The 57,189-nt window shown below is 47.7% G+C and overlaps 6 protein-coding genes across 7 annotated transcripts; 2 read left to right on the top strand and 4 right to left on the bottom strand.

Annotated features, from left to right (window-relative positions):
* Nucleotides 1–6,144: 6,144 nt before the first annotated feature.
* LOC124668391 (mavicyanin-like) lies at nucleotides 6,145–6,748 on the bottom strand. Its single transcript, XM_047205541.1, has one exon. It carries the CDS (start codon nucleotides 6,667–6,669, stop codon nucleotides 6,145–6,147), a length of 525 nt encoding a protein of 174 aa, XP_047061497.1. The 5' UTR covers nucleotides 6,670–6,748.
* A 13,896-nt stretch (nucleotides 6,749–20,644) lies between these two features.
* Nucleotides 20,645–21,574, top strand: LOC124659610 (acidic endochitinase-like). Its single transcript, XM_047197444.1, has one exon. The coding sequence runs from the start codon at nucleotides 20,645–20,647 to the stop codon at nucleotides 21,572–21,574; it is 930 nt and encodes a 309-aa protein (XP_047053400.1).
* Nucleotides 21,575–22,214: 640 nt separating this feature from the next.
* LOC124659718 (polypyrimidine tract-binding protein homolog 1-like) lies at nucleotides 22,215–28,345 on the bottom strand. 2 transcript variants are annotated; one of them, XM_047197539.1, is made up of 10 exons: nucleotides 28,016–28,345; nucleotides 26,251–26,460; nucleotides 24,625–24,687; nucleotides 24,395–24,468; nucleotides 24,207–24,302; nucleotides 23,965–24,022; nucleotides 23,803–23,898; nucleotides 23,574–23,655; nucleotides 23,379–23,491; nucleotides 22,215–23,209 (listed from the first exon to the last, which is right to left on the bottom strand). In XM_047197539.1, the coding sequence occupies exons 1-10, from the start codon at nucleotides 28,196–28,198 to the stop codon at nucleotides 22,583–22,585; spliced, it is 1,602 nt and encodes a 533-aa protein (XP_047053495.1). In that variant the 5' UTR covers nucleotides 28,199–28,345; the 3' UTR covers nucleotides 22,215–22,582. The 2 variants fall into 2 exon arrangements, with proteins under 2 accessions (XP_047053495.1, XP_047053496.1); XM_047197540.1 differs by lacking the exon at nucleotides 28,016–28,345 and adding an exon at nucleotides 26,068–26,188 and having other exon boundaries at nucleotides 26,251–26,356.
* A 234-nt stretch (nucleotides 28,346–28,579) lies between these two features.
* LOC124667876 (chitinase domain-containing protein 1-like) lies at nucleotides 28,580–34,334 on the top strand. Its single transcript, XM_047205113.1, has 8 exons — nucleotides 28,580–28,843; nucleotides 28,966–29,039; nucleotides 29,419–29,499; nucleotides 29,581–29,662; nucleotides 30,234–30,331; nucleotides 30,414–30,501; nucleotides 33,148–33,502; nucleotides 33,792–34,334. The coding sequence occupies exons 1-8, from the start codon at nucleotides 28,580–28,582 to the stop codon at nucleotides 34,040–34,042; spliced, it is 1,293 nt and encodes a 430-aa protein (XP_047061069.1). The 3' UTR covers nucleotides 34,043–34,334.
* A 661-nt stretch (nucleotides 34,335–34,995) lies between these two features.
* LOC124667879 (transcription factor TRY-like) lies at nucleotides 34,996–36,168 on the bottom strand. Its single transcript, XM_047205114.1, has 3 exons — nucleotides 35,976–36,168; nucleotides 35,445–35,532; nucleotides 34,996–35,277 (listed from the first exon to the last, which is right to left on the bottom strand). The coding sequence occupies exons 1-3, from the start codon at nucleotides 36,031–36,033 to the stop codon at nucleotides 35,193–35,195; spliced, it is 231 nt and encodes a 76-aa protein (XP_047061070.1). The 5' UTR covers nucleotides 36,034–36,168; the 3' UTR covers nucleotides 34,996–35,192.
* Nucleotides 36,169–40,320: 4,152 nt separating this feature from the next.
* LOC124663494 (protein SEH1-like) lies at nucleotides 40,321–48,356 on the bottom strand. The gene is made up of 8 exons (XM_047201189.1): nucleotides 48,213–48,356; nucleotides 46,001–46,112; nucleotides 44,810–44,910; nucleotides 44,244–44,321; nucleotides 43,904–44,059; nucleotides 43,498–43,610; nucleotides 40,958–41,084; nucleotides 40,321–40,661 (listed from the first exon to the last, which is right to left on the bottom strand). Exons 1-8 carry the CDS (start codon nucleotides 48,354–48,356, stop codon nucleotides 40,521–40,523), a joined length of 972 nt encoding a protein of 323 aa, XP_047057145.1. The 3' UTR covers nucleotides 40,321–40,520.
* Nucleotides 48,357–57,189: the final 8,833 nt, after the last annotated feature.

Genomic DNA, 57,189 nt, shown 5'->3' with positions numbered 1-57,189 from the left:
TGTGAAGCCCAGACACCAAGCAAGCCCCTCAACAACGCGGAGACTTGAACCTCCCTTAGCTAGTCCTCCCCTCCGGCCTTCATGAAATTCTCTTCTTCCGACTTTCATCATGGATCCATAGTCACTTGATGTCAACATAGAAAAAGAGCTTCGCGCCGCTCCCTCCAGAACCAAACGGTCGGAATAAACGCATGGGTGCGCACGACCGAATACCTCCGATCCAGCAAACTCCAGCCAAAGCAACGTTACATTCGCCGGCGGAGCCTTCCGGAACTCAACCCTCCGGCCGGATCACGAGTCCAGGCCTCCGGTAGGTCCTCCTCTTCACGCAAGAGAGGCCCTAGGACTGCCGCCTTTATTCAGGTCGGACCCCCACGTCGGCGACCATCCCGGGCTGGCCAACCCAACCCTCCACCGGCGACACCATCGCCGTCTTCCATGCACCTCCATCTCACCGCCGGATGGCGGTGATAGATCAAAAATCCACCACCACCAACCGCAGGCCGACCCTCTCCGGCGAAGAAGAGGCCACCTCCTCCGTTGAACCCAAGGCTGCTGCCCCGGGCGCCCTCGTGTCGCGGAAGATGCCCGAGATCTCCTCCACGCACCGACGAGAGGCGGGGGTGGATGGCATGGCACAGACCGAGGGCCTGGCCGCCGCCCACCACCAGCCCCTGCCGGAGTGCTGCGGGAAGTTGACGAGAGGAGGGAGACCGCAGCGCCGCCCATCCCAACCGCACCGGCCGGTCCGCCAGGGGACAGCCGCCGGGAGGAGGGCCACCGCCGACGTCGCCCATCCCACGCGCGTCTGCTCCGCCACGCATCGAGGAGGTGGGGTCTGGCTGCCGTTCTCCACGCAGCGACGAGGAAGGGATCCCGCCGCCGCCACGCCGCGAGGGACTTTGCCCCGGCGGCGCTACCGGCAGCGGCGGCGGCGGAGGGTGGGGTGCGGGAGAGGTTAGGGTTGGGGGCGGCCTGTTGGGTGCGTTTTTGTCTGTTGGGGTGTTGGAACTTCACTTATATGTATATATCACATGAAGGAAATTACTCCTAAGTTGGCTTTCATTGGACGCAGTAAATGATCTTCAACTCCTAAGTTCCGGATGGCAATATCAATGTGAACAGATACGTACAGATACATGCAACAGTCGACAGATATGCACTGCATCTGTTTTCGATGCACGACCAGTCAAAATATTCAGAAAAAACATGTGCATCTAAATATATTTACCAAAAATTAAAGTAGGGCAGCCGCCCTACCTTTTCCTAAGGGGAGCTTCGCCCTTGCCCTCGATGGAAGTTGTCTTGCTATCTCAGCCTGTATGTAATGGTCATTTAATTTGCCTAATACTGGTTTTCACGGCTACACTCTCTGTAACCTGGTGAGGTTGTATTTCCTTGTCTGTTCCCCCTGTTTAGGGATTTGGTATACAAGTCTCAAATTGGCCCCATGTTGTGATTCAGGAGAGAGATGGAAATTTGGTCCGTGTACGTCCAATTTCTAGCAGAAAAAAGAAGCATGGAATCCATAACAAAGATGGATGTTGCACTGGTTTGATTTCGCGCCTCACTTGGTTCGTTCCACTTTAGGCTTCCAATATTTTTGTAACGGATGAATCTCGGTGATCACATGGGTACGTGAGCACGTCCTAGATATCTGCCACGTAGCTAACGGCGTCTGATAAGACGTTAAGGTGGGGTAGGCGCACATGCAGTCACGGGTAGCTGAAGTGCAGCAGGCGTCTCGCGAGAGCTGGAGTATGCATAGAGGTTTGCGTCATCCCTGGAAAAAACGATGGGTGAAGCAATTATTGCAATCTGCGTAGGGGACATGCATATCGTCTGTGTGTGGGTCACATGACCTTTTCAGCAGGTATGTGGTGCTTTCCTCGAGCTACTACTAATATTGTTTTGTGGGGAAAATATACGGAGAAGCACCGCACGTTTTGGTACTGTGTGCGGCGGCCCATCACGATTAGAGAAATGTCACCGCGTCCCTATAGAGGGTGTCGCGCAACCCCACTTGCAGGCCATTGCCGTTTCATCTTATCCTTATCTCGTGGCCATACAATCCACCCATCTCTCTCACCGCGGGCGTCACGCCATGGATAGGCGGATCAAGGAGCGCCACGCCGGGGGAGATTGAAGAACGCCGCTGTCGAGCCAGTAGGAGGCCCAGCGCACGGACGGCTCCGCCAGGTTGGCGTCCTCTAGCCGCCGCCGTCGAGCTAACAGGAGGCCCACCAGGTCGTCGTCCTCGAGCCGCCGCCGTCGAGCCAGGAGGAGGCCCTGCGTACGGACGGCTCCACCAGGTTGTCGTCCTCGAGCCGCCGCTGACGGGCAAGGAGGTGATGTGCAAGGGGGCTCCACCAGGCCGCCTACGGCGATGGGGGAAGAGGAGAAGTGGCGGCTCTGGTCGCCGTCCTCGAGGTGCGACGACGAACAAGGAGGAGGCGAGACACAAAGAGGGCTCCACGGCCACCGACGAGCTAGGAGGATGCGCGGCGCAACGAGGGCTTCACCAAGCCGCCGCCGACGAGGAAGCAAAAGGAGAAGGTGCGGCGCAACAAGGCTCCACAAAACCGCCTCCCGACGCAGCGGTGTCTCCGCCTAGGATGCGCCGCTGATGAACACGTGGCAAGGCGGCGGCTGACGAGTACGAAGAGATGGTGCCCGTTGTCGATGAGCACACAGAGGCGCACGGTCCTTTATTATTTCTAGCAACCCATGTGGTACTTGCCTGAGTTTTTCCTCTTCTCCATAGATTTCGATTCGTTTACAGATGCAACTCAAATTATGTGGGTGTTTTCTGATCATATGTGTGTCGGTTTCGATTTTTGTGGAGGACCAGAGATGCATTCCCTCCTTTTCCATAATTAAATTGGCAATCATGCATTACGAATTTGGCCACTATGTGAAATTAACCTGGCAGTATCAGCTCAACCACCCATATATCTCCTCCCCTCCTATTCCCGTCCAAACATAAGACCTCAACTGTATCAGCAACAACGAGTCGACGAGGGAGCTCAACTGTATTAGCAACAGCTAGCCTAGCTGCCATGCGAGCAGAATCAGGGAGGACTTCATCGTTCGGTACAGCCTAGTGGCGAAGACAACAGGGCGTGGCCCGCTGCTATTTTTTTAAGGCGGCAGGGCTTCCCTTCTTTTGCTGCTATGGGGTCCAACATCTGAGTGTTGCTGGTAAGGAGCACACATGACGACAGCAAACGTAGAAAAAGTAGATTCCATGTCCGTATGCTTCACCGTCAGTTGATGAGTTGTGAGCGAGAATCTCAAAGGGAATCGAACGTTAAAGGGACCATGCACACCTACCCATCTGAGTACTAAATCCACTTTCATTTTTGTAATTAGGCTCAAGCTTACCTGCCATGCGTGTCTGAATTGGGCAGAGCTGAAGACGTTGCTAGAATTTTGATGCCGTCTGATGCATCTAAATAAATGTATACATGTATTACGATCATGCTTTTCATTTACAAAGTACATCGTGTAATAGAATCGAAAACCCCCACTTGATCCGAAGCATCGGAAGTACTAAGTAGAAATATTGTTCTAAGCTTTGATTTCACATTCTCGTACTCCCTCCGGTCTCTTTTAATTGACTCAGATTTAGTACAACTTTATACTAAATCTGAGTCAATTAAAAAAGAACGGAGGGAGTACATATTAACCATCGAAACAGTAGCATTTCTTGGGTCAACTTATGTGTTCCATTAATTCTCTGTGCTAAAGAGCATGTTTTTGGTGGCCTAATTTTTTACCAATAATTATCCTCATTATGTTTTTGACTGTGTGTGACATGCAATACTTTTTGCTCTAAATACTATTTTTATGGCCCTTTTTTACAAGAAAAATATCCGCCGCCAATTTCCGCAGCAACGCGCGGGGTATCACCTAGTTTTCAATAACCTTACTTAAAGGAATATTATCAACAGTAGGCTTAAAAAGCATAGATATTAAAATATCAACCTTAGCGCTGAGCAACTCCACCTACTCTACTCAACTGAATTGACCATGATTAACCAACATATTATTCTCGTCGCCACAGGGATAGTTTGGGTCATATGCAAAATTTTAATTCCTAGAATAATTAAAATCAAATAAGTAAACATTTCATTTTCTAATTGAGAAGATGATATTTTTATTAAAATACCCTCTAAAACGAATACATAAACCTTTTCTCTCTCTCTCTATAAAACAATACACAAGCAATACATTCAACTTTTTTTAGATGCAATGTATTTTACTTGGCTATGCTAAACTTAATGGATGTGATCACCAAGTCAGTTATCGATGTTGCGTCTTCTGGGAGTAACAGAGGAGGACGCTCATTCTCTTCCGGGTGGCTGCATCTGAGGCCCAATGAGCCATAGGAAGAAAGAAGAAAGGGACTTCTCTTTTGGCCACCCTCCCGCACCCCACCCTCCCAGTCCTAAGCGCCGCCGCCGCCGCCGGTAGCGCCGCCGGGGCAAAGACCCACGGGGCGTGGCGGCGGCGGGGGCCCTTCCTCGCTGATGCGTGGTGGACGGCGGCCGGATCTCCCCTCCTCGACGCATGGCGGACCGACAGGCGCGGATGGGATGGGCGGCGGCGGCCTGCGCTGCGCCCCCTTCTCCCGTCGGCTCTCCCATGGTGGACCAGCCGGCGCGGATGGGATGGGTGGCGGTGGCTTGCGTTGCGGTCTCCCTCCTCCCGTCGGCTCTCCGCAGCACTCCGGCAGAGGCTGGTGGTGGGCGGCGGCCAGGTCCATCGCCTGCGCCAATTCCCCCCCCCCCCGCCCCGCCTCTCGTCGGTGAGTGGAGGCGATCTCGGGCTTCACCCGCGACACGAGGTCTCCTGGGGCAGCAGCCTTGGGTACGACGGTGGAGGTGGCCCTCTTCTTCGCCGGAGAAGGTTGGCCTGCGGTTGGTGGTGGTGGATCTATCGATCTATCACCTCGTTCCGGTGGCGAGATGGAGAAGGATGGAAGCCGGCGACGGTGTCGCCGGTGGAGGGTTGGAGTGGCCAGCCCGGGATGGTCGCCAACGTGGGGGTCCGACCTGGATAAAGGCGGTGGTCCTACGGTCTCTCTTGCGTAAAGAGGAAGACCTACCGGAGGCCTGGACTCGTGATCTGGCCGGAGTATTGAGTTCCGGAAGGCTCCGCCGGCGAATGAAACAGTGTTTTTTGATTGGAGTTTGCTGGATCGGTGGTATTCGGCACCCATGCTTTTATTCTGGCCGATTGGTTCTGGAGGGAGCGACACGAAGCTCTTTTTCTGTGTTGACATCAAGTGACTATGGATCCATGATGAAAGTCGGAAGAAGAGAAGTTCATGAAGGCCGGAGGCGAGGACTAGCTAAGGGAGGTTCAAGTCTCCACGCTGTTGAGGGACTTGCTTGGTGTTCCGGGCTTCACAACAACGGTATGAAAGTGGGGGCGACAACACAGGTGAAATTCAGAGTCCTACCTTTCAGGGTGAAAAACCAAGGTCTGACCTTAACTGGTTGTGTCTGGCAATGATCTTGTTGGAGGCATTGTTTTGAGAGCGGGGACTATCTTGAGGGTGAAAACCTAAGATCGTTGATCGGGCGACGACGGTGTTAGAACACTGTTTTGTTCTTGGAGGCGTCGTTTTTGGAGACTCTGTATTTCAGGTGTTGTCTTGGCGGTAGATGTATTGCTGTTGTTAGGCATGAGATATTGTAGCGGGACTTTTGTTTCTTAGTCTTCTTTTCCTTTTTTTGGCTGTGTGCATCCGTAGTGCCATTAGGGTGGTGCGTTGTTGCAGAGACTGGGTGTAATTGATATCTTTTTGATATTAATATATTCTCTTTATCGAAAAAAATTAAAATCTTATAGACTCGATTCTTATAGATTCAAGGGTCCAACTTTTCATTCGACTACCTTTCATGTACAACTCAGTCAATCACACTATTCCAACTTCCGATACAACAACTGAACATTTCATATCCGAATTGAAAAGATGTTGCCTTTATATTAATTTATATCCTTTACAATGAATCAATGAATATGCAAACCATACATGTAATGTCTCATACTCTCACTAAAAAAATACATCAGCAAAATATTTGATTATACATAAGCTCGTATGTTCATGCAGCAGCAGATGTCGACTTCAAGGCTTCAAGCCATGAGACCGGCAAGCAGAACGACAAGGCCAAGGCCTTCTGTGACCCTGACGGACGTAGCGGCGGAGGGTGACGGCGGCGGGGGAGAGTTGCTGGCGCTGGGACCGCTGGCTGGTGCGGGCGATGATGGTGTCGACGGGGATGAGGCTGACACGACGTCGATCATGACCTTCATGCCGGCTGAGCAGTGGCCAGCGATACCGCAGATGAAGTAGCGGGTGCCCGTGGCGGGGAGTGCGACGATGTCGTTGCCGGTTTTAAGGGTGGTCATTGGGCTTGCGGCGCTGCAGGAGTCGTAGTCGGCCTTGCTGACCTCAAGCACGTCATGCGCCTGCGGGGAGTACTTGAAGACGATACTGTCACCGGGGATGAACTGCTTGGAGGACGCCCAGCTGCCGTAGTTGATGCCGAAGCCCCACTCGCCGGCCGGCTCGCCGACGTTGTATGTGGCCGCTGAGGTGGTGCTCAAGATGGCCATCGTCGCCATGACAAGTAGGGTGGTCTTCATAGCAGCTGCCATTGCGGTTGGAACTGAAAAAAGTAAAGCAAGAAGAGGAGGTACAATGCCAGATGTAGCTGATCCTTGGCGGGGTTTGGGACTTCGGGTTGCTCTTGTGTTTGTGATGCTGCCGTGCAGGAGGGGCCTTTTATATACAATCAGATAGCACGCGCAAGGTAGGTTCGTGGTAGCATTTGGACTTTGTAGTTGAATAATTCTTTGCGCGCGTTTCTGAAACAATCATGTACGTACTAGCTAGTGGTCATACACACGGCCAGGCTGGGTTGGTGGCATGTTGACACTTTCCATTCTGGTTTCACATCGGCATGGTCTACGGTACGCGCCATGGACTAACACAATATGACATGTGGCAAAGCTAGCTCAGAGGGAAAATTCAATGTTTCCCGAAACCGGATTTTGAAGCATTGATAGGAGCGTGATCAGAGTCTAACTAGGCTCCGGGAGCCAAAAATCGGGTGGTTGGTTGCCTGGATTCGCTCCATGTTGTGGCTAGTGGACACCAAAGCAGCTCTAGGCCAGGCCTAGAGAAAATGTTCTAGTCGGTCGGTTTTACCAGAGCCACCTTCGTGGTTGCCTCCCCAAAGCCAAAAAGCGTTGTCCGCACGAGCTTATGCGACCTTGAAGAGGGCGTGATCCCCCTCGTTGCAACCAAAAAGGAGGTTGGAGTATTTTAGAAACCCTTCCCTTATTCTACCCTCTCCCGTCGCCACCTAATTTCGAACCACCATTTCCCCTTCCGAGCTCTCTTCTCCCGTCGCCACCTAATTTTTTGTATATTGACTTAACTAAAGTGTAGCGGAATTTGATTGCAGTGGTGAAAATATTGCACTGACAGAAAGTTTAATCTTTTTACCAGTTTGGCATGATTCAAGGGATAAGTGTAGATGGCACCATTTGCAGCCGTGAAATTTCCCTCAGCACATCAGGTCTCTAGATTTGACGTTTTAACTCCAATATACATGCGGCTTTTGTATTCTTTGTACTATGTTAATACAGTCTTGAATTTTTTCCAATAAAAAAAAGTACATGCAAGTTCAACTTATATGTATATATGAGATGAAGAAAATTACTCCTATGTTGCGCAGGGTTTGTTAGATGCTTTGGCTTTCATTGGACGCAGTAAATGATCTTCAACTCCTAAGTTCTGGATGGCAATATCAATGCGAACAGATACGTACAGATACATGCAACAGTCACAGATATGCACTGCATCAATTTTGAAGTGTTAATAACAGAATATATATTTACAGTCTTTCAAGGAGATCACTTAGGGCAAGTACTATAAGGATTAAAATAATATATTATTGCTTAGTTGGAGGAGATAGAGGAGAAGAGTAGGCTAAGAGCCAGCACTAGCACGTGCTCGTAGGCACTTTGTGAGAGTGAAAGGTGGGTCATACATTAATAAAGTACTACATTTTTATAGCTCACTATTGTATGTATTGACTCTAAGTTAGTTATAGATGATAGGGCACTTAGCTTATATAGCCAGCAGTTGGCTACACTATTAGAATTGCTCTTTCGTTAGACTAGTCATAGTGGGGTAACATAGATAGTAACATCACACACTCCAAAGCATTTTGGTGATATGATATGCTAATAAATGTAGAAAGAGAGTGAACTAATAAGACTGCTCATAATGGGAGTAACATAGCTAGTAACATCACACATCTCAAGGCATTTTGGTGACATGACATGCTAATAAATGAAGAAAGAGAGTGAGGTGGTAACTAGCTATGTTACCATAACATCACACACCTCAAGGCAAGATGAGTCTACAACATGATAAATAATACAATGCATGACACCACATATAAGTTACTCCCCAATATGACCAGCCTAACTAGCTATGTTAGAGCAAGTACTATAGAGTCCAATTAGCTAACTATAAAATATTAAATAATATATTTTAGATGACTTGGAGGAGAGAGAAGGGAGGTGGGCTCTTATGCAATAGTCAGCTCTTGCATGTGCTCTTAGGCACTTTGTGAGAGTGAAAGGTGGGCCATATGTTAGTAAAGTACTTCATTCTTATAGCCAACCATTGTACTCCCTCCGTCCCAGAATGTAAGGCGTCTAAGAATTAGACAAAAGTCAATGTTTTTTTAACTTTGACCAAATTTATACATAAAAATATAAATATTTACAGCATGAATAGATTCACCATAAAATATATTTTCTTAATATATCCATTTGATATTGTAGATGTAAATATATTTTTTAAAATATTTGATCAAAGTTAGTAAAGTTTGATTTTTTACCAATCTTTAGACGCCTTACATTTTGGAACGGATGGAGTACATGTTAACTATATGATGACTACAAATGATATGGCATCTTGTAGCCAGCAGTTGGCTATATTATCACACTTCTCAAGATAAAATAAGTTTACAATCTAATAAATATACTCCCTCTATATCACAGCTTAGGGCGCATAATTTTTTTCAAAATTTGCTCATAGCTTAAGGCGTGGTGTCCAGCTGTGTAGATGGATTCCAACTTTGCCCCTCCCCCCGTTCCCTAGTTCTGGAGAAAAGTGCAACAGGAGTAAAAGCGCTGCTCATATTTTGCTTCGGCTTCCACACGTGTATTAACAGCTGTGGTTCAATCATTCAGCTAGATCATCTAGACCATGTACTTTTCCTTAATAAGCGCTGAGTGAGAACCGAAGAGTCCAAGATGAGTAATTGCATGCATGCAGGGGTAAAAGGGGAACTGCCCGATGTTTTCTCTCCTGGTGATCGCTGCCTAGTCGCTCCTTAATAAGCGTGCTCAGAGATTTACGCCTTAAGCTGTGTTATGGAGGGAGTATCATACATGATACCACATATATGTAACTATCTACTATGAAGGTAGTAACATAGAGTAGTAACATGCACCATATTACTACTCTATGTTATTCTCCACTATAACTAGTCTTAGTCTGCAAATATGTGTTGATTGTCTTAGGATTTTATTTTTTTATTATTTTTCCATGCCATTGACACATAATGTCGATCCAACATTGCCTGGGTTTTTGGGCTATTTGAAAAGACTTTCCCTAACCATCTTTGTATAGTATGGTAAAAATTTAATAGAAACACTACAATGTGGAATGTGGTGCTTTCTTACTTCCCACAGAAATCCCTTTCATGCATCTGTGGTGATCCAATTTATACTCCCACGATAGCTGCGGAACTGTTCTAATTTCTACTTTAGTACACACGTCTTACTACATTTCTTTCCGGTCTTGCATTGATCAATATCATGTACTTATTTGCTTACATTTTGCCAGGCTGTGGTAAATTAGCAAAGACAGTCAAATAGCTCTTATTTATTTGTCTAATATATTCAACTTATCTTGATGCAATTCCTGTTGCAACGCCTCAGGGTATCATCTAGTTATAATTACTAATGCAAGATTTGGATGATACCAACTCAATGTTTCTTCAGATTTATATTTGAAAGCTTAAGGTGCCTCTAAATAAAATATTTTCATAGTTACCCTAGAAGGGTTGTTTTAGCGAAGAATTGTTGAATGTAGATGGGCTGCAGCCCAGTAAGGCAGCCCATATAGTCTACAATTCCTGAAATCTCAAGGCCCATCACGTTGGCAGCTTGGAACAGCCTTGGGGGACAAAGTTTAGTCCCACATTGCTAGTTGGGAGAGAGTTGGAGTGGTATATAAGGGCTGTTGTTCTAATCATTCCAAGTGAGTGAGAATAGAAGAAGCCCTCGCGCACTCCTCCTCCTCCGCCCGCCCGTCTCGGCACGTCACGTCACGACACGTCACGCACGTCGCGTTTCGTGACTCGAGTTCGAGTTCGAGACACACTCAAGGAAGCCTAAATTTTTGCTTGGTGCACCAACTGTGTTGGGTACGTGTCGACCTGCATGTGCATGCTCGCCGCGTGTCCCTGGCTTCCTACGCGTGTCAACGCGGTCAGGGCGGCTCTCCTTCCAGGGTATACAAGGAGACCGATCAGATCTGGAGAATATGGCTCTTAGATCTCTCTCTCTCGCGAAGTTCCTTTTGCTGTGCTACTCTCTAGTATTCCCCATCCCGGCGACTGCGTGCACAGCCGTCCGGGAGAGCAGGCCTCCGAAACCCCGTCCGTTGAGATCCTGCACCGGGAGACGGGCGATAAGGTTTTTGGGGAGCGTCTCGCGCGACTCGCTCGCTGCTGTTCGTCTTCTTCATCGACGGTTCGGTCGCTTCATCGACGGATCCGACTACACCATGGGCGACATCAACAACTCCCATGGTGGTGGTGCTTGCTGCTGGTGCGACCTTCCCGGTCGCGATGTACGTGCTTTTACTCTCCTACCTTGCACTCGCTACTTGTTTCATGTTCGGATCTGATGCATGTGCTTAGTCTGATGTGTGTGGTTAAGTATGCTTGTGCATCTGTAATCTTGCTTTCGGTAATTAAACTCACACGGAAATTGCCTAATAATCCAACAATCCAAAAACCTTATATGCATAGGCAATTTTCACCGTACTGGTTTTGTTGCTTGCGCTCAAACCGAGCCCGTTTACGGGTTCTCATTTCAAGAGATGGCAGAGTAAGACCCTCTTGTGGCTCACTTCTATGGGTGTGCACCGAGTTGCGGAAGGTATTCCCAGAGGTCCGCTTACTCCTGAAGAGGATAAAGCGTTCGGGGATGCCACCGTAATCTTTGTGGGTGCCGTCCTAAGTGTGCTTGGAGACAAGTTGGTTGATGCTTATCCGCACATCCGAAATGGGAAGGAACTGTGGGATGCACTCTGGACGCTAAGTTTGGTGCTGCCGATGCCGGGAGGTGAACCGTATGCTATGGAGCAGTTCAATGACTACGTGAATGGTTGAGAACCGATCCGTAGTAGAACAGGCTCATGAGATACAGATCATGGCAAAGGAACTCGAGCTCCTCAAGTGTGTGCTACCGGACAAATTTGTCGCGGGATGCATTGTCGCTAAGCTTCCCCTTCATGGAGGAACTTTGCCACTTCCCTGAAACATCAGAGGCATGAGTTTTCTCGTTGAGAATATCATGGGCTCTCTCCGGATGTTGAGGAGAAGGCGAGGGCAAAAGACAAACACACTTGGAGGAACCGAGGACGTTCGCTGCCAATATGGTGCGGAAAAATGCCCACAAGTCCAAGGGAAAGAACAAGGGAGTCTCCCGGACTACCAACTTCAAGAAGAAGGGGAAAACGGAGAAGAAAGATCCTTCGCTGGGTGTGTGGCGAGACTGGCCATCGGGCCAATCGTTGTCCACAACGCAAAGGAAAGAAATATCGGGCTGGACGAACTCAAATTCTGTCGGCATGGTCATTGGCAACACGAGAGGAAGGAACTACAGTGGTATGGTAATATGTTACCTACTCGTTCTTTCGGTGTTTCAGCCCACAGAATGGTGGGTTGATACGAGTGCTAATGTTCATGTGTGTGCCGACATCTCCATGTTTACCTCTTATCGAGGCCCGAGGTTCCTCGGCAATGATGGGGAATGGGTTACATGCTACTGTTCGTGGTGTTGGCACGGTAGATCCGAAGTTTACTGGGAAAGATCGTGCAACTGAAGAACGTGTTGCATGTCCCTTCTATCAAGAAGAATCTCGTTAGTGGCTCCCGTCTTATGAAAGATGGGTTTAAGTTGGTGTTTGAGTCCAATAAAGTTGTACCGTCTAAGTATGGAACTTTTGTTGGAAAGGGATATGAATGTGAGGGAATGTTGCGTTTCTCTCTAGAAGACTTCGTGATAATGTTGTGAACCATGTAAGCACTAGTGTTAATGAAACTAATGTTTGGCATTCACGACTTTGTCATGTTAATTTCGGTTGTATGACGCGGCTTGCTGATATGAGTTTAATTCGAAATTCACCTTTGTCAAAGGCTCTAAGTGCCATGCTTGTGTGCAAGCAAAGCAGCCTCGCAAGCCTCATAAGCCCGCGAAGGAAAGAAACTTGGCACCACTAGAGCTCATACATTCAGATCTATGTGAGATGAATGGTGAGTTGACAAAAGGTGGAAAGAAATTTTTCATGACTTTGATTGATGATTCCACTAGGTACTGTTATGTGTATCTCCTCAAAACTAAAGATGAGGCTCTTGATTTCTTTAAAATCTATAAGGCTGAAGTTGAGAACCAACTTGAAAGAAAGATAAAAAGGGTTCGGTCCGATCGTGGTGGAGAGTAATTTTCTAATGAGTTCAATTTATTATGTGCGGAACATGGTATAATCCATGAGAGGACGCCTCCCAATTCCCCACAATCCAATGGGATTGCGGAAAGGAAAAACCGTACTCTAACAGATTTGGTTAACGCCATGTTAGACGTGTCGGGTTTATCCAAGGAATGGTGGGGGAGGCTATATTGACTTCGTGTCATGTCCTAAATCGTGTTCCAACCAAGAATAAAGAGATTACCCCTTATGAGGAATGGGAAAAGAAAAGACCAACACTCTCCTACCTACGTAACTTGGGGCTGTTTGGCTAAAGTGAATTTGCCAATCACCAAAAGCGAAAGCTTGGACCAAAAACCGTGGACAGTGTCTTTCTTGGCTATGCTGCCCATAGCATTGCTTATAGATTTCTTGTGGTGAAATCTGGAGTGGACGACATGAATGTTGGCACCATCTTTGAATCAAGAGATGCTACATTCTTTGAGGATATATTTCCTATGAGAGATATGCATGGCATGTCTAGTTGGGAATCTGATCCAATACACGAAACTCCTATGGAGTCTGATGACGAATCTGATGATGAGAGTTCAGATTCTGATGAAGATAACAATGAAGCTCCCACAGGGAGTAAGAGACAAAGGACTGCAAAGTCTTTTGTTAATGATTTCATTGTGTATCTTGTGGATGATACTCCCACTACAATTTCAGAAGCTCTCGCATCTCCTGATGCGGACTCATCGGAAGGAAGCGGTTCAAAGCGAGATGGATTCCATCTTAGCTAATGGAACGTGGGAGTTATTAGAGCGTCCTTATGGGTGCAAACCTGTAGGATGTAAATGGGTATTTAAGAAGAAGCTTCGAGCTGATGGTACTATTGAGAAGTATAAAGCTCGGCTTGTAGCCAAAGGCTATACCCAAAAGGAAGGCGAAGATTTCTTCGATACCTACTTACCTGTGGCGAGATTGACCACCATTCGAGTACTACTGTCATTGGCTGCCTCACACGGTCTTCTCGTTCATCAAATGGACGTTAAGACGGCTTTCCTAAATGGAGAGTTGGACGAGGAAATTTACATGGAACAGACTGATGGTTTCAGTACCGCAAGGTCAAGAAAGAAAGGTGTGTAAATTAAAGAAATCTTTGTATGGTCTCAAACAAGCACCCAAACAATGGCATGAGAAGTTCGAAAGAACTTTGACATCCGTGGGCTTTGTTGTTAATGAAGCCGACAAATGTGTGTATTACCGCCATGGTGGGGGTGAGGGAGTTGTCCTATGCTTGTATGTGGATGACATACTAATTTTTGGGACAAGTCTCAAAGTGATTGAGGAGGTAAAAACCTTCTTATCTCAGTGTTTCGAGATGAAAGATCTTGGAGAAGCTGATGTTATATTGAACATCAAGCTATTGAGAGATGAGAATAATGGGATTACACTTGTGCAATCTCATTATGTTGAGAAGGTGTTGAGCAGATTTGGCTATGCCGATTGCAAATCTTCTCTCACACCTTATGATCCTAGTGTCTTGCTTCGAAAGAATGAAAAGGCAACTAAAGATCAATTGAGATACTCTCAAATCATTGGTTCACTCATGTATTTAGCTTGCGCTACGAGGCTCGATATCTCGTTTGCCGTATGCAAACTAAGCCGGTTTCCGGCCAACCCGGGAGATGATCATTGGCATGCTCTTGAGAGAGTGATGCGCTATCTAAAGGGAACCATGAGTTATGGAATTCATTATACCGGGTATCCAAGAGGACTTGAAGGGTATAGTGATTCCAATTGGATTTCGATGCTAAAATGAAAGCCACAAGTGGATATGTTTTCACTCTTGGTGGTGGCGCTGTTTCTCGGAAGTCTTGCAAGCGCACCATCTTAACGAGGTCAACTATGGAAGCAGTAACTCACAACATTAGATACAGCTACCGGTCGAAGCGGAATGGCTTCGTGAGCTCTTGATGGACTTGCCTATGGTGGAAAAACCAATACCGGCTATCCTCATGAACCGTGATAATCAAACCGTGATTGTCAAAGTGAAAAGTTCTAAGGATAATACGAAAAGTTCCAAACATATCAAGAGGAGATTGAAGTCCGTCGAAAACCGAAGAACTCCCGGAGTGATAGCATTGGATTATGTCCAAAGTGCTAAAAATCTGGCAGATCCTTTCACAAAAGGACTATCAAGAAACATGATAGACCTTGCATCGAGGGAGATGGGTTTGAGACCCACTTGAGTTGCCGAGGGGGTAACCCAACCTATGTGATCGGAAATTCCGTGAAGTAGGACCTGGGAAAACAAACCGGAGCAACAGAGTTGAGAGAAAATTTATACTCCCACTCCGCTGCAGATGCAAATTCTCTCATAGCTACTGTAAGGCAGGTTGACGATGTCTTAATGTGTTCTGAGCGGCTCTTAATGAGCGAAGACGCTGTCCTACAGGGCGATCTTTGAAGAACACACCTATATGAGTGACACTACTGGTCATAGTGTGGGAGGTTTGGGTGAATCTCTAGTAAGCTCATGAAGGGCCGAGGAGTATGACTTATAAGCTCCACCCGAGGGGAAGGCTAAGGTAGCCTAGTACCGTGCCTGGCATTGAGCGAAACTTGCCGCACAAAGACCGACAATTCAAGGCATAGTCCATTGTTCAGCTTGTAGTCAAGCGTAGCACCTTGCCTAAGTGGAAGTTCAACTTAACAGCCTCCACCGAAGTGCAGTATATTAAACAGTAAATGGAACTAGTGTGTCATCCGATGTGCATATGAGATCCGGTGGGGGATTGTTGAATGTAGATGGGCTGCAGCCCAAGAAGGCAGCCCATATAGTCTACAATTCCCGAAATCTCAAGGCCCATCACGTTGGCAGCTTGGGACAGCCCTTGGGGACAAAGTTTAGTCCCACATTGCTAGTTGGGAGAGAGTTGGAGTGGTATATAAGGGCTGCTGTTCTAATCATTCCAAGTGAGTGAGAATAGAAGAAGCCCTCGCGCACTCCTCCTCCTCCGCCCGCCCGTCTCGGCTCGGCACGTCACGTCACGCACGTCGCGTTTCGTGACTCGAGTTCGAGTTCGAGACACACTCAAGGAAGCCTAAATTTTTGCTTGGTGCACCAACTGTGTTGGGTACGTGTCGACTCCGCATGTGCATGCTCGCCGCGTGTCCCTGGCTTCCTACGCGTGTCAACGCGGTCAGGGCGGCTCTCCTTCCAGGGTATACAAGGAGACCGATCAGATCTGGAGAATAGGGCTCTTAGATCTCTCTCTCTCGCGAAGTTCCTTTTGCTGTGCTACTCTCTAGTCTTCCCCATCCCGACGACTGCGTGCACAGCCGTCCGGGAGAGCAGGCCTCCGAAACCCCGTCCGTTGAGATCCTGCACCGGGAGACGGGCGATAAGGTTTTTGGGGAGCGTCTCGGCGCGACTGCTTGCCGTCTGCTCGTCTTCTTCATCGACGGTTCGGCTGCTTCATCGACAGTATCCGACTACACCATGGGCGACATCAACAACTCCCATGGTGGTGGTGTCTGTTGGCTGGTGCGACCTTCCCGGTCGCGATGTACGTGCTTTTACTCTCCTACCTTGCACTGCTACTTGTTCCATGTTCAGATCTGATGCATGTGCTTAGTCTGATGTGTGTGGTTAAGTATGCTTGTGCATCTGTAATCTTGTTTTCGGTAATTAAATTCACACGGAAATTACCTAATAATCCAACAAGAATAATATGTCAAATCCTATTTGATACTCGTGTAACACGTCCAGCGGTCCGGGAACTGTTTTTTTTTTTCGAACCATGCACGAGAGCTGCATGTATCATATTAAGAAGAGAATAAGCCGAGGGCAAAAGTACATGATCAAGACAACTAGATTCACACAAGAAGAAAAAACCCAGCCTAACGACCTGAGCCTAACAACTACCGAAACGATCTGAAAGCTTAAACCTGAAAGCCGACTACAACACTACAGACTACCCTGTATTATTGGTTGTAAGAATGAAACGACCTCCACTTGCCATCGCCCAATATTTTGCATCAGTTTTGATTTGGTTGATTAGAAGTTGGATTGGTCTGTACTCATTTCTGAACAGATGCCCATTTCTTTCTCGCCAAATCGCCCAAGCCGTGAGCATAAGAGCATCTCCACTCGTTTGCCCTCCTCACGCCGAAATCCGGGTAAATTTACATCCGGATTGGACGTAAATTTAGCGTGGGGAGGAGTAGTTTCCCAGCCGCGATCTCAGGCGAAGACGGCGATCTAAATTTGAAAAACGGAAACTTGACAAACTACGGCATAAAACGGTCGAATTTAGACTAAATTTAATGATATTTACTATATAGAGGGCGAAGTTCATACATAGAAGACCGAATTCGACTATATTTCGAATTCGGCTAGGGGAATACAACTGTAAATATTAAAACACGCCGCTCTACATGCCGAAATGGCGGTAGAACACCGTGTAGTCCATGTCGCTGTCACCGCCATCGTCGTCGGAGCTGTCGTCGTCGAACTCCAAGGATGGCGCCGACCTGGAGAGTGACCTCACCGTGTCGGAAGACGACGAGCTGGCAGCCATGCGCCGTGGCTGCCAGCTGTTTCCCCGGCGGCGATTGGCCGATGCCCTCGATGGAGGGGGCATCGTGAGCGCCGGGGTGTTGCCGCCCTCGATGTGCTTGAGGACGTTGTGGAGCGTCCTATTCGGCGCGCTCCACCATCGCCGGCGACCAGCGGCGTTGTTGCGCGGGGCGGAGGCGGTGGGCCGTCGTAGGACGCCAGTTCCCGCTCCCACCGCCGGAGGAAGAAAGAATTCCACCTCGTGTAGTTCTCGGGGTGGTGGCGCGGGTCGGCGCGTTCTTCCCCCGTCATCGCCATCCGAGCCTCCTCGATGGCGGCGTCGAGGGCGTGGCCCTGGGGCGGCGGCGGGATGGCACGCCGCCAGCACTTAGCCGCCACCCGCCGCCGGGAGGCTCGGTGTCCGGCGGGCAGGGGTACCCCGCCTGGTGGAGGAGGTGCCCGTCCCACGCGTGCAGCGACCGGCGGGGGAAGCCGTTGTTCGCTGCGCTTCGTCGTTGAACGCCATCGGGAGAGTGGAGGAGAGTGGAGGGAGAGTGGAGGGAGAGTGGAGCAGGGATACGCGTCGCGGCGAAATTTGTTATTTTTGTCTAGGGCGCATACGATGACATTTCGCAGCGAAATTTCACAAGGTGGTGCGTGCCATGGTCAGGTACGTGCATAATTATTTTCGGAATTTTTTGAAAAGTTTTGAAAAACAAAATTTGCTCCCCAAAAATCCGGGAGCAAATGCTCCCGGGAGCCAAGACGAATTTCCGCCAGCACTTAGCCGCCACCCGCCGCCGGGAGGCCTGGTGTCCGGCGGGCAGGGGTACCCCGCCTGGTGGAGGAGGTGCCCGTCCCACGCGTGCAGCGACCGGCGGGGGAAGCCGTTGTTCGCTGCGCTTCGTCGTTGAACGCCATCGGGAGAGTGGAGGAGAGTGGAGGGAGAGTGGAGGGAGAGTGGAGCAGGGATACGCGTCGCGGCGAGCGGAGCGGCGTATATAGGCGCGGCTGGCGCCGGCGATTAATGCCGTGTGGAATGCGACGCGTCCGCAGCGAGCTGACCGGCGGCAGCCTTTACTGCGCGCGGAAGACGATGCGTGCGCGGAAGACGATGCGCGTGTCGCTGACCGGTCGGGGCCACCTCCGCGGCGAAGACCAAACAAAAGCGCGGGAGAGATTTCTCGGCGTTTCGCGCGCTTTCGCTTCGTCCGGAGTCCCCGAGCGCTCCCCGGTAGGCCGGGGTTGGCGTGGGCTCGCCGGATGGATGAAAGCCCAAATCCGACGAAAAACGAGGAACCGGGGGTGCGGCTTGGCCATTTTTCGCTGTCCGGATGAAAAAATGGCTCATCGGAAATCTGTTTGGGGAGACGAGTGGAGATGCTCTAACAATTGTGTTGAAGCTCTTGATCCATGCAGTCTATCTGAAGCCTGCACCCACCATTCTCTGAATTTGCTATCAATCGGAAGGGACAGCCTGGGCGAGGTCTGCCCAGTTCAGAGTATTGCTCCAGATGATGTTCACGACCGCGCATGCAAAAGGACCTGTTCTGACTAGGTTAATTAGCGCGTATTAACACTTTTAAGAGCATCTCCAGCCGCATTTTCAAAGCGTTCTCAAACGGTGTCGAATCAAGCGGTTGGGGGACACGTTTTCTTCGTGCCGTATTTGAAGGACGTCGCTCCCCAGCCACGTCCCCCAAACGCGGCCCCAAACATTAAAATAACTCATTAGTTTTTTTCATTTTTTTTTCAATAGAGAGAAGGAATTTGTAACTACAATCAAGATTTTCAACATAGTGCAACATATTGTAACAAATTACACATAAAAACTTCGAAAAATATGAACTAATCTTTTAAACTACTTCTTTTTTGATGACCCCGTCTCGTCGTCCTCACGGAGGCGCTTCCTGCTCGTCACATCTTCCGAAGAGCCGATGTTGTTCGACGCGTCGGAGGAACTTGTGTCCCCCTCCAACGAGTAGTCCTTGATGTATTCGTCATCGTCGCTGCTCGCCGGCTGCGCCTCCGCCTTCGCCTTCGCCTGGGCCCTTGCCTCCTTCTTTGCCGCCACCGACTCCTCAGCCTCTTCCTCCTCCTCCTCCTTCTCATGGCCGTCGTCGGAGACGGCCTTCCCCTCCTACTCATGGCCGTCGTCGGCCTCCCAATCCTCCTCTTGGCCGTCCGTTAGCGGGGAACTAGAGCTGCTAGGCGTTGCAACTCTGTCCCACCAATGACGCCATCCCAATGGCTTCCCCTTGCTATCAGTGTTCGATGGTAAAGAGAGATTGCTCATGGTCAGAAGGAGAGGAGAGATGAATGGAGCCATCCGGTTGTAGATCGGAATGCGCATACGTATGGGTCTTGTTGAGCGGGGATGAATGGCGACGCAGATATCGAAGAGGGTTGTGGTTGCTCTTCCGCGTAGTTCGCTCTCCATTCCTGGGGTTCGCGCGTCGATCGACGTGGTTTCCACTACGATGGTTCCCCTTCCTGGGAACTGCACCATCGCTAGGTAGGCGATGGTTGAGCGTCGTTCGTGTCGATGATGCGTCGGGCCCGCCACTCCTCACCTCGCTTCTCGCTGTGTCCAGCGTGCCTGGAGCATCCCTTGTGGACCGTGGACAGGCTCGGGGCGCCGGACACCGTGTTGGGCCGCCGGGCGAAAAGGGCCTTTCGGGCGCGCGACTGAGAACGACAAAATGTCCGGCACGTTCCAAAAAAATTTGGGGGACGCGGCTGGAGATGCTCTAATGCTGGCGGGAATATGTGCTCTATTCAAGGTTTTTTGGAACTACCTTAATGATGTTGTTTATAGCAAGATTAGAGTTCTCATTTTTTTGCAAGATATTCACAAGACTATATATCAGATTCGTATGTGATATTTTCTCCACCACGCGGAGACGCCGTAGCAGATCGAGAGGAGTGCAAAGACACGATCAGGTATGAGCAGGTCAGTACAGGGTTTGCATAATTGCATTAGCTAGTACTAACACTACAAGATAGAGTAAATATTAGCAACGTGCCGTAGCAGCAGATCGAGAGGCATGCGAAGACGCGATCAGAGGCAAACGCCGTCTGAGAATGATATTCTGGAGGGCCTTAAACAACGACACTGATCCAGCGTTACATCGAGGGCACGCACTAATTTCTGATGATATCAGATCACCTGAGCAGTAGCATATAAATCATGCAGGTAGCAGCAGCATTTTCATATCCCAAGCTAGAAGCAGCAATCCCTGTGCAGTTACCTATACGAAGAGAAGAGCTCGCAAGCAGCAATGGCCATTCCGGCTAAACCCAGCGCCTCCTTCTCCGTCGCCTGCCTCTTGGCGGCCATCTTCCTCTTCTCGTCGGCCCCGCGGAGCCATGGCGGCAGCATCGCCATCTACTGGGGCCAGAACGGCAACGAGGGCACCCTCGCCGAGACCTGCAGCACGGGGAACTACGGCTTCGTGAACATCGCCTTCCTCTGCAGCTTCGGGTCGGGCCAGTCCCCCCAGCTCAACCTCGCCGGACACTGCGACCCCTACTCGAACGCGTGCACCAACCTCACCGCGGACATCAACCTGTGCCAGTCCAAGGGCGTGAAGGTGATGCTCTCCATCGGCGGGGGCGCCGGAGGGTACACGCTCAACTCGGAGCAGGACGCCGCCGACCTCGCGCTGTACATCTGGAACAGCTTCCTCGGGGGCAGCTCGCCGTCGTCCAAGCGGCCGTTCGGCGACGCCGTGCTGGACGGCGTGGACTTCGACATCGAGGGAGGCAACCCGGACTACTACGGTGCCCTGGCGTCCCACCTCAAGTCCTACAGCGGCAAGGGGAGCAAGAACAAGGAGGTGTACCTGTCGGCGGCGCCGCAGTGCCCGTTCCCGGACCAGTGGGTGGGCAAGGCGCTGGACACGGGGCTCTTCGACTACGTGTGGGTGCAGTTCTACAACAACCCGCCATGCCAGTTCGTGCAGGGGAACCCGGCCAACCTGATGGACTCGTGGAAGCAGTGGACCACGGGGGTCCACGCCAAGTACATCTTCCTCGGGCTGCCGGCGGCGCCTGCGGCGGCGGGGAGCGGGTTCATACCGGCGGCGAGCCTGGAGTCGCAGGTGCTCCCGGCGCTGAAGGGGTCCAGCAAGTACGGCGGGGTGATGCTGTGGTCCAAGTTCTACGACGACCAGGACGGCTACAGCTCCGCCATCAAGAACTCCGTCTGATGATGACTGATGATCTCGTCTCATGCCTGCACGGCCTGTACAGGTTACAGGAATAGGAGTTGTGTACAGTTGTTTGTGGTGCATACGGTTTGGCTATTTGCGTAGGTTTTGTTGTGTACATAACGGGACGTTAGGATTTATATCGAATAAAGGGATTTGTGACACCTACAGTGTTCTCCTGGACTCGCAGTATAAAACGAACACAAACCTGCTGGAAAGTGGCTTCAGCTGTGTGCACAGGAGGTCGTCACGAAAATTTACTTAGCAAGAAACAACATCCATTTTTTGCTCTAGGCCTAGTGCACACACATGTGCAGTATGACGTAATGGGTTTTTGCTCTTTTTATTTTTTATACTAGCTCAACTCTGTTTCTGAAATGAAACGCAGTGCTACTACTAAAGTCTTCGGACATGAGTTTCGCCCAGAAAAAAAAAACACTGGTCGCCCACAGGCAACGTAAACTAAACAGAAAAGCGATGAGGTCTACTGATGTTAGTCATAATCTTGCACTCCATCCATTCCAAATTATAAGATGTTTTAATATTTCAACGTGGACTACAAATGAGTGAGCAGACATATACTGAAATCCACATAGATACATACGATTCAAAAAAAAAAACCTAGAACATCAGTCGGTTGTAACCTGTAAGTGTACAGCACAATCTCCTGAACTACTGATCGCCATGCTGGTGGTACGTTCTTGTCATGAATTGAATGTTTCATTTCATAGTACAATTTTCTCGGCACTGCAACTTTCCTGGCAACGGCCAAAGTAGCCATGTTAGATTAGAAGGTTGCAGAAATGAATGGTTTTCAGCCAACATCCGTTTCTTCAATGAGAATGAAATGGTCCACCCATAGCCAGTTACTACAAAATAATTCTGGGACGTCCACTTGCTTTTTCCACATGTGCATCAAAATTTGCACAGCACAACTACGGAAGTCAGAACCCTGTCACTTGCTACCTGAAGGTACATTCGGACATGTATATTGTACATACACAGCACCTAACGGTTATAGGGATGAAGCCGCCTACCAAATGGAGGATACTGGCCTCCCTGCCCAGGAAAGCCCATCATCTGCGGCCCTGCACCAGGAGGAAACTGCTGGTTGCCGTATAGATGAAACTGCGGCATTGGTTGCATAGGACCTTGTGGAATCTGCAGGCCTCCGAAACCTGGACCCTGCATCATTTGAGGACCTGGAGGTAGCTGCTGCCTTCCATGGCCAGGGAACAACATTGCTTGAGGTAGCTGGTGGTTGGGCATCTGTTGATTTCCTTGACCTGAATGCTGTGACATTTGAGCTTGATTTGAGCCTTGGGGAAAACCTGGGACTCCAAAGCCGGGGATCTGTGGAGGAGCACCAGGAGGGCCTTGTAGGATTCCCTGGTTGGCGTACTGTTGAGATCCACCTGAAGCAGTTTGTGGGTGTGGCTCACTGGAAGGATGAAACGATTGTGGGGATGGTGCTCCAGGTGTTGCCAGAATAGAAGCAGGCCCTGGTGGCACTACTGTACCAGTGGCTGCAGGAGGAGCTATAGTGCCAGCTGGCTGAGGACCAAGAATGGAAGGTCCGTGGTTAGCTGGAGCACTGTTCCCTCCAGTGTAATCGCGACCTCGCTCATTGTTGATCTGAAAGCAGATAAGGCCATCAATATATGTACTTAACACAAGACGACTCAAATATTAGCTCATTCCAGTCACCAGCAGCTTTTGCGTGGTGCATCCAAATCTTTATTCTCGAGCATGATGGTGCATCTGTTATATCAAATCCGTAGAGTGAGGAAGTGGTGAAGATTACCCTAACATTAAGATCAGTATGGCGTGAAAACGCGAGGTGAAGCTTGCAAAATCCGCCTTCATAGATGCTGTGTCCTTCTAATGCCTCTTTTGCTTTAACTGCAGTTTGAATATCTACAAGGAAGGCATAAAAGTTTGAGACATGTGCCGCACAAAAAACCTTGTGTAGCTGCAATTTTGATTTGTTTGTTTTTACCTGGATATTGGATTAATGCATGGAAGCCTGCATTTTTCTCAAAAATAGCAACCTTTTGCACAAACCCATAAGCAGAAAAGACCTGCCAATTACAGAGAACAAATAGTCAGTGCAAAATGCATGCAGGTGATGATATAACAGTGTTTGCAAAAGACCTGCCAATTACAGAAAACAGAAAGTCAGCGAAAAATGCATACATACGATGATTCAACTCTGTTTGACACATTACCTCGTGAAGGGCATCTATTGTAACAATATACTGCATATTCTCAACTGTCGCAAGAAGAACATTGCTTTCTGCCTCCTGATTCTTCCCATCCTGGGCCTAAACACAATCACTACATTAATATAAGAACAAGACAGACGTATATATGCACAGAATAAGTATTACCACTCCAGATCCATCAATAGCAGAAGGAGCAAGAGGAAGGTATGGGTTTGTATAGTCCCTAAAAGAAAAAGAAACCAATTATAAGTGGGGGATATCTTTAAAGGGCAACATGAGGGAATACTGAAAAAATAGTCAACAAGCAGAGTGATTTTATGGAGTATTTATTTTCCATTGTGTGTGATGAAAGAAATTGATAAGTGAATGTGATGAATTCTTAAATTAAGAAAGAGAGCAATTCTTACCTACTCCTGTGGCTCTGAAACTTGACATTTAGAACAGAATGTGCTGAATAATTTATTCTCAAAGTGCAGGCCCCATCAAGTTCTGGAAGCAAGTAGCTGCAGCACAACATAAACATATATAGTTATCCACCCATCTTTAAAGCGATTAAAGGAGTACAATAAAAATAGATATAACTTGATTACAATACCTAGGAATGCATCTGCCATCAAGAGCATCTTTTGCAGACGATGCTGTCTCAGCATCAGAGAACTGTATCAATGCCTACAAGCCAGAAAACCAAAAAAATAATCATCAAATAAACCTACTTGGGCAAAGAAAAGGAAATCATGCTTCTGTTCCTAGAGATATCAGCCAGCATGTGAGACTGCAAGGGATGACCACATGAGAACTGTTACTAATTGAGTACAAGCTCATCACCTGATAACCAGATGCCTTCTCAAAGGTAGCAATCTTGTGAACATATCCAAAAGCAGAAAATACCTGGTAAACAAACTCTGGTTGTCAATACAATAAGTACAATAATAAAGTAAATCAAATGTATGAAACTATGAATTCAGATAGATAAAATAAAAGTGAGCATAAATGGGAAAAGGAGCAACAGAGACCAACTAATATCTGAATGCAATGCAATGCTAAATCTTAATTATAAAAGCTTGAAAAAAAAGCAGAGAGGCATACAACGCAAATTCCTCACTAATAGACATAACTATGATACTCAAGGAAAAGAGTTGCAAGGAAAGTTTTGAAGATTTACAAGCAGACCATTTTAAGATATGGAGGCCCTTTTAAAGTTTAAACCACTAATAACCAAATGACAAAGGAAATCAACATACTGTCTTGAGACACAACTATAACTCATGGAAGTTTTAACTACGTTATGGCCTAGAGTCAATATTTTGCATGGCATTTATGGCAGATGGACCAGAAAAAGAAGGATTTTAGCAAGCAGCAAATCTACAACGATTAGAGCTACGCAAAAAAGGAAACTATGAGTTCAGGTCACCAAGGTTTCAATCCTGAAAGGCATTTTTTAGGCATCTCTACAAAGCGGCACGTAAATTATTCCAAGAAAAGGAGAAGTGCTCCTCCATAGAAATCATGAAGCTCACTTTAACAGCACATTATACAGGTGTCTCCGTCATTTGAGACTAGAGAGCATAAAAACTTCTAGAAGCACTCGTGCAAGTCGTGTCCAAAGGGTTCAATTACGGAATATGGTTTCAAAAACAGAATCCATTTAACGTTGAAGGGGCTTCAGATGGTGTACTTTTAACTTCATTGATTTAAAGTTACACGTGGCATCATTTTGGTATGAATGTGACGCAAAATACTATTTGTCGGAATTCTTTGAGGGCGTGAATGAAGTGTACATATTTAGAAGTTTTGGCAAAATGAAATCGGTTATTTGTTTTTTGCCCTTAAGCCTATTAGTACCACTATGAGAAAGAACACGAAGAGTTATTTGACAGGGAACCACCACTGTAGCATCTTCATCTTGTTCTTTTAGAGTAACATCTTCATCTTGTTCAGCGTTCCGGATGGCTTTCTGGGGATACTTGTAACCAATCTAATCCTCACTAAGGTTTTTTAAAAAAAATCTAATCCTCACATCTTTTAGTTCCATACAGTGTCCTTGGACACATCACATTCAGAAAGTATTTCATACAATCCTGATAGAGGCAACAAATAAATCGACTTTTATGCTGCCAACTATGATGTAACCAACAAACATGAGGGAGTGAGGGAGAGGGAAGAGGGGAGTGGGAGGTGGCGGATGTTAACGTCCTAGTCGAGGATACAGTTGGAGGGAAGGAAGGGGGTAGGGCAGCGATGAGTAAGGGAGAGGAAACAAACACACACATGTGTTCTTGTTGCGGCAGCCAGCCAAGATACTCCGTGAGAACAGCCTGCTAATCCATTCATACCATGGGAAAAAAGGGCTACAAGTTACTAAGACAGTTCCTGGTGAATCAAATTATTCCTGCAGACAACATCAGCTGAAGTAAACAACGGAAATCATGTTGCAACTCTTAACTTCCTTACCAAGTGCAGAACATCGATGCTCACAGCATCTGGCAGAACACCCTCCATGGTCACCAGCAAAACATTTCCTGCGGCGTCCCCCGTGTTCTTGCTGTTGACAATCTCCTGTCTATTGGAGTACTGGAGGTACACATTTTTGCCTCTTACCTGTGCTGGCTCCGCAGACGATGCGTAATAAGATACCATAGCAATTGCCTGATTTTGGTCAGCCTGCAACACAGGTAAAATTGTGTTTGTTGATACGGTATAGAACAAACAGTACTCACATTACATTCTAGATTTCTATCTTTCTTTCACATAATCAGCTATCATTCCTTCCCGAGACAAACTCCATAGAAAATTACATCGAAAATGCACTGGATTGATTGCAAAGAGAATGACAACAACAAAGATCCCGCTTGGAATACCGTTTTAATATCCTGTCCCGAAATATTTAGTGTGCTGTTTCGTTGTTCCCCGGAATTCCATCCAGATTTGTGTGGCCACACGCGGTCACTGAAAAATTAGGCGCTCGCCATGCACAAAACGTCGGAGAGACAAAAACGGACCGACCAAAAATACTGTGAACCAAGTGCAGATTATGGAAGCAGTTGCAGCCCGTAATCATTACGGCCATTTTTCCTAAAATACGCTGAACCAAGCGAGCCCTCAGGTTTTTCCTTGTGCGAAGACATATTAAGCAAGGTTATTTATATGTAATTTCACCACACACATTATTTCTTGTGCAAGAATCTACAATGAACTGCAATATCAATAGGGAACAATAGTAGCCTCTGCAGCACGGATAGCTGGCCTGAAGCCCGTGTCCGTGTCGGATACCGTATCCGATACGGATTCGTCCCTGATACCCAAGTATTGGCAACAAATTGGTAAACAAACCATTTACAAAATTCGGCGATACCTTTTCGATACGTATTTGCCCCAACCCGGTACCACCCAGCCGAGGTAGGTATGGATACCCTACTTCGTTCCTCTCCTCTCCCGTTCTCACTTACCCCACCCGTGACCTAGCCGCTAGCTCCCTCTTGAGCAGCTGGCGGTGGCGACCTAAGCAGCTCCTTGCAAGGCAGCCAGCTGTCAGGATACATTCCTTCCTCAGTTCCTCCTCTCCGGTGCACTCCTTGCTTCTCTCTACCTTCCTCCAGTCGACTGCCATCTAATTACAGCTCCCTCTTCCTCTCTAGAAAATCAACATACTGTCTTGAGAACACCCTCTCTCTCTAGCTTCTTTTTGTAGATTGCTACCTAATGGCGCAGCAACCTACAAACCTTAAGGCTCCACTATGGAATCATGTTACTATTTTACAGAAATCAGCAGGTGGGGGCAGTACCAAAATGGAAACGCAATTTATTTGATCATATTGGCACCTCTAGCTGCTCGAGAGTGCAAGTCCATTTGTTGAAAACACCCCGTATTGGCGCATTTTCAAATGCTGTATTTCCGTATCCTTATCGGTGCCGCATAGATAGGAGCGCATCGATCCCTAACTCCAGATTCAAATCAATTAAACTCTTCAGCCTCTTGAGGCAAAAGTGAATGGAGCATCGAGTCAGTCACACCTTATATCAAGAAAAAAAAAACTAAACGGCCAACATACGCTCATTCCTGGACTCGATTTGGTGAGCAGGAGAACTAAACTGGCGCCAGTTCAACATTCAGTTGACTAACTTCGTCCTTACGCCGGTTCAACAGCAGCAACGCAGGCAATAGACCGAAACCACGGACGAGGACGAAACTAAGAAGAATCTGGGAAGTAATACTCACGAATTCGATGAAGGCCTGGTTGCGGTTGGCGCCGACGTTGCACTTGGTGTTGACGACCTTGCCGAAGGGGCTGCCCAGCTCGGCCAGCTCCTCGTCGGTGCACTCCCACGGCAGGTTCCTGACGTGTATCACCTTCGACGGCGGCTGGGTGTACCGGAACTGCGGGTTCCCGCCGGAAGCCATCCCCGCTCCCCTCCTCCTTCTCGATCTTCCCTCGGCACTTCCGGCGTCTACAGATTCCCTCGGGGCGGAACTCGCGGTATAGGAGCCTGAACTTAACGGCGGCGAGCGGCGAGCGGCGAGAGGCCGGAGCGGGGGAAGACGGGCTTCCGAGTCGCCTGCCCTGCCCTGCCTAGGGTTTCGTGTCCAGTGAGGATGGGGGCAGCTGGGCTAAAAAGGCGGTCCTTCGATGGGTCGGCGCGGTGGGCTTGGGCCATCTTGCGCGAATCTCGAGGCAACCATCTGACGGCGCAAAACGCATCGCGAGGCAAACCTACCTTAAACCACATCGTGACAGAAACCCACCTCAGTTCGCTGTCCTGAACCCCCGCGACCGCCGGAGAAATGGCGCCGCGGAGGCGGGATCGCCGGAGTCGCCGCGACCCCTCGCCGTCGCCCTCCCACCCAAGCGGGCCGCGCGCTTCCTCCTCAACCCCACGCCCACGCCCCCGCCTCGCCTTCGTCGCGCTTCCCCTGCTTCTCCTCATCCTCGCCGCGCTTCACTTCACCGGCCGCCTTTCCGGTCCCCAGGCGCCCCGGACGACCCCAATCTCAGTCTACGAGCGCGGCCTAGTCAAGCGCCAAGTCTCCGCGGACGAGATCCTCGCCGTAATGGTCTCCTTCCTCCTCTCGCCCGGTCTCCAGTCGTTCCAGCTGCGCGTGCCTCTAGTGCTTGCTTGAGTTCATCGCCACTGACGGGTTGCTTTTTCGGTGCCGTGGCGGCGCTGCAGGAGCACGATAGGGTTTCGGAGAACCGGTCGCTCCGCCACTTCCCCAACCCCGTCCTCGCTTACGTGACTCCCTGGTGCGTCATTCCTGCCTGTGTGCTACCCTCTACAATTACTTACAGCCACAAGCGCAATGATGATTTTAAATTCTGCAGTTGTTACTCCACAAAAATGCATTGCAAGCCATTCAAATACTAAATCACACTACTGCATCAAGTTGGAACTTTAGAGATCTTGTCCACATTGGCACATTCAAAACAAAAGGAAGTATACTGAAATGCACTTGTCCATGTATATAAACTTGTTCTATTATAAGGACTATTGACCTCGATATACAAATACAAAAGAAACTAGTCTGCGTAATACGCATTTAGGCATTACCTTTTCATTGCTGTAAATCTTATTTCTCAAACGTTTTGCTCGTGTACACTTGCCGTGCTATGAACTTTGCTGCAGGAACTCTAAAGGTTATGACATGGCAAAGTTGTTCAGCACTAAGCTTACTCATGTATCACCAGTGTGGTATGACTTAAAGAGGTATGTGGTTTCCATCCCAGGATGTAGTTTCCAAGTATCCTGTTTCATCATTTTGTTTTTCATTACGTGTTCTTTGCCCAGTGATGGGAACAAGCTAGTTTTGGAAGGGCAGCACAATTATGATGCCGGATGGGTCTCCGAGCTTCAAAGTAATGCATCTTTGGTAATATGTCTTCCTTCCTCTGCAGTTCCCTATGTACTTATTATGTTGGCCAAGGATCTGTTCTCTCCAGGGTGTGCATAAGAGAACATATCTAGTGATACCACATCTTATTTGATACAATGATACCACTCTTTAAAATTTAAATTTTAAATGTTAAAAAAATTTAAAACCAAAATTTTGGGTGTTCACAAGATGCGTCTCTACGTGCCCTTGTAACTTTCATAACCAAATTCAAAATACCCTAAGAGAAACAAAAATGAGAAATCAAGCATGAATAGTGTCACATAAAGACAAAAACACAAATGCCACTATTCACATAGTATTTGTCTTTTTTATTTCTCTTGGTGTATTTTAAATTTGGTTGTGAAAAATCTAGAGAATGTAAACACATATCTTGTCAACAGCCACAAATTTATTTCTAAATTTTTTGACACTTAGAATTCAAAATTTGTGAAGATGTATCATGGTATCATGTAAGAGATGGTATCACTAGATATTTTCCCGTGTGCATAAGTATGACGGTAAACTAATAGCGTTTTCTTGTTCTCTATTCCTTATGTTGGTTCCTTAGGTAGTGCCAAGAGTTGTCTTGGAAGCATTCCCTGGTGTTGTACTTCTAAAAAAGAAGCCAAGGGACAAAGCAATTGACCTTATAGTGAGTGAATGCAGGTAAAATGTGTTTGTATTATTGCATCTCCAGATGTAGGTACTCTTATGATTGTCAGTTTGATGCCTGACTGTCAGTCCATAGGGATAAGGGATATGATGGTATTGTGCTGGAATCCTGGTCAAGATGGGCTGCCTATGGTGTGCTAGATGATCCAAAGCTACGCAAACTGGTAAATCATTTACCTTCATACCATACTATCTCTACTATTGTTCCAACCAAGAATTTTGCATGACAGTTGTGAATTGTGGGCATGGTGTGCTGGAATCCTTTTTGATTTAGCACTTATATAATATTTTTGGGCTTTGGACAGTTGTGAATTGTGATCCTCTTGTTTTTGTCTCACAATCCGTCACTGTTCATACCTTAGTTCCAATGTTATACGCTAGGATGGCATGCTTTAGTAAATCAGAGAGTACCAACTTTGTTGTGAACCTTTTGTTAGTTGTCTCATCAGCTTGACGCGGTTGTCATGGATCCAGCTCGAGACCACTGGTCGAGCTGGCTCACTATACCTGTCCTCCTCCGATCATCGCGAGATACTCTCATCTACTTCTTCCCATAGGAGCAAATCCATTTTGCAATATTTTCTGCAGGAAGTACTTCATGTTTTTTTCTGGTTTAGTGTTTTATTCAAAAGAAAATACATGAACAACGATATTTTGGCCCAATAAAAATCCTTAACCCCCATGTTGCCACACTCAGACATGCTAGTAGATGTAAGAACTCATAACCCACCTGATCCACCTGATATCCCTATCCCAGAGCCAGTGTGCACCCTATTACGATCTAAAGAAGATTGGAATTACTCCCGTGAACTGTTTATTTCTCTACTTAGAATTTGAAGGTAGCTAGGCATATGTATTATCAAGGCAGCCCTTTGTGTTGAATTACAAGGCAATTCGACTTAAGGGTCGAGACCATTCTTGGTATATGGTCCTTTTGGCACAATTATTGTACAGAGGGAATACTACAGCTGGCATAGATCAGAGCAAGCCTTTGTTTATTGCACAACACTACAAGTCTACAACCAATAGTACAATTGCAGCAAAAGAACAGAAATGCTGCTGACCTGGTGGGTGCTGCTGCTTACTGTGATCATTCTTTTACTATTATGTTTACAGAAAGTACCTCTGTCCTTATTTACTTGCCATTATGGATATCAGCAGTCTCCAAAAAAAAATCGTTTTGCAGATAAGCAAAAGAGTTACGCATCATTGCATTGGTAGTAAAGAAAATTGGCGAAGTTACCCATCCCTGTTAGGATTACAAAATCGAGCAGTACATGGTTGATTAGCCAACACCTGTAAGCAGGATGAGTTCACTGTTGGCAGCTGTTTTTAGTCGGTAGCCTGCCAAGTACGAATTCCTGCCGCGGCAGGTGACTCGGGCGGATGTGTCCAAGAAGCACTCGGAGTAGGAAGTACTCGAGTGATGCAGGAGGCACTTGGGCTTGTAAAGCAGCATGGAAGCGCAAAGAAGATACTCAAAAGCACGACCGGTTTAGGCCAAAAGACGGAGAAGAAGGCAAGAAGCCAATTCCTGCCAAGACCTACACGGAGACCTGCCTAGTTTAGATGCGGGTTAGACTTAGATTTGAACATTGTAAACGCTTACGTCTTGTAATCATTTTCTTACATCATGGGAAGTCCACCACGGGAAGTTCAGGCGCCTCATATACATGTAAGAGGTGATGGTCAATTGATCTATCCAACACACTGTCGATTAAATCAACACAATCTACTTTTTATCCTCTAAACCCTTGTGTTGCTTCTTGTTCTTTGGTGTCCCTTGTTTTCAGCAAGCATCGAATCATGATCGACCTAAGGGCGAGCAAATCGACTCGGATCAGTCCATAGCTGCTAGCCTGCTACGAGCCCTGACGGGGTCCCTCCCGGGTGACGGGGTGAGTGGGCTTTCGGGTTCCAAAAGCACCCTGCCGGATTGTCTTGTGTATCGCGCTTCCGGCCGGGTCTCCCTCGGCGATGTTATCTTGTGTATCGCGCTCGACGCGGAGCATACACAGCGACGTGTTCTCGTGCAAACACCCACGTGTCTGCTCCTGCCCATGCATGTGCCTCCTCTTCAATGATGCTAACAAGCTGCTGCACTTGGGGATCATCTCCGCTGATGACGCAGGAACTCCGCTGCTTCTAGATTGACCAGGCCATTTGCGCGACCATGGGAACCGCTCCATTTTGTTGATCTTCCTTGATCGTAGAAGACCACCAGTCCACAGAATTCACGACCGTCGTGTGGGTGTTGCCTTTTGAGCAGATCCAAGAACGGATTTCGTCGGACCTGGCGTCTGAAAGGGCTGTCTGCGAGAAGATGCTACATTGACTCTGGTTACTCTTCGCAGAGAAAGCACTTGTGTACATGCAGCAGGTCAAGCCAAGCCAGCCTGTCTGTGATGTATCATCAACCAAATATAGCCAACCAGAGGAAGTTTAACTCGTTGCCTTCCAGATTGCTGAGGCAACTGAGGTTTGGAACATATTTTTCTTTCTGTTTATATTACCTCTGTCCGGATTTAATTGACTTCAATCAATACGTTATTTGTTCATTAGCCTTCTCTCCTCCGCGTCGATTAAATAGGAACGGAGGGAGTACGTTAGTACAAAAGCAAGAAAGACTAATGATATAAATATGCTTTTCCCTCATAATGTTTTTTTTATCATTTCACAAGTCTAGAACATTCTGTGTATATTAGTTGTCAAAAATTTAAACTGGACACATTTGAAAACATCTATTTGAGAATGGAGGGAGTTGCACTCTTGGGGGGTTCTTTCATTAATATTTTTGCTGCATGCTGCAGGCACTTCAATTTGTTAAGCAACTGGGGGAGGCTTTGCATTCTATCAGTTCCCAATTAAGTACCAGGAACCATTTGGAACTAATTTATGTTATCCCAGCTCCACGAATGGAAGGGCTGAACAATCAAGACTTTGGACCTGAAGATCTTCTGCAGTTGGCTGACTCTGTGGATGGTTTTTCTCTTATGACATATGACTTCTCCGGACCACAAAACCCTGGCCCCAGTGCACCTCTGAAGTGGATACAGTATTCTTTAACAACACTTCTCCCAGACAAGGGTTCTGCTTCTCGTGGTTATTCTCACATGATATTCCTTGGAATTAATTTTTATGGGAACGACTTTCTACTTTCCAAAGGTACACGCACTCATTTTCACATCCTTGCTACTGAAGTGAACAAAGAACCTTTTCATGTAACCAGCTGAAAGAGAGAGTTCTCCTTTGCGCCCTGTTTCCTTGAAATGCCACTGGATTGACCCATATTATGATAATACTTTTTTTGTGGGGCATATTATGATACGTATTATACTTTTAAACTATATAGGGTCATGGTGTACAATTGGTAACACATGGTACTTTTTTAATGGTGCAAGATATTATGATGCATGCTTCGAAAAGACCGTTTCTTATTAATATATGTACACAGGTGGTGCTGGTAGTTCTATTACTGGAAGAGATTTCATTCATTTACTTGAGAAATACAAGCCATCTTTGCAGTGGGATGACAAAAGTTCAGAGCATTTTTTTATATATTCGGATGAAGGCGTGAGGCATGCTGTATTTTATCCGACACTGATGTCCCTTTCTGTACGTTTGGATGAAGCACAAGATTGGGGGATAGGGCTTTCAATCTGGGAAATTGGACAAGGTTTGGACTACTTTTTTGATGTTCTCTAGGAATATTTCATTTATGATTATGATTGTTAGTTTCTGAGCAATGTCTGTTAATTACTTTAACACCTACTGTTGTGAAGTACCAAGATAACTATATGGCAATTTGTTGTATGCATTTTGAGCGTTATTGCATTTGAATCTTTATCTGATAGTGGATCACATCCTTCATGGAAACTCTGCGATATACAAGGCTTTCCTTGAGTCATCATGCAAGTACAGTTACAGACTTACAGTTAGAGCAGTCAACTACATTCAGAATTTGCGCGGTGTTATTCATCTTGCTTCCACATGCTGGATATCTCCTACTCCCTCCGTTCCTTTCTATAGTGCCTATTGTATTTTGGCATGGAAATTAGCGCAAGCCATTTTTTTGACACAAAACCCCCTAGCGATCTTAGAGACAAAATGGGAAACTGAAATCAGATCTCAGAAAATAATCATGTTTCCATAACCGATCGCGTCATGTACTCCCTCTCTCCCGCTATTCTTTCCATAATCAGATTGGTTTCCACATTTTCTGGACGGGAATAGATTGGTTTCCACATTTTCTGGACGGGAATAGATTGGTTTCCAGATTTTCTAGATGGGAACAGATTCGTTCCCAGATTTTCTGGACGGGAACAGATCAGTGGAAGGGGTTCTTTGCAAAAAAACATAGCTTTACTCTTATATTCTGAAACAAAAGTGAAAAAACAATAGGCATTATAGAAAGGAACGGAGGGAGTATTATTCTTCGTAGGTTAGCCTTTCACAGATGTGCATTGTTATACGAGTTACATTTTGATTCGGTTCCCAGACAGATATATCATATTATGATTATGTGATCCTGCAGTTTCTGCTCTTTTTGTCCATTTGCGACTTCATAAATCACTACAGCCATTTAATACGTAATGCAATTATATACGTTCAAAAGGAGTGACAAGTAATCCTGGAATAGAAGAACTCATACTCCCTCCGTCCAGAGGTAGTATTTTTGTTTATTCAGCCCATGTTCCTCCTTTTTACTTGAGGCTTTTTTATGTACATCCTTGCTTAGCAAGTTGCTTTTAGCATGGCTCGGAAAATAGGGAGAGTAAGATCAACACACGTTTTGACTGACAAGAAAATGCATGGTATACATCGTGTTTTACTGCATGCATCCTTATTTTCATTTTCATTGTTCCTTTTGCTTTTTTGCCCAAAACATCTCTACTTCTTCTGCTGTTCTTCCGGGGATCCTTCCAGCTATAAGTTCCCACCTACATTAAGCCATCATATGAGCAGCACATTTAGGGAACTGCAGATGATGTTATTTGCTTGGAACTAATAGATATGTGGATTTCATGAGTCTGTCAAATGATTTTCTTCATTTTGGCTCGAAACACATTCCACACATATGTATAGCAGTTTAAGGGTAGTAGGAAACCTGTTCCCGACAAGCCTGTGCATTCTGAATACTAGATCTTCCTCTGCTTCTGTGAAATCAACGAAATGCTGTGCGGTGCTATTAACTTCTGCAAACATTATATAATAAAAAACTTGGTCATACAATTAAGAAAAAGATTCTGGTAATCAACCATGTAGGAGTATTTTAGGCCACTAGAAGGCATATGAAAATAACAACTGTTTCTTCTTCCTTCTTTAGTTGTCCTTTTGAACAAAATGGCTGTAATTAAAAGTTACTGCCTCGGGTTTCACTATGTCTATCTCGTATGTGGGCACAAAAGTTCAGGCATGTTCGATGGAATTGGACCATACTTGCTTACATTAGATAGAAATAGCAATATTTTATGTAACTATAGCAAAACATGGTCCACTTCCATCAGATACAACTTTTGTGCCCCTATTAGGTACATGCTCCAGACTGATGTAGTGAAGCGGAGGGAGTATAATTAGTAGAAGAGAGAGTGAAGAAGATTAGAAGGAAACAAACAAGAGAAGCAGTATGGTGGTGAACCTTTCGCTTCATGGACACCCATGGTCTTGGAGTTCTTCACCAAGCTTTTACTGCTCATATCCTTCCGAGAAGACAACGTTTCTTAAATGGTAAGGTTGGACTATGAGGTACCACAGAGGGTGGTTAGACTTTGAGGTAGTGCATACACCCTTGTATGACCTTATTCTCTCCTAGTCTCTGCCTGGGATGAAACATGAGCAAATCTTTGGCTTTTATAGAGACAGAGTTGGTAGTCACTATTGACTAGTCATAGGCTGTTGGCTTTCCCCTTCCCAAAACATCTGCCAGAAAAGATCCTACCATTATTGTAGAAAGGTACATGGTCGATTGAAACTGAGAAGTCAGTTTACCCAATTGAAGTCCTTCACTTTATATGCAGTGACATGTAGCTCAAGCGTTGAGGCAAAAAAGGAGACCCAGTTTGTATTTACAGGTTGTCATAAGCCTCGGATTAAAACCACCTAGCCAGCCAGGGACAGCAGTGTCCTTTATTTTTCTGTCTACTACCTATGGTATCTCTGCTTATATAGGCTGATCTGTAGAGTCCGTTCGTTAAAAGTTTAATGTTGTCACCAGCCTCTTACTTTGCTCCTTCCATATTTTTTGGTCTGGTTTATTTTGTTTATGATTAAGCATATGTTTTAGCCTCAAGCGTCCCGACTGAGCATCCTTTAATGTGAAATACACTGTACCCATACATATTGCAGTATATTGTGTAATTTCAATTGTACACTGAAATTGTGCAGTATAATCAAACCTGTTAAATTGGTTCAAGGGACCAAATTTAAACGTTGGGTTGGTGTTATTAATATGTTTTTATTTATTAACACACTAGAATCTTGCAATGTCCATTTATGTCGATGTCATATTGTTTTGATGACATTTGTAGTTATATATGATGCATCTCTGCTGGCAGCATTATTGGTTCTAGCCAGCCGATCTGGCGGTCTGATATCAGTTAAGGTCAATCAATATATCGCGTATCTCCTTGGGATTGCAATGCATTCACAATTCTTTCTTTTTTGGAAGACTTATCCGCTTGTTTCAGGTACCTGTCCCATACACAATGCGAATCTGGTACCTGTCCCATCGACACTGTGCTGGTTGCTTTGTTGTGAGAAAAATACTGTGTTGAACTGAACCTGAGCATTTTGCTATGCTCTTTTTGACAGTGTTTTGCTACGCTAATCTAACTTAAAGCAGGTTCCCAGAGTATAGATTTGTTGACCTTTCCTCGTATGGCGGGGCCTGGGACCAAATAAAAGACATAGAGTATTAATTAAAATTTGAATCCATTGCAATCAAGCAGTGGGTGGTTGCTACCAAGGAGAGTCGGGACTGGATACTGGAGGCGACTGGTTGGTGCATAGTCCTCAAGTCCATCTTTGTTTGCTGCTGAACTGTAGCTATCCAGGACGGCACGACCCGCGTGGCAGACACGTGAATAGGTCGGGTCTTCACGTGAACCAGCGGGGACCTGAAGCTGAAAGAAGTGGGCATCTACGTTTGCGTAGCCAGATGTTCCTCGAGAGCCTGCCGTCAATCCGTCACGGTCTGTACGCATCGCCGCAATTTATTCTGTGAACGCGATGGCCAAGAAAGTTCCACAAAAATCAGAAGAGCAAGATACCAAACCGGACATAGGCATCTGTGAGTAGCAAGGTTTCAAAAACACGCAGAATAGAACAAAATACAGTAGCAATAATCGAATATCATGGTGTGCTGAATCTTACAAGAAATGCAAGCACATGAACATTCAATAGAAAATGCTTGGTTTTTCCAAAAAGAGGACAATGAAATTAAATCTTCTTGAAGAATTGGTCCTTTGCGTGGTTTATAGACAGATGGTTTTATATCACTGAAAGGATTATTTTAGATTGCATACAAAGTAATACTAACGTACATAGTAAACCAGAGAAACGAATCAAACCAACTCGACACGGAAAACTTGAGTGCTGGAAAAAATCCAAATGCGCAGTTCTCAAAATTTAAGGGCCTATTTCATACTACAAATGATTTTCATTGGAGAACTTGAATCCTTAGGAAAAAAGATTCTACTAGGTTGTTGATTGAATCATATTGTATTCTTTTTCTAACTAACCGTTTATAGTACATTTTGTATCGCGTCAAGCTTAACATCCACTCGATCTTCTTCTTGAAAGGGGGGCAACAACTTTGTCCCAATCTATTGATTAAGAAGAAGTTTTACATGAGAGTACATGCATAGAAAAAGATACAAGGGATTACTCTTCCGGCATGAGATGACCTAAACTTTTGGCGCCTGCAAGAACCCATAGACGTGCCTCTCTTTTAATCCTATCTAGGACTACAAGCGACGGAGCGCTCTTACTAAGGAAGACCCTATCGTTACACTCGTTCCACACTTAGTTTTCTTTTTCTTTTTTTCTTGGTTGTGTGTATCCGTACTACCATTAGGGTATTGCGTTATTGTAGAGGTTGGATGTAATTGGTATCTTTTGATGTTAATATATTTTCTTTATCAAAAGAAAAGTGACAAGAAGGGTGACGGATGCCATGCCCTTGCGGTTTTGGACGAAACCTCCCTCCATGTATCCGTATTACCATTAGGGTATTGCGTTATTGTAGAGGTTGGATGTAATTGGTATCTTTTGATGTTAGTATATTTTCTTTATCAAAAGAAAAGTGACAAGAAGGGTGACGGATGCCATGCACTTGCGGTTTTGGACGAAACCTCCCTCCATGATCTCCCACCACTCGGAGATGGTGAGATTCGCCCAATTATGTTGGTTGCCCTCGATAATTCCCAACCATTCCATTGCGGAGCTCCAAATACGTGTAGTGTGGCGACAATGAACCAAAAAAATCTATTTTGCCCAATTATGTTGGTTGCCCTTGATAATCCGGAATTCGGCCAGACACGCTTCGCCAAGCGGTTGGCCGTCCAAATTCTATTTTGACTAGAAAGCCACGCAAAAAACTTACCTTCGTTGATGCCCATGCCTTCCAAATAGTTTTTTCCATGGAGGAGATGATGGAGCCAAAAAATTGCATTTCATAGGCCGACTTGGTGGAGTATTCCCCATCCGCGGTGAGCTTCTAAGTGCTATCGCGTTCATGTCGGGATGAAGTTGTATTTTGCTGATTTGCGGCCACAACTCCACAAATTGCAAGAAATGCTCCATGGAGAAAACATTGTAAGTCAATATTGGCAATCCAAGCATCACCGTCAAGCACATGGGCAACTTTCTAATTCTTCCGCTTGGAGCTCTCGTAAAGTAGCGGCGCAATATCAATTGACTTTTTCCCACGAAGCCAAGGTGCATGCCAAAAGGGAGTTTTCTTCCCATCCTCACGAGTGATGTCGCTGGCGGCGGAGAACAACTCCATAGCATCAACGGTGCATGGGTTGCCGGAACCGATCCAAATTTTGTTGGGGTCTTTCCACTTTAGCCAAGGCCAATGAAGCCCAAGCGCCGTCACAAATTTTTCCAAATGAAGCACCCCTAACCACGTCGAGTTTTTTTGGCTGGCATATCGTTTCCCAATTCACCTTCCATTTGGCCCTAGTGGTGGTATCCTTGGCGGACCAAAGAAAAGCACGCTCGATCTTGTTGATGAACTTCATGGTGCCCAGCTTTCCACTCAATCTTCTTGGTAAAATCTTTTGATTTCCCCTACGATGCAATCAAACAAACTTTGTTACACATAAAATCTCTGAGAGTTGAAATGGGCAATGACACTGTAGCCCTATGTTTTTCCTCTTTTGAAATCCTGATAACCAAAGTTGCCAGCATTCCTAAGATAGAAAATCCCAGAGTATATTACTCAAATGTGGTCGTACACGCATCCATGTTATTTCGTAATTTGTAAATCTTCGTGATAGTACATAGCAATCTATCAATAGCGACGTATGCCTAATATGTGATAGCCTATGACTGCCTCCTTCAGTGCCTCAGTGGTACACATCACAGACGTGCTGAAAAAAAAAACAAATCAATTATTACAAGATAACATCCAACACCAACAGTAGCATGAACTTGTGGCTGGCAGCAGCGACGTACTGACATTCCAGAAGCTTATGTTGAACGTTGTATAGCTTCCAATCAGTGTTGTGGAACAAGATATGCAATCCTACTATCCTAGTATGGATAGGGTACACCCTACTTACAAAGGATGAGGTGGACTCAGGCGATTAACTGGATTGCGTAACTATTTATCAGACCTTCTTGCGAATATGTTTTTTTATATTTAAAATTGTTGGCAGTTGTATAAAATAAACCATTTTAATCCGCGAGTTCCCTATCTAAAATGGTCATGTCGTATTATTAGAAAAAAAAAATCCATCACAAGACCATAAGAACAGTTACATCATCAACCAGATCAGGATAAGAAACATTTACATCATGCATTCATCTTGATGAGCCTAATTTTGTCAGGACAAAGCCAACCATGCACCATACCATCCACAATAGGTGACAGCAAGAAACCTTGCAGAATTATGAAAACATAGTAACATCAGTTGTTCCTATCTTGATGGTGCAGAGCTAAAGACACTTCTACAGCTTAATCATGAGAACCATTGCAGTCAAGCACAGCCTGCTCATGCCAAACTCCATTTAAGTTAGCCTGCCATAGCTTAACCATGCCATCACCTCCGGTCGATGCAAGCGTCATACCACCCATGTCCCATTCCAGTTGCCATACCTAGTCAGATGTAAGCAATTAGTACGATGTCAAATACGAGTGTGCTGAAGAAAAGCAGCTTAACCCAGTGAGATCTATTCCAATTTCCAACTAGCGTGACAGTGGAAAACTACAAGTGAAACAAGACATGAGTATGAGGGTCGAAGTTATTGTTTCCTTTCTCCTTGATGCATGTCATGGTTATAATTATACCAGCGTAAGTCCTCCCTTATCAGATTTGCAACTATTTGATTTCAGGGATTATAAATACCATGTTCTCCATAGAGCACACAACAGTACCATGTTAACATGCATACCTCTCCATTGTGGCCAGGAAGTACAGCAACATTTTCTGTTGACAGTCTGCCATCAGATTCAGGGTTGAAGCCTACATGCCAGACTGCAATTCCTTTGCAGGTTGCAACTGCTATGATCTCATATGGTCTGAAAGAGAACACATGAAAATTGTAAGAAGAGCATAGCAATACCACGAAACAACAAACTGTGGGGGCAAAACAAAAGCTAATGAAAAAAAATGCATTTGGTATGAGCATATCAATACGATGATCTACCAAATTGCCATGCTCTTTCTAAACCAACCACATGAGCACCCAGCCATCAATTAGCCTCAGGCCTGAGTTCAGCTGATTACCGACATCAAGGCACGCAGGTTCAAGTCATATACTTGAAGCTTGTGGTCCATCAAGCAATGGCGGACATGCTAGCGAAGAAATTATCAAGAAAAATCTTCTCATATTGGTTTTTCGGAGAGCGAACTTAAAGATCTTATGAAGCAAAAAAGATTGAAGAAAGATTCTGTCTTGGAGCAAGGATGATTGGCTTCATCAAGCTCAAGTGGAGTGCTCAAGGCAAATGTATGCCGAGGTAGGTGTTACTAGGTTTACCAAACTCAAGGAATTGGAGGAAAATCAAATTATAAGATATATAGCCAGTCAAGTTGCTGCTCCTTTCCACTCTCAGTAACCTCTACATCTTGCTGCTCCCTCACACTTAATAGGCTCTAGGGAATGAGTTGCTTTTTGTGAGGTGCAACAAGATTTTGTACATTGAGTTGCACACTTGCACTTGGCGCTGCATTAGTTTGAGGCTTTGAGCTCTCCGCCTCAACTATGCTAAAGTGTAAGTCCGAGAACTTCTTGGAGGACACAGCTTTCTAGACAGTTTGGTGGAGTTGAGCTCGGCGATCTCTCCGTGGAGATTCTGAAGAGGACCACGGAGTTGTGAGTGGTTATGGAGCCCATCATATCCAGGATGAACCAAGAAAATATTCATTGTGAGATTGCTTAAGGCAAGGTACTTGAGGGAAGAGCTCGACTCAGGGTGTGTTTGGTAGCCTGTGTCACTACAGAAAGACTTTCCCAACTGATACAAGCTGACCTCACACAAGCTGAGCTGAGATTTTAGGTCATGTTTGGTAGCTCGGGTGTGCTCACCCACGCTGAGGCAAGATGTTGTTTGGTGAGACAAGCTCAGCTCAACCTATACATTGTTTTACAGAAATAAACAATTTGCAAAGAGGTACGAAATTTTACAGAAAGAACCTTGAATGGAAAAATAAAAAGCAATCAAGTATCAGCTCTCTCCATGAACCAGCCGGCGGTGCTTGGTTGTCCGCGCGAGGTGGTGGAGCTTGGTCGTCGGCGCGAGGCAGCGCTGGGCGGCGGCGCTAGGGGCGGTGCTTGGTGGTCTCGCGGTCGCGGCGCGAGGAGGCGCTAGGAGGCGTCTTGGCTCGCGGCCGTGGCGGCGTGAAAGGGCGCCGTGGTAGCGAGAGGAGCCTCCGCCGGCCAGAAGGCCAAGCCCCTCCTGCTCCTTGCGCGGTGAGGCCGAGCTGCGCCTCCTGCTCGGTTGCCGGTGGAGCTCCTCCCTTGCACGGTTGCCGGTGAGGCCGAGCTCCTCCTACTGCTCGTTTGCCGGACGGAGAGGCGGCAGAGGAGGGCGCTCGCGGAGAGGCAGCAGAGAGGGCGCCCGCCGGAAGAGGAGGTGCTTGTTGGAGTCGTCGACGGCCGGGGAGAGGCGCAGTCACGGGGCCGGTCTTCCGCACGAAAGGAGAGAGATGGGTTTAGGGGGGAGGGGAAGATAAATGCCAGGCTGGAACAGGCGGGGTGGGCAGCTGCGAGGCCAGTCGCCCGAGACATTTTGCGGGATGGACTCAGCCGAGCTGAGTTGAGAAGCTCGATTTGAGCTTCTCAACTGGGCAGGGCTGAGAGGCATTTTTTGTACGAGTTGGCCTGAGCCGACCTACCAAACAAGGAAAACCTAGAAAAGCTGGGTTGAGATGGGAAAATCTGAGTTCACCCAACCTACCAAACACACCCTCAGTGAACTTGTTCATCAGGCTCAAAAGCGACAAAAAATAAGATGGATATTCGGACTTCCAGAACAAACATCGTGTCTCACTTGTCTCCATTAAAAAAAAAAAGGACGTACCCAGTGCTGAGAGCTCCCGCACTGTGCGGGGTCTGGGGAAGGTGTTAGTGGCAAGCCTTACCCTCACGAAGTGCAATGTGAGGAGACCGCGACTCGAACTTGTCTCCATTACTTCCTTGCAATTTATATCTTGCTATTCATACTACCATGCTTGTGCAATTATCTTGTTAGAAAGCCTTCTTGCTTGTATCCCTAGGTCTGCTAATTTTTATATAGACCTAGGTTTTTGGTGCATTTAGCTGAGCCCAGTTGTTTTACGATCTGAACTTGTGGAAATCCCCTTAGTTTAATTTAGCACCTAAAATTCGCTTAGATTGCAACCAAATGGCAGTATCAGAATATCAATATTCCAAGTGTGTTATACATTGCAGCCTAAAGGCATATCATGCTTGCTCATGATGGGGCTAACCTGCCAATGTTAGGAGCCCATGCTACAGCATGTACTCTATCTCCCTTATCTTCCGCTGAACCGAGTTCAATCAGTGGAAGCCAGCGCTGATGAGCTTGTTCAAACTCCCAAATCTGTTTATCGTTTCAAATTAGAATTTCGCATAGATAAATACCAGTTCATGGACTAGGAAAATACGAAAGCTGGTTGCTCATTAATGCAAAGCCAAAGCTACATCATGCGAAGATTCAATTACTATTTGTAGACTCCAATGCACATTGATCACCCTAATAACAGTTTTTATTTCATTATTATTCTCCCAAAGCAAGATAATATAAGAATACTAAGATTATTGCTCGGATGAAGTTGCAAAAATTTATTAACTCCATAATGAGCATACAAGAAACATGAAAAACTATCCACGAACCTTGCAAGAGTTGAAATATGGAGAATCTGAATTGAAACCAACAGCAAAACTAGCCTGCTGGCCTTCAGCTCTTCTTGGGCTCCATGCAATTGATGCAGATATGCATGCTGGCTTCCCGTTTCTGGAAACAGGATCGGTGATGTTCTGCAACTCTGCCTGAAATTATGTTAGGAATCAGTTATTGTACTTTTCAAAACAGACCATCAGATTACTGCAGCATGTTGAATCATGAAAAAAGGGATTTTCCAGTCAAGATAAACAGGAAGTCCATCAGCAGTAGAAAGGAACCAAAATACAATTATTGAGAACGCCAACAAATGTGAACAAAATTCAGATAAACCTGCAGCTGCCACTTGTCCAATTCCAAAGAATCCAAGAGTTCGTAGACTTTCACTTGACCATCTGAGTATGCAGTAACCTATGAAGACCAGCAAGAGTTACTAACAAATAATGAGGCACATGCAACGCATGACGGGTCAAAAACAATGCTAAAGCTTTGGAAAGCATAGTGAAACGAACCAAAAAAAAAAACACAACACTTCTGCACAGGCCGGTTTATTACAAGAATATAATTTGTTTGCCAGCTTCCTATAATTTCTAGTTAATAATTCTCAACTTTTGCTCTGCTTAAACTTTTATGTGTTCATTAATATACCTTGTTGAGTTGTTGACTTTGTTTACCGTATGTTATCCGGATTTGGGAGCTGTAGAGGAGTACTCTATGACCAGCTGTTGTATTAATGCTTTCTGGTTTAATAACTGAGATAGCCAGACAGGGGCTGCCGTTCACCAAAAAAAAAATGGTTTGCGTTGCAAAGTAAAAGGTGTGAAAAATTGGAGTTACAATTTGCTGCATGTGTGAATTGAAATGAAACTCTGGTTTACAAATAAGGTGTTCAAACTCACCATTTTCAGACTTGACAGCAGCAAACCAAACTGTACATTTAGGATGTGGGAATTGCCACCCTCAAAGACTTTACATTTCCTCCAGGTCGGAAGTTGATCATCTGTCAGTAGAAAAATTCTTATTAAGGGTCTCGTCTGCTAGGTTCCGTTAGTGACAAATCAAAAGGGGAAAAATGCAGCACAGCAATGATAAGTGTACTAAATGTATAGTTAAAGTGAAGCAGAATGCAGCTTCGATATTTATAAGAAGTTCAGAGGTAACAAAAACAACGAAGCATAAAGGTTGCTTGAATGATTATGTTGAGAAACAGTGATTCTATTGTTATACACGTTAGCCAAGATTAGATTAATTAAATAAGTTGTTTGATACGTACTACATTTAAGATTTCTCGATTGAGTTATCTTAGAAACATGTATATAAGTTGATTTTGGTAGAACCGACTGGTTGGGCTTTAGAAGTTAATGTTACTGGTGTCCAGAGAAGCAAATAAACATTGTTCTCCGTCGTTGCAATTCCAAATTTGGTAAATTTGATCACATCTTATAAATATTCAAGATCCAAACAGCCCATAAAGTTACAGACAGGTCAATTTGGAATTCCATACTACTCCCTCCGTCTAAAAATAGATGTCTCAACTTTATCTAGATACTAAAATGCATATCTAGATACATCCGTATCTACAGAAAAGTGAGGCATCTATTTTTAGACGGATAGAGTACTATTGCACTGTGCTGCAAAGTCTAGTAAAATAATCCTGTTATAGTGTTCGATGTATCAAAATAATAAAATATATTGTAAATAAAGTGCTTTAAATCTAATCAATACCTAGTGAGCACTGAACATGAGGGAGAGGAAAAATATCTGAAGTGCTTTAAATCTACTTGGTAGTCGGTAATGGTCATGATGAAGAGGCAAAGTGACTAAAGTACTGAACAGATCCTAGCCACACTACTATTGTGCATGTTATATTTTCATGGCCAAAATGAGCTAGCTATGTAGATGGAGATGCAAATAAATTGAGATCAATGATTGGTGCTCGCTGTCCAAATTCATTCTCAGTCAATGCACAAGCCACTTCAGACTTACTACAAAAGGTAATAACAGCACAATTATCTCCATCATGGAAGTGTAAATAGTTAGAAACATCAAACAGCATAAAACAACCCTTAAAGGCCACAAGGACAACTGACCTTCAGCAACCTCCTCCCACAAAGAGAGTGTCCCGTCAGCACAGACACAAGCTATAGCATCCCCATAGTCTGGAGGAAGCCAGACGACATTCACGATGGCGTGCTCATGGGCCTGATCCAAGATCAATCACATTATAAGACAAGCCACACCCGGGACACAAGAAACAACAAAAGGGATATGCTGTGGTTAACACAGATTAAGATAAATATGTTGTTCCAACGCCCATTGTGCTCCAGCTCCAGTATAATTTCCAATCACATCGGAAGTCTGATGTTATACAGATAGCAGAACCATTACACTGCATGTCCTTCTAGTTTGGTGCATCAAGAAATGAGAAACACTGATATTTCCTACTGACATATCCCATGACTGATTCCACAGACACTAATTGCAACATCCCGAGCAAGAACTTGGTAATCGTAAACCTATGCGACGCGTCACATGAGGACGTATTGTACACGAGAATCGAATACTAACAAGAAGCTCTAAACCCGCACTAAATCCGGACGAACTCATGCGGAAAATAGCTCAGTTACTAAGAGCATCCCCACTCGTTGGCGCTCCCCACGCCCAAATCCGGCGAAATTTTCGTCCGGATTGGATGAAGATTTGGCGTGGGGAGCGCCGAAGTTCCAGCCGTCCCCCCGGCAGGAAACCCCCAACCTCGACCATTTGACATATTTCAAACAAATTCAACATAAAATTTAACAAGTTCGGCAAACAAGAGGACGAGAATTGCTGAAACAAATTCGGCGATAACAAGTACAATGTTTAACAAGTGCTGAAACAAATGAAGCACACAATTTCACAATTTTTCAAACAAATTAAGACAGACTAGTTGGCGTCGGCGTTGGCGTTGCCTCGGAGCCTCCATATGTGCTCCACCGCATCATCTTGCGTAGCAGCTCGGTGCATTGTAGAGTCTCGAATCTCCCGGCGCATAGCAATGAAGGCGGCCCATGATGGAGGCACTCGGTGATTCCCCGCCACGCAAACGGACAGTTCTTCCATTGCCAATGCATGCAATCAATGCTTCCAAGCATCCCCGGAAAACCTCTAGCTTCATTTGTTGCAAGGATCCTCCGAGTGTCTTCGACAGTGGGTGATCTCAAGTAATAGTCCCCGAACACCGCTATGACGTCCCCGCAGAACCGGTAGAAACAATCAAGGGCGGTGGACTCCGCCATGCGAAGATAGTCATCCGCAGCATCACCGGGAGCTCCATACGCCAAGCATCCTCATAGCCACCGTGCACTTCGCAGCGTGACGAAAATCCAACCAAACCAAGGCAATCCGCCTTGCATCCGAAGTAGGGATCAAAGTGGCGGATGGCATACACAATTTCCGTAAATAGCTTTCGCTCATCCCGAAGCGACGCCGGAAAACACTCTCACCGTGCAATGGATTGTCGGCGAAGTAGTCGGCGTACAACATGCAGTAGCCCTCCATTCGCTGTCTCGGCTTGCACTTCCGGCGACCTCGTGCCGACCCACCACGCCGACGAGTTGCCGATCCGCCGTACATGCTTGCCAAGCAACCAAGGATCATCATGTGCTCCTCGTCTTGGGCGGCTGCTGCCATCTCTTCTTGCATAAGCTCGACGAACATCTGCTCCTCCTCTTCGTCCGAGTCCATGGCCGGCGAGGCAAATGGACGAACACCCGACGGGCGTGGTCGAGGCAACCCGAGCCGCGAGCGACGACGAGCAAGCAGGCCGGAAAACAGGCCGGCGGAAGAGCAGCCAGATAGACCGTCGTCCAAACACGGCGGAATATAGGCAGGTGGGGAAGGAGTGGCGGCGCAATCTGGGCAACAAGCCGGCGGGGTGGTGCCGGCGGCGAGAGAGATACGAGGGGTGGGGGAGATTTTGAGCGACGTGGCGGTGGGGTTCGTGCGTCGAGTCACCGACAGATCGGGCCCTTCCCCGCTTTTCACTCGTCCGGAGTCCCCGAGCGCTCCCCGGGGGCCGGGATGTCGCGGGATCGCCGGATGGATTTAGGCCCAAATCCGGACGAAAACGAGGAACCGGGGGCGCGACTGGGCCGAATTACGCCGTCCGGATGGAAAAAACGCTCGCCGGGGGCCTGTTCGGGGGGACGAGTGGAGATGCTCTAACCCACATGGGTGGAAGCGAAAGAACGAGACGGCGAGTTGGTGCCATGTGAGGTTTAGGGTTTCGTATAAAAGGTAGCGGTGATGCGGGAAACCGACCTGCCACTTGCAGGAGGGAGATGGCTGAGAATCGTAGACGGAGACGGACCCATCGATGGCGCCCGCGGCGAGGCGCCGGCCGCAGTGGTTCCAGCCGCAGCACGCGGTTCCGGGCCCCAACTGAGCCACCTGGCGGTCCGTCATTCCTCACTTCGCTTCCTCCCCTGAGATGTCGTGTCCGTCGTCGTCGGCGGCGGCGGCGGCCAGAGCGCGTGCCTGCCCGGAGGTGGTTTGTGCGGACCAGGTTGTTGTGGGGAGAGCGAAGCGTAGCGGCCCAGGTGAACGAAAGTAGTTTCTTGCTAGGCCTATAGGCTGGAGAGGTGGTCATACTAGAAATGTAGGCCCATGAAGAACTTCTAAGGCCTGATTGGTTGCCAACAAAGGTTTTCTCGTATCCAGTGGACCAAAAAACGTCCGTTTAGGAGATCAGCTCGCACTAGTACGATGTTTAAAGTTCTCAAAAAAAAAAAACTAGTACGATGTTTAAAGCAGACGAAAAGTTGACCCGAAAGGAACGGTGTCACTACTGTTTCGCACAGGGTGGAAAGCGCGGGAGACGAGACGAAACCCATTACTCCCGCACCCCACTCCCCTCAACGCCCAACCGACACACTCACCTTCCTCGGAGACTCCATGGCCGCCGCTCCTCCTCCTCTTTCCCCTCCGCCCGACGGCCTCCCCTCGAAGCGGAAGATGTCCGAACAAGAGGTGTGGGCGGTGTGGCAACTGGACTTGCTCGCGGCCGGCGGAGTCAGCAACCTCGCGGCCGCTATGAACGGGTCGTCCCCGCTCTGTTTGAGGCTGCCCGCGACGAGGGAGGCGACCATGGAGGCCGCGTCGGAGATCACAGATCTGACCAGCGGATCGTCATCGACGACGACGCTGGTCCGTAGAGCATTGCGGCTGGCAAGGCTCCTGCCTAAGCAGGTCCTATCCTCGCCGATTTGGCAGGGGTTTTTTGACCCCTCCGGCGGCCGCCTCGACCAGGCTGTCCTCTTCTTCCCGGGCTCCGGCGGGTCGGTCCCGCTCTAGGAGCGTTCCTCCACCATCGGGGGACGCCCGATTTCTCCAAGGTACGCGCAGAATCTCGCAGATTTAGGCAACGGTTAGGGTTTGGTCGATTTTGGTACCATCCGATGAATGTGCTATGTCCGGCGAACGGTCGGCTGGCATTAGGGCTAAAATGCATGCGGTACTAGGGTTTCTTCTCAAGGTGCTTCTTGCACAATATAGATTTCCCAATTGGGGAAGTGATTTTGTGCCGTTGTGAAACGATTGCACATCCCAAATTGGAAAAATTGGGACAAAACTTGCATGTACCTTATCTTCCTAGGTCGTGAAGCTAGAGTGTGACACGGTCGGCAGAGGGTGGTTCCCTCCACCAGGCTACCAGGATAGCATCGTCCTCAACACGGACGACCTCCACATGCTCGTCGTCCTGGAGGTTCTACGTCTAGCTCAACACGGACGACCTCCACATGCTCGTCGTCCCGCCACAGTTCCAGGACGGACACCGCGAGTGGATCAAGATCCCACTGCCTCATAGTGTGCCTTTGCCTGCATGTCGGTTCTGCGACAAGTGGGTGCAGGTCACCTACCATGGTGGACAGGTCGTCTTTGGCTGGAACTGGGCGCATGTGGTCTACAAGTACGACCTCCACTACGGCGACGTCGTGGAGTTCAAGCTGCAGGCCTTTGCCTCGAAGATGTTCATCTACAAGGTGGACTGCTTCACCACCAGGCTCTACACCTGCCCCGATCACGGCTAGGCGGTGGTGGCCCTTTTATATACGTTTGTTCATTCTTTCTATCTCTATTGTAGTGGTGCTTCAGAACTTATGGGTGCATGACAATGACTAGTGTTTCATCAGGGGGTTCTAGGGCTTATGTTGTCCCGGAACTTCCTTGCTTTTGATCAAGGGGTTTCACGGGATTATAGCTCCCCGGAACTTCCTTGCTTTTGCCCCGACTATGGTGATTAGAGGTTGTGCAGCTTAGCTAGTCATGTGTGTGAAGGGTTCGTTGTATGGAAAACAAAAAAATTCTACCGTGAACATGAACAAAAACCAAGATCCAATCTAGGAAGAAGCAAGATCTAATCTACCAAGATCGAAGCAACGAGAAGATTGCAAGACTAACCCTCGAAGATTCTAAAGCCTACGAGATTAATCTCGTTGTTGATGTAGTCGATCGTCCGTGCTGCAATCCGGCAGCACTTCCGTACTCGGTCGTGCGTATGGTGTCGATGAAGCTCGTCCTCTCCCCGTTCCAGCGGGCAGCGGAGGTGTGGTAGATCTCCTCGGAATCCTAGCAACACGACGGCGTGGTGGTGGTGGTGGAGGAGAAAAGCTGCAGGGCTTCGCCTAAGCCGGAGCAACGTATCGGTGGGAGAGAGAGGCGGACAGAGCACAAGGGATGAGGGAGGGTTGCGCCCCCTGCCCCCTCCCCTCTTTATATAGGGGGGTGCGGCCAGGGGTGGCTTGGCCCCTCCTCCAAGCCCTTGGCCGGCGGCCAAGATGGGGAAAGGGGGGAAAACTTCCCCCCAAGTTGACCCCCTAGGGTTTTGGGGAAACCCTAGGGGTGGCCGCATGGGCCTTTGAGGCTTGGTGCGCCCGGCCCATTAGGGCCGGGCAGCACCCCCTCGGCCCATGTGGGCCCCCTAGGTCGTGGGCCCCATGGTGGACCCCTCCGGAACCTTCTAGAACCTTCCGGTCTATCACCGGAAAAAATCCGAACTTTTTCCGAAACCTAGAAATCAACTTCCCTTATATGAATCTTATTCTCCGGGCCATTTCGGACCTCCTCGTGATGTCCTCGATCCCATCCGAGACTCCAAACAAACTTCGGTCTCCATCTCATATTCTGAATCTACTTATGCGACATCGAACCTTAAGCGCGTCACCCTACGGTTCGTGAACTATGCAGACATGGTCGAGACTCCTCTCCGAGCAATAACCAATAGCGGGATCTGGAGATCCATAATGGCTCTCACATATTAAACGATAACTTAGTGATCAATTGAACCATTTACATACGATACCGATTCCCTTTGTCACACGATACTTTACTTGTCCGAGGTTCGATCATCGGTATCTCTATACCTTGTTCAACCTTGTTACTGTTGCGGTCAGAAACCCACCGGCGGGCAGCGACTGGCAACACCGTAGAGCCGGGAACAACTAGGGCTGCGACTGGCCCCAGTCCCTCAGAGCGACGGCCCGCAAAGCCTTCTTGTCACACGTCCGATGCTGTCGCAAGGGCGTGCCACCCGACCTATACCCGGTCGTGAAGGTGTTGGATAATGCCTCGCTTAGTTTCTCGCATGGCATACACGTAAACGTTAAATACGAGCCTCGATCGGCTCTCAGGTTGTCCCGTGAATCGGCTCAAAGAGCCGATCCACCCATGATTCGTACGAGGTGCACGAATATATGGTGGTCCTGCTTGATCAAGATGAAGCTAAAGCGATCTACGACGATTTAGGGTTTTCACCGCATAATCGGATCATCCTACTCACGATTGGGCCTCGCGCTCGCGTACGGTGATCGTAAGCCGATCCTAGACAGGGCCTAAAAACCAACACGAGGTTGATCCCCGGAACATCCTGTCTAGGGCTAGCAAACTACACCCTGCGCTTTTCTTTCGTCGGGTCATGTTGTGGCAGAGCAAAAAACTGCCGCAGAATCCTTCATCATGATGCCTTGCCCCTTCCACTTCTCCACGTGGCCTGCGAAATTTTTCTGCCGGGCACCACTTCCTCGGGAACTGCTGTGGCATTGAATCTCCCTCATATCCCCTTTATTTAACCGTTTTACACGTTTGCTTCTTCATCCCCTTCGCATTAGCACCCCAAAAACCCTCCTCGCGCCACCATGTCTTCTTCCTCCTCATCTTCTTCCGGCCTTTCCTATGGGTCCTCCTCCTCCCGCGAGACGCCGCCGGACATCCGCGCCCCGGAAGAATGGGACCCGGAAGACCACGCCTCCTCCATCCGGTCCGAAGACGACCAGTCCCTGACCAGCGGGGATGAAGATCTTCAGTTCCTCGCCGACGGGGAACTGGAGTCGGAAAGCGAGGACGACCGGTTCCCCTGGGACGGCTGCCCCACCTCTGAAGAAGAGGAAGAAGAAGAAGACGACGACGACTCCCTCGAGGGCTACCCGCCGGCGAAACGCCTCCGCATGTGGTGGGACGACGACAGCAGCGACGATGAAGACGGGGATGAAGCTCCCGTAGAGGGCTACGGGAGTAGCGACGAGGAGCCCATCGGCAGCAGTGCCGATGAGAGTTCCGAGGATGACGACGAGGGCAGCGATGGCCCGTAGATTAGGATCTACTAGTGTAGGCCTAGCAGTAGTAGATTGGTCAATAGACCCTTCTTTTGTTCTTCCTTCTTTGAGCAATCGGCTCTTTCTTTGTAAGAAATCCTGTTAATTAATGAAGAAGTTTTCCCAATTTGACTTTGCCGATTTCTTTTAAACCGATTCTCAATGAGCCGATGGCAACGCATCGGTCTCTCATAATCCACCCTTCCTCTCTTCGACCACGGGGTGACTGCAATCTTGGTCAAAACTCAAAAAGCCGAAGTCAGCGCATCAAGCCTTCATGAACTATCCTTCGTCCTTTCGGACAATGAATTTGAGTTCCGCCGGATCACCACCCTTGACGAAAATTGCGGCGCAGGACTAGCCGATGGCCACCCAATCGGCTTTCAAAAATAGAGCATCCACCAGGCCAGCTGCCCCCCGAGTCTCAGTCAAGGCGAGAACGGTAATGGATCAGCCAAATGTGCAGCCATTGGCCTCACGTCACAACACAGAACCAGCCGATTTCAACAAAATCAGCTCCCCGGAGCAGAGAACCTTCAGGGTGAGCTGCCCCCCGAGCTTCTTCAGTCTACTCCTTGCGCCTTGCTGGTCAGATCGGCTCCTTTCCTTTGGCGGATCTGATGCAACCCATCCTTAACCTGATCCGCGCGTCCAGGCTGCTCTTGGCATTGGTATTGGTCCATCGAGTCTCTCTTCGTGGCCCACTTCACCTCTTGAGCCGATGGCCATGCATCGGCTGTGCTTAAAAAATTTTGAATTTTTTACGGCCGATTTATGTATCGGCCCCCATACTTCAATACCCATCATCAAAGAATATCTTGGGCTGCTGGGCATTGTAAGACGCTTCTACTGCATATCCCCGTGTTTATCCACCTAGGTGCCCCCCGAGCCGATTCTTTCAAGGGACTTGATGGTATCGGCTCTTCGTGGATTCCCCGTTGGATCGAATGTTGAACCCAGGCAGAATGGATGGTGAGGATAATTTTGGCCGATTGCTGGAATCGGCCTCCACGTTGCTTGCTCGATGAAGGTTTTGTAATGTTCCTCCAAAATTTTTTTGGGGCCGATCACAAGGATCAGCCTCGCCACGTTTGTCCATCGATGTTGCTCTTGTTACACGGTCAGTCCGGTGGATAAAACCAGCCTAACCCCGTTCTTTGTCACGTCGATGCGCTCGCGAGTCGTCCAAATTGATGCCCGAGAGTGGCTCTTGGCCCGATGTCTCCCAAACGTTCATGCCAGCCGTCGAAATCTCGGCTGAATCATCTGCGTGGACGACTTCTACTTCATCTCCATCCCATCGTATTAGGCATTGGTGCATCGTGGATGGAATGCAACAGTTGGCATGGATCCAATCTCTCCCCGATGAGGACAGCATAGGAGCTTTTGCCGTCGACAATAAAGAACGTCGTAGGGACAGTTTTCCTTCCTACGGTCGGATCCACATTCGGAACACCTTGTGCGTCGGATGCTTGGCCGTTGAAATCGCTCAGTGTTACATTGGTCTTGATCAGATCCGAGCTGGAGCGTCCCAACCGACGTAGCATGGAGTATGGCATGATGTTAACTCGCCGCTCCGGTGTCCACCAACATCTTGTTGACAAGCTGCCCATTGATGTATCCTCGCAAGTACAGGGCTTTCAGATGCCTGTAACTTCTTTCTCGTGGCTTCTCAAAGATGACCGGCCGTGGGCCGCAGATCCGCTTGTGCCACAGGTGCTTCGTATAATCCCGGAGCGCTAAACTCCGTTGGAAGGATGAAGACCATGTTTGTGCCAGCCGATGTCTCATCATCGGCTTTCCTTTGCTTGGGGCGCCACTCTTTTCTTTGTGGCCGACCTTCTTCGTCCAGTGGTTCGCTGAATTTTGGCGGCCGGATCAGGCCGTGCCTTCCTCAACGTGTGCAGGTATAATCTTTCAGCTTCCTCTAACCCACGTAGACGCTCGAACCCTTCGCTTCGGGAACGGCTGAGCCCATCAGGGCACCACCTTGGCCAATGATACTTGTCTTCTTCATCATCGTCCTCTAGTTCCTCGAGATCTTCCACCCGAGCGGACTCAGCATGCTTGTTCCGAGGCGGGAGAGGCCCTAGACGCTTGAACACAGACACGTTAGATGCATCCTTCTTCTTCTGTTTGCATTCTGGGCAGTTGCCGATTGTAGGCAATCGGCTCATTCCTGAATCCCAGCAGTGTCTGAAGAAGGGGCAGTCCCAGTGCCTATCCTCGTCGTCTTGCTCCCTCGACTTTTCCTTGGCGTGGCGCTCGTATCGCTCCTCGTCGTGATCATGCCGACGACGTCTCATGTCGTCCCTAGCCAGACGATCTTCTTCATCATCGTTGTTGTATCGCCGGCGTTGGTCGTATTGACCCACATACTTGTTGAGGAGGTGATCAGAGAGAGGTCGCTGATATCTTATGTTCTTCACTTCTCCCTCTGTGACGTAGCGCTTGCCGTCTTGGCGGAGCCGATCGCGTGGAGCGGCTTCCTCTCGTGTCTTTGCTATGAGAGCAGCTGCCCTCATCTCTCGTCCTTACCGCAGTGGTGCCCAGGTCCCACCATGTTGATATTGCACGAGAAATCTGGCTGGCACCCTCCATGGTAAGTATACTCCACCATGTTAACGGCGGGGAAGGGGTGTGTGTCGACCTTCATGGCGTACTGGTTGAAAATTAATCGCCCTTTTTCTATCGCCATTTGGATCTGCTGATGCCACACCCTGCAGTCGTTAGTGGTGTGGGTGAACGTGTTATGCCACTTGCAATATGGCTTTCCGTTCAGCTCCTGCACCGTAGGGATCTTGTGGCCTTCGGGTACCTTTATATGCTTCTCCGTGAGTAAGAGATCGAAAATCTGCTCAGTTTTGGTCACGTCGAAGTCGAACCCTTTTGGAGGGCCTTGTGGCTTAACCCATTGGCAGGACACGGGGCCTGTCGCTCGAGTCCATTCAGCCACTGCTACCTCTCGATCCCCCGCAGCACCTTCATCCTCGTCTGCCTCAACCAGGGCCACCGCACGCTTGAATTTGTCCTGGTAGACATCTGGGTGGCGCTGTTCATATGCTCGACGGTTCGCACCATGTGCGCCAATGAAGGGTAGTCCGCTTGGGAGGCCACGTCCTTGATCGATGATGAGAGACCCACCACCGCCAATTCGATCGCTTCTTTTCACTTACGTGAACCGAATAGCATTGGTTCCTCACGGTTCGAAGCGCCGGATGTATTCGACACTGTTTCCCCACGCTTCTGTCGTACTTGTGCTAGATCGGCAATGCCAGCCTCGGAAGCCTCTGAGTGATACTGCTCATGAAACTGCTCTTCCAACTGCTTCCAAGTCCGGATGGAGTTCGGTGGCAACGATGTGTACCATCCGAAAGCCGATCCTGTGAGGGACTGCGCGAAGAACCTCACACGCAGCTCGTCTGATGCTGAGATCGTGCCCAGCTGTGCCAAATATCGGCTCACATGCTCGATGGAGCTGGAACCATCTGATCCACTAAACTTTGTGAAGTCCGGGAGCCGATATTTGGGTGGTAGCGGGATCAATTCGTACTCGTTGGGGTACGGCTTGGTATAGCCGAACGTCTTCCTTTTCGGCATCATGCCGAACTGATCTTTCAGAATTGTACAAATCTGATCCGCGGTGATGGCTGAAGATGTCGAACCGTGAAGATTCGTCGGGGTGGCATACTTAGCCAGCCATGCTTGCTTTTCCAGTTCTGAGCCAACTGCAGGAGCTGGGCTCTGGAGGTTTGTCGGAGTGGCGTACTTAGCTAACCACGTTTGCTTCTCGAGATCTGCTCCCGACGTTCCTCCCGCTCGTTCCGGAGGCCCCCGCTGTTGCAGCTCGGTTCGAGAGTGCCCGTGTACCGCAGTCCGGCACGTATGCGCACGTGTATCCGTGCGGGATCTCCTTGGGCGCCTCAGGTAGGAATTGGTAGTCACTAGGATCACCACCAATCTTGTAGACGACGTATGCCGATGAGTTCGGCACTTCCGGTGCTGCCTATGCGAACGGCAGCGGTGGATGGGACTGGAGTGGCATCTCTCCTTTGTAAGTCCCCAGAGCTGGTCCCGACGGAGAATACCGATGGCTCATGATTTCCTGGATCACGCGCGAGCGACACGCTCCAAAGTGTTCACCAGGCTCTCGAGTGGCGGTGCAGCGAATGATCCACCATGTAGTTGATCTCCCGACGCAGCCGACTCGGTGCGTTCTTCGACGGGGCGGACAGGTCCACCCCATCGAGTGCGCCTTCGAGTGAAAACCCCTTCCACCCGACGCCATGGGAGCGGGTTCCGTGGAAAGAGCCGATGAGTTCGGCTTCGAGGACTGCCTTGATCTTGTCATGCTTCTTCTTGAGCTCGTCGAGCGGATCCTCGTACTTGACCGGAGTGCTTTCCGCCATCTCGGATGTAGATGGCGATGCGGTGGATGTCGAAGATTGTCCCACCGGCGTGCCGGAATGTGTTGCGGTCGAGAAACCCACCGGCGGGCAGCGACCGGCAACACCGTAGAGCCGGGAACAACTAGGGCTGCGGCTGGCCCCGGTCCCTCGGAGCGACGGCCCGCAAAGCCTTCTCGGTCACACGTCCGATGCTCGTCGCAAGGGCGTGCCACCTGACCTATACCCGGTCGGGAAGGTGTT

Source organism: Lolium rigidum, chromosome 6, assembly GCF_022539505.1.
Source record: "Lolium rigidum isolate FL_2022 chromosome 6, APGP_CSIRO_Lrig_0.1, whole genome shotgun sequence".
Lineage (NCBI taxonomy): Eukaryota > Viridiplantae > Streptophyta > Magnoliopsida > Poales > Poaceae > Lolium > Lolium rigidum.
This window is presented reverse-complemented; position numbering and strand designations above follow the sequence as displayed.

What these genes read in the sequence shown, in the direction of transcription:
- LOC124663494 (XM_047201189.1), bottom strand. Translation starts at nt 48,356, where the DNA reads ATGACGGACCGCCAGGTGGCTCAGTTGGGGCCCGGAACCGCGTGCTGC. An exon ending in CTCCCTCCTGCAAGTGGCAG is followed by an intron (nt 46,113 to 48,212) that starts GTCGGTTTCCCG and finishes ATCTTGGATCAG; the next exon opens with GCCCATGAGCACGCCATCGT. An exon ending in TGGGCTCCTAACATTGGCAG is followed by an intron (nt 41,085 to 43,497) that starts GTTAGCCCCATC and finishes GTTCTCTTTCAG; the next exon opens with ACCATATGAGATCATAGCAG.
- LOC124659610 (XM_047197444.1), top strand. Translation starts at nt 20,645, where the DNA reads ATGGCCATTCCGGCTAAACCCAGCGCCTCCTTCTCCGTCGCCTGCCTC.
- LOC124667876 (XM_047205113.1), top strand. Translation starts at nt 28,580, where the DNA reads ATGGCGCCGCGGAGGCGGGATCGCCGGAGTCGCCGCGACCCCTCGCCG. An exon ending in GTGTGGTATGACTTAAAGAG is followed by an intron (nt 29,500 to 29,580) that starts GTATGTGGTTTC and finishes TTCTTTGCCCAG; the next exon opens with TGATGGGAACAAGCTAGTTT. An exon ending in CGACTTTCTACTTTCCAAAG is followed by an intron (nt 33,503 to 33,791) that starts GTACACGCACTC and finishes ATATGTACACAG; the next exon opens with GTGGTGCTGGTAGTTCTATT.
- LOC124659718 (XM_047197539.1), bottom strand. Translation starts at nt 28,198, where the DNA reads ATGGCTTCCGGCGGGAACCCGCAGTTCCGGTACACCCAGCCGCCGTCG. An exon ending in ACCAGGCCTTCATCGAATTC is followed by an intron (nt 26,461 to 28,015) that starts GTGAGTATTACT and finishes CCTGTGTTGCAG; the next exon opens with GCTGACCAAAATCAGGCAAT. An exon ending in GCATCGATGTTCTGCACTTG is followed by an intron (nt 24,688 to 26,250) that starts GTAAGGAAGTTA and finishes TTTGTTTACCAG; the next exon opens with GTATTTTCTGCTTTTGGATA.
- LOC124667879 (XM_047205114.1), bottom strand. Translation starts at nt 36,033, where the DNA reads ATGAGCAGTAAAAGCTTGGTGAAGAACTCCAAGACCATGGGTGTCCAT. An exon ending in GGGTGTCCATGAAGCGAAAG is followed by an intron (nt 35,533 to 35,975) that starts GTTCACCACCAT and finishes TAATGTTTGCAG; the next exon opens with AAGTTAATAGCACCGCACAG. An exon ending in CACAGGCTTGTCGGGAACAG is followed by an intron (nt 35,278 to 35,444) that starts GTTTCCTACTAC and finishes GGCTTAATGTAG; the next exon opens with GTGGGAACTTATAGCTGGAA.
- LOC124668391 (XM_047205541.1), bottom strand. Translation starts at nt 6,669, where the DNA reads ATGGCAGCTGCTATGAAGACCACCCTACTTGTCATGGCGACGATGGCC.